At 34.9% G+C, this 72,089-nt stretch overlaps 1 protein-coding gene across 1 annotated transcript; it reads right to left on the bottom strand.

The window, feature by feature from the left end:
* Window positions 1-2,332: 2,332 nt before the first annotated feature.
* LOC138315737 (uncharacterized) lies at window positions 2,333-59,152 on the bottom strand. Its single transcript, XM_069256984.1, has 5 exons — window positions 58,784-59,152; window positions 13,553-13,703; window positions 12,946-13,152; window positions 8,082-8,271; window positions 2,333-7,790 (listed from the first exon to the last, which is right to left on the bottom strand). Exons 1-5 carry the CDS (start codon window positions 58,958-58,960, stop codon window positions 6,551-6,553), a joined length of 1,965 nt encoding a protein of 654 aa, XP_069113085.1. The 5' UTR covers window positions 58,961-59,152; the 3' UTR covers window positions 2,333-6,550.
* Between the last annotated feature and the right edge of the window lie 12,937 nt (window positions 59,153-72,089).

Genomic DNA, 72,089 nt, shown 5'->3' on the forward strand with positions numbered 1-72,089 from the left:
TGGTCAATGTGGTCTCCAACTATCTACCACTAGTCCTCCATCTCTTGGTCAATGTGGTCTCCAACTATCTACCACTAGTCCTCCATCTCTTGGTCAATGTAGTCTCCAACTATCTACCACTAGTCCTCCATCTCTTGGTCAATGTGGCCTCCAACTATCTACCACTAGTCCTCCATCTCTTGGTCAATGTGGTCTCCAACTATCTACCACTAGTCCTCCATCTCTTGGTCAATGTGGTCCCCAACTATCTACCACTAGTCCTCCATCTCTTGGTCAATGTGGTCTCCAACTATCTACCACTAGTCCTCCATCTCTTGGTCAATGTGGTCTCCAACTATCTACCACTAGTCCTCCATCTCTTGGTCAATGTGGTCTCCAACTATCTACCACTAGTCCTCCATCTCTTGGTCAATGTGGTCTCCAACTATCTACCACTAGTCCTCCATCTCTTGGTCAATGTGGCCTCCAACTATCTACCACTAGTCCTCCATCTCTTGGTCAATGTGGTCTCCAACTATCTACCACTAGTCCTCCATCTCTTGGTCAATGTGGTCTCCAACTATCTACCACTAGTCCTCCATCTCTTGGTCAATGTGGTCTCCAACTATCTACCACTAACCCTCCATCTCTTGGTCAATGTGGTCTCCAACTATCTACCACTAACCCTCCATCTCTTGGTCAATGTGGCCTCCAACTATCTACCACTAGTCCTCCATCTCTTGGTCAATGTAGTCTCCAACTATCTACCACTAGTCCTCCATCTCTTGGTCAATGTGGTCTCCAACTATCTACCACTAGTCCTCCATCTCTTGGTCAATGTAGTCTACAACTATCTACCACTAGTCCTCCATCTCTTGGTCAATGTGGTCTCCAACTATCTACCACTAGTCCTCCATCTCTTGGTCAATATGTGGTCTCCAACTATCTACCACTAGTCCCTCCATCTCTTGGTCAATGTGGTCTCCAACTATCTACCACTAGTCCTCCATCTCTTGGTCAAATGTGGCCTCCAACTATCTACCACTAGTCCTCCATCTCTTGGTCAATGTGGTCTCCAACTATCTACCACTAGTCCTCCATCTCTTGGTCAATGTGGCCTCCAACTATCTACCACTAGTCCTCCATCTCTTGGTCAATGTGGTCTCCAACTATCTACCACTAGTCCTCCATCTCTTGGTCAATGTGGTCTCCAACTATCTACCACTAGTCCTCCATCTCTTGGTCAATGTGGTCTCCAACTATCTACCACTAGCCTCCATCTCTTGGTCAATGTGGCTCCAACTATCTACCACTAGTCCTCCATCTCTTGGTCAATGTGGTCTCCAACTATCTACCACTAGTCCTCCATCTCTTGGTCAATTGGTCCTCCAACTATCTACCACTAGTCCTCCATCTCTTGGTCAATGTGGCCTCCAACTATCTACCACTAGTCCTCCATCTCTTGGTCAATGTGGCCTCCAACTATCTACCACTAGTCCTCCATCTCTTGGTCAATGTGGCCTCCAACTATCTACCACTAGTCCTCCATCTCTTGGTCAATGTGGTCTCCAACTATCTACCACTAGTCCTCCATCTCTTGGTCAATGTGGCCTCCAACTATTTACCACTAGTCCTCCATCTCTTGGTCAATGTGGCCTCCATTGCTGCCTTAACTTGTGGGAGTTTGTGTTCCTTGTAAAACTGTTATGTACTTAACCTTTGACATTGCTTTGATGGTATTTCTGTATTGGTTGTTAGAAAGCCATCAGCTGCTACAATTCTCTACTTCAAAATACAGTTATTATATATACATGTAAACAATATGTCTGTTCAAAGGACAATCTCAGTATAGGGAAATATTCATTTCTGAAATTTGTCACTACATTTCTACAGAACATCAAGGTATATCATAGAAAACTCAATGATTTTCTAGTTTTGCCAAAGGCCAGTTTATTTCTCATTCAGTGATACATGGGACATTCTGAATCCTTCAACCCCAAAATACTGCCAGTAAATGTTTAAGTCCTCTACAAGTACGACTTACACCCGCCACATACTGCCAATAAATACCAGCTTATATCAGTACCTTTAACACCAATTGTGTACTCACCATTTCCTTTCACACTTACCATCATTTGCTATTACATACATTTATTTCTGTATAAGTACATCGAGAAATACAGGTATGTATTGCTATTTGATTTATGTCAGTTGCATTAAAAATTGACTGTTATTTTATATGATTAGGAGATACACCTACCTATCAATGAGATGCATATTTTATATTAGATTTTAACCACATCTTGTATATATTATATAAAATATTTGAAAAGAAAAGCATTCCAACAAGATCTTTCATTAATAGTGCATGGCAACTTCTTTTTAATTCACTCCAATCTATCATTCAGTTATGTAGGTATAATATAATGTTTTTGCGCAGCTTAATCAAACTCCAGGAACTAAATGTTATAATCGTCTGCACACATACAAGTTATACATCTGTATATAATGATAAAGTCTTTTAAACAATTAATACAGATTTGTAATAAATAAAAAATCTTCAACTATCACAACCATCACAGCTTTAAATCACACATTTGTTATGTAAAAATAGGATCAGAATTAATTTTACTAACTCCGGAAAATATCAAAAATTAAAATAAATATGTTTGATTACCTGAACAATTAAAACACTGAACAGTTGACACAAATTGTATATGGTACATATAATATATATAAAATATAGGTAAAATTCCATAATAACAGACAGTGTGTACATATCACACAGCTGATTGTACCACCCACTAGCTGGTACCGCACACCCCCACCATGTCCACACTTTCTCAATCAACAATTCATTTTACATCGCTTTTATTCACTATTTTAAATTTGTTGAAGTTTTAAAAACCTTGGAACTTTCATTCAGATCCACAAATAATTGGACAACTTACCTCATTTGCATAAAATCTCTACTCAAGGGTTAGAAAATATATTCTGAGTATAGAAATGATTTCTTATACTCAAAATTAAAAGTATATTTCTAAAGGAGATTTTCATATCCCAATAAACCATACTATTGTATACATTAGCTAAACTAAAAGTTTGATAACAGATATCTGTACTGGGGTATGATAGTACAACATGTATATTTATTGAATGTACAATTAACTGCTGAATTTCATAAATGTCAATAATCCAAACAACCCACTGCATATAATATATAGTATAGGTATAAAATATTCATAAAACATTATGGCAAGAACCTTTATATACTTTGCAGGCATTACTCATCATTACATTCTATATCTAAAATGGAAAACTCATTTATTACATCCAGACTGCAGTGCTATTCAGTATCAATACGAAAATTTTCTCTTAAGGAGGTATGCTAAAGCCCAAAACAATTCAATGCCTTATAAATAAAGTTGTCTCCCCTTTATTATCTACCAATACATCAATATCAATAAAAAAATATATTTTGTATTTACATATCTAACATATTATTTGATATTTTAAAATCACAAAGAAAATGTGCATTCATCAAAGTGAGATTCAATTGAATACAAGTAGGATTTGTCATTCTATTCACTCTGAATATCAAACTTTTTTTAAAGAAATACTTTTCTTTTGGCTTAAATACAAATTTAAAGCATTTTTGCCTTATTTTTTTTTTATTTCATGTCATTTTTTTTTCAATGCATAGCTTTATAGATGTGAGTTTAATCTGCTTTTGAAGATATTCATTGATACTTCTGACAGAATATTAATAACAGAGATTTTATCATTGATGATGACGCATTTTATGTGTAGTAATAAGAATTATGTCTGTTTAGCACAGATTAAAATCTTGGTAGATTCAATCTCGTTCAAATCCGTTTTCTTCTCAGGTTTTTTGCTTGAAAAATCTTCATTCACTGAGCGGAATCTAAATTTTAAACTTTGTCTATCGAAATGTTGTTGGAATTTAGAATTAGAATTTAACAATACATCTGGGACTTAGATTGTTAACCAAGAGCACAATTTAACAAAAGTAAGTATAAAAAGACTTGTATAATTCGGCTTTCAGTACTGAGGACCCCATGCAATATCACACCTAATTGGGTGACCCCAGAACGGGGTTCACACAGTGCACCTCAGGGAATCCTTGATGATCATAGATTCACCATCAACTAAAGAGCTTGTGACCGCCTGCATCACACCACATATCAATCTTTCATTAAGTTTAATACATTGGCAGGGTTATCAAGTACAGTTGTAGTGACTTTCATAATAATGACTACAGATTCTTGATAACTTGAAATCGATCGCCATGCACATAAAGCTAAGGTATTTAGGTAGCGTTGATTAATTGTAAGGTAGATCGTCTTTATAATGTAACATTTCCTTCCAATATCTAATTTTATCCTGATCATGATGCAAGTTAATCATTTGACATGATGGCCCAGAGCCTGCAGCCCTACAAATAACGGTACGTCAAGGTTCCATGTTCTCTAATAGATACCTAATCAGATTTCACATCCATCAAATTATTTTTCATACAGCAATGAAGATTGCCTCCAAAATGCCATTCACAATGAAAAATACTTTTGGCTAAGGTAAAATCTTCAGTCACAAATAGCATTCTAAAAAAATCTATTAACCACAAAATGAAATAATACACTTTCAAGAACTCAAAATTAGTCTTCAGGGTCTAAGGTATACATGTACACCTTCTAATTGTCATTTTACTTTTACACCTCTTAAGTTGGATTTTTTGTCTTTAGAGATAATTACAGTGATTTTAGGTCAGCTTTTTTCAGCAGTATAATTTGGATTCAGCTCATTTTCTGATACAGTGTAGTCTTTTTGTGAGCAGAGAATTACACCGTCAGCATTTTGCAGTGTCATCCCATGTGGATGGGGAGTGGGGGAGAGGGGTTGGAGGGGGGATACATATCACAGACCAAGTACATCACAGATAAAAGTAAAAATGGCATTTCAGTATATAAACAAAAATAAAAATGTGTGGCTAAATATCTATCTATCTGGTCAGTATTCTCCATAACTATCACCCTTGTCTTAGTACCCAATATTCTGAAATTTGCATATTACAGAGTTATCTGCACTTGTGGGTAGGTATTGATTGTGACATCATGTGTTTGCGATCATAATGTCATACGTTTTGGAGAAAACAACGTGAATTGCCCTCGCAAAATAATGACGTAACAATCGATACCTACCCGCAAGGGAGCTAACTCTGTAACATGCAAAGACGGAATACTCTTAAGATCTGTAATTGGTGAATACAATAGGGTAAAACATCATGTGTAGTTGGGTAAATTATATAATACAAGGACGGAACACACTCCATAATGATGATCATATTTCTCCTAAACGAGATGATCAAGTGCTATTTCAACATGCTTATACATGTACATGGTGCATAGGTAATAGGAACAAATCAACACCACAGAATGTTTAATTCTACACTATGTCCGTGAGAAGCTTCACGTCACAAAGATTCAGACATCATACCGTGTACAGGACTAGCTGGTCCTTTAATTCATTAAATTTTTGTGGTAACTCAATGTAGAAGATGGCAGATCGTTCTACTTATTTAAGAACTACCTGATGATATATCATTTAAGGGTTAACTTGAATAGATTTTTTATGTTATGGAGACACAAAAATCTGAGTGTTCTCTGAATAAACCGTGAAGCGGTTTATGATGAGAGTACACTCAGATTTTTGTGTTATATCTCCATAAAATAAAAAATCTATTCAAATTAATCCCTATAATTCAATTTATTAAAGATAATCTCTTTCAATATTCAAAATTCATTTTGAGGCTCTTTTGTCTATGAAAACATTACGCTGTTATCTCAGCCAATCATAAGCAACGTTACAAACAGCGGCGCCATTTTTTCCTTTATGGACTGATAAAGTAAATTTTTAAGCCAATGAAAATGTTCATAATAAGCAAAATCGAATTATAAGCTGCTAGTCTAAGCGGGAAAATTTATGGTTGTTGCTTATCTGATTGAGAAGAGGCAAAGTTGAAGAAAATATGAAATGTTATAAAATGACCTTCATCACAGTTACATGTAAAACCAAACACATTCTGATTTAATTAGCTTAACAATCAATGTGACATTAACATGCATAAATTACAAATCATAATACTGTAGTTAATTAGTGGGACGGTAAAATTCAAACAAAAACATAACCAACAATAGCTTCCTACAGCCTTCAACCACTTCACTGGCCATTCACAACCGTAGCATTCCAAATATATCCTTTATCTAAAATAAAATTGTGAAGTAATGTTGATAATATTGTGAATAATTCTAAGGAATCTGACTTGTATGTGATTCCTCTCTTACAATTAATCTCACTTCAAAGCTAAGCAGATCTATCTAATGACGGGTAATTAATTATGAGTGAGGAACTTTAACATTGTTGATGAAGCCATGATGGAAGGTTTAGAGACTGAAGGCAGGGCAGGAGCAAACAAGTAACTATAGTAACAATAACTGTCAATTAACCTAATGACCCCTTATCACATGACTGTCACATGATTGGGGTCAAAAGGTCAATTGGTGACAACATGGTCACCTTGAGATGAATTCTCGTCCTCTGGGGAGTTTTCCTCATCCTGACTCTGAGCTGATGGCAGTGTTTGTATGATTTTCATTGATTCTTCATTGTCACTATCATCGCTCCTGTCATCACACTGAAGTCCATTACACAACTTAGGACACAGGCTATCTCCATTTGTGATATTAATCTCTCCATCTGATTTCTCCATAATGGCATTTGCATTCTTTGTAGTCTCTAAAAGTTCATATGATGACGATGATGTACTATTTACTTCTACAAGCTCTTCATCAGATGCAGGTTTAACAAGGTCATCTTTTGGCAGTTTCTCAAGATCATCTGGTAAAGAGTTGGCAAGTTCTTGATCTGACACAGATTGAACGTTCTCCTCCATCCCTCTGCCCCCATCATCGTCAGAGGTATCGTTATCAATCAAAAGAACAGAATTAGACTGCTCCAGATCTTTGAAAATCCTTTGCTTTTCCTCCAGTGACTTCTTTCTTGTCTTGAACACCATCTCTTGTTTGGCAGGCTGTGAATTTCTGGGTGAGGCCAGACCCCGCTCAGAAAGATTTTTAATACGTTCATGTCCGTTTCTATGACTAAGCTTAGATTTATTGACATCATTGACAATAAGAGGAAACCTAGTTGGAATATCTTGCACACTTCGGGAATGAAGACGCTGTGACTCATAGTCAGGTTTATTCCTTCCCAGGTCTGTCTGACTTCGCTGTAGTCTGCCAAGTTGTGTCATAGAGGTATCACTGATATTTAAGCTAGCAATTTTTCCTCCTATACTTAATTCGTCCTCGTCCTCTTCACTGTCATCTTCACTATCATTCACTGGAGTGTTGTTTGCAGAGGAATGTGTTGGGCGATTTGGAAACCGTTTACTGGCACCGTCGTATTTCACTTTGTCAAAGACATTACGAGGCGACATGAGGAAGTTTGGATCTCGTGGAGAAATGTCTATCCCTTCCTCCTCACTATCACACGCAGGCTCCGCATCCTCATCTTCCTCTTCTTCCATTTCCTCCTCAAGATCCTCTTCCTCTAGTTCATCCTCCTTGCTCTGAGGACTTGCTGACATCGGTACATCTGTGTCTTGTGGTAGTTGAATTTTTGACTTGGTTTCTAATTTTGTGTCACCTGACTTTGTCTTTTCACCTTCTAGTGAGAATATAGACTTCTTACTAGGACTAAAGCTACGCTTCCACTTGTGTTCAGGGCAGAAGCTAAAAATAGAACATTTACAATTACTATTTATGAAATAAAAACCAGAAAAAAGCGTTTTACAATTTTAAACAATATCAAAGGACGATGATGACTTGTCTCAATCAAACTTTAAAGCTGAGAAGCTTAACACATTATCAAAATAATGTTTTGTCTTCTGATATTTTATATCAAAATTGTTCTTTGATTTATGATTCATCGGCAATCTCTATGGTGACAGGTCTCACTTAGTTGTCTTACATATCTGGCCACCTTAATTCAAAGTTTTAGTAATCACCTACAATAACACTGACCTGCGACAAATGCCTTGTAACCAAGTGTCCAAGGACCGAAAGTGATATTTAGCGTCGACAAAACTCTTAGCTTCAAAGCGGTAGTCATCCCACAGTTGGACTTTGCCGTTGTTCCAGCGAGCCCCAATGGTCTTGTTTCCATCTCCTGCCCAAATTTCCACATGGGTCATCAAGTGTTTCTGCTGACGAGCTGAAAGTTTAGGAATCGACCGTGACCAGAAACTCATGGCATAGCTATGTTCTTGTAATCTACCAACTATGCTTAACAAAAAGGCTAAAACATCCTAAGATACGCTTATATAATTACATACAGGGGAACAAAGGCATGGCAAACGCATAAACTAGATTAAATTATATACATCTATTTCTCAACAGACATATGCTAACGACATCAAGATTAAGGATGAATTTGATAAGGGAATTGAACAAAAACTTTGAAAAACATTTGTAGTCCTTCAATCAGTTGATCATTGAGAGACAATCCTACTATTTGGTCGATCATTGAGAAACAACCATAAAATTTCGTCAATCATTGAGAAACAATCGTACCATTTCGTCAATCATTGAGAAACAATTGTACCATTTGAATGATCATTGAGAAACAATCGTACCATTTGAAACAATCATTGAGAAACAATCGTACCATTTGAATGATCATTGAGAAACAATTGTACCATTTGAATGATCATTGAGAAACAATCGTACCATTTGGTTGATCATTGAGAAACAATCGTACCATTTGGTCAATCATTGAGAAACAATCGTACCATTTGAATGATCATTGAGAAACAATCGTACCATTTGAATGATCATTGAGAAACAATCGTACCATTTGAATGATCATTGAGAAACAATCGTACCATTTGAATGATCATTGAGAAACAATCGTACCATTTGATGATCATTGAGAAACAATCGTACCGTTTGGTCTATCATTGAGAAACAATCGTACCGTTTGGTCTATCATTGAGAAACAATCGTACCGTTTGGTCTATCATTAAGAAACAATCGTACTGTTTGGTCTATCATTGAGAAACAATCGTACCGTTTTGGTCAATCATTGAGAAACAATCGTACCATTTGGTCTATCATTGAGAAACAATACCGTTTGGTCTATCATTGAGAAACAATCGTACCATTGGTCTATCATTGAGAAACAATCGTACCATTTGGTCTATCATTGAGAAACAATCGTACCTGTTTGGTCTATCATTGAGAAACAATCGTACTGTTTGGTCTATCATTGAGAAACAATCGTACTGTTTGGTCTATCATTGAGAAACAATCGTACCGTTTGGTCAATCATTGAGAAACAATCGTACCATTTGGTCTGATCATTGAGAAACAATCGTACTGTTTGGTCTATCATTGAGAAACAATCGTACTGTTTGGTCTATCAATGAGAAACAATTGTACTGTTTGGTCTATCAATGAGAAACAATTGTACTGTTTGGTCTATCAATGAGAAACAATCGTACTGTTTGGTCATCATTGAGAAACAATCGTACGTTTGGTCATTGGTCATCATTAAGAAACAATCGTACTGTTTGGTCTATCATTAAGAAACAATCGTTACTGTTTGGTCTATCATTGAGAAACAATCGTACCGTTTGGTCTATCATTAAGAAAACAATCGTACTGTTTGGTCTATCATTGAGAAACAATCGTACTGTTTGGTCTATCATTAAGAAACAAATCGTACATTGTTTGGTCATGGTTTCATTTGAGAAACAATCGTACTGTTTGGTCTATCATTGAGAAACAATCGTACCGTTTGGTTGATCATTGAGAAACAATTGTACCATTTGGTTGATCATTGAGAAACAATTGTACCGTTTGGTCTATCATTAAGAAACAATCGTACTGTTTGGTCTATCATTGAGAAACAATTGTACCATTTGGTCTATCATTGAGAAACAATTGTACTGTTTGGTTTTGGTCTATCATTGAGAAACAATCGTACCGTTTGGTCTATCATTAAGAGAAACAATCGTACTGTTTGGTCTATCATTGAGAAACAATCGTACCGTTTGGTATCATTGAGAAACATTCGTACTGTTTGGTCTATCATTGAGAAACAATCGTACCGTTTGGGTCTATCATTAAGAAACAATTGTACTGTTTGGTCTATCATTGAGAAACAATTGTACCATTTGGTCTATCATTGAGAAACAATTGTACTGTTTGGTCTATCATTGAGAAACAATTGTACTGTTTGGTCTATCATTGAGAAACAATCGTACTGTTTGGTCTATCATTGAGAAACAATCGTACTGTTTGGTCTATCATTGAGAAACAATCGTACCATCATTGATGTACCTTTGATCATTGAGAAACAATCGTACTGTTTGGTCTATCATTAAGAAACAATCGTACCATTTGGTCTATCATTGAGAAACAATCGTACTGTTTGGTCTATTCATTAAGAAACAATCGTACCATTTGGTCTATCATTAAGAAACAATCGTACTGTTTGGTCTATCATTGAGAAACAATTGTACTGTTTGGTCTATCATTGAGAAACAATTGTACTGTTTGGTCTATCATTGAGAAACAATTGTACTGTTTGGTCTATCATTGAGAAACAATCGTACCATTTGGTCTATCATTAAGAAACAATCGTACTGTTTGGTCTATCATTGAGAAACAATCGTACCTGTTTGGTCTATCATTAAGAAACAATCTACCATTGGTCTATCATTGAGAAACAATCGTACTGTTTGGTCTATCATTAAGAAACAATCGTACCATTTGGTCTATCATTGAGAAACAATCGTACTGTTTGGTCTATCATTGAGAAACAATCGTACCATTTGGTCTATCATTAAGAAACAATCGTTTTGTTTGGTCTATCATTGAGAAACAATCGTACCATTTTGGTCAATCATTGAGAAACAATCGTATCATTAGAAACAATCGTGTTTGGTCTATCATTGAGAAACAATCGTACCATTTGGTCAATCATTGAGAAACAATCGTACCATTTGTCGATCAATCATTGAGAAACAATCGTACGTTTGGTCAATCATTGAGAAACAATCGTACTGTTTGGTCAATCATTGAGAAACAATCGTACCATTTGGTCAATCATTGAGAAACAATCGTACTGTTTCGTCAATCATTGAGAAACAATCGTACTGTTTGGTCAATCAATGAGAAACAATCGTACCTGTTGGTCAATCATTGAGAAACAATCGTACGTTTGGTCAATCATTGAGAAACAATCGTACCTGTTTGGTCAATCATGAGAAACAATCGTACCATTTGGTCAATCATTGAGAAACAATCGTACTGTTTGGTCAATCATTGAGAAACAATCGTACCATTTGGTCAATCATTGAGAAACAATCGTTACCATGTCGTCAATCATTGAGAAACAATCGTACTGTTTGATCAATCATTGAGAAACAATCGTACCATTTGGTCTATCATTGAGAAACAATCGTACCATTTGGTTGATCATTGAGAAACAATCGTACCTGTTTGGTCATCATTGAGAAACAATCGTACTGTTTGAATGATCATTGAGAAACAATTGTACTGTTTGGTCTATCATTGAGAAACAATTGTACCATTTGGTCTATCATTGAGAAACAATTGTACCATTTGGTTGATCATTGAGAAACAATCGTACTGTTTGGTCAATCATTGAGAAACAATCGTACCATTTGGTATCATTGAGAAACAATCGTACCGTTTGGTGATCATTGAGAAACAATCGTACCGTTTGGTCTATCATTGAGAAAAATCGTAATTTGTCTATCATTGAGAAACAATCGTACCATTTGTTGATCATTGAGAAACAATCGTACCATTTGGTCATCATTGAGAAACAATCGTACCATTTGGTCAATCATTGAGAAACAATCGTACCGTTTGGTCATCATTGAGAAACAATCGTACCGTTTGGTCTATCATTGAGAAACAATCGTACCGTTTGGTCTATCATTGAGAAACAATCGTACCGTTTGGTTGATCATTGAGAAACAATCGTACTGTTTGGTCTATCATTGAGAAACAATCGTACTGTTTGGTCTATCATTGAGAAACAATCGTACTGTTTGGTCTATCATTGAGAAACAATTGTACTGTTTGGTCTATCATTGAGAAACAATCGTACTGTTTGGTCTATCATTGAGAAACAATCGTACTGTTTGGTCTATCATTGAGAAACAATTGTACTGTTTGGTCTATCATTGAGAAACAATCGTACTGTTTGGTCTATCATTGAGAAACAATCGTACTGTTTGGTCTATCATTGAGAAACAATCGTACTGTTTGGTCTATCATTGAGAAACAATCGTACTGTTTGGTCTATCATTGAGAAACAATCGTACTGTTTGGTCTATCATTGAGAAACAATCGTACTGTTTGGTCTATCATTGAGAAACAATTGTACTGTTTGGTCTATCATTGAGAAACAATCGTACCGTTTGGTCTATCATTGAGAAACAATCGTACTGTTTGGTCTATCATTGAGAAACAATCGTACCGTTTGGTTGATCATTGAGAAACAATTGTACTGTTTGGTCTATCATTGAGAAACAATTGTACCATTTGGTCTATCATTGAGAAACAATTGTACTGTTTGGTCTATCATTGAGAAACAATCGTACCGTTTGGTCTATCATTGAGAAACAATCGTACCGTTTGGTCTATCATTGAGAAACAATCGTACCATTTGGTCTATCATTGAGAAACAATCGTACTGTTTGGTCTATCATTGAGAAACAATCGTACCGTTTGGTTGATCATTAAGAAACAATCGTACCGTTTGGTCTATCAATGAGAAACAATCGTACCATTTGGTTGATCATTGAGAAACAATCGTACCGTTTGGTCTATCATTGAGAAACAATCGTACCGTTTGGTCGTGGATACGTCCCTGATATAAACACCAGGTCACCAGGCTTCATGTCCTCTTCCTTCTCCACCACGATCGGAAGTATATCATACATGTACGCCTGATTCCACGGCCCGAGGCGGAAACCAAAATCTTTACGTAGATCCCGCATCACTTGTCGCACTAAACCACAGCAGTCCAAGAAAAGACGACTCTTGTACTCTGGTTCTGTGTGAGGAAGAATGAGAGGAAATATGATCTGGTGGTAAGGGAATGCATTCAAAATTCCACCAATATACCACTTATTATTTTGGATTTTTTTATTTCTTCTAAATAGTGATTTCTTTCCTTATACGTACTCATTATTTAATGAAGGCTTATAGGTGGAATATTTTGCATAGTAATTAATGTAATGTTTTGACATTTGCATATTACTGAATTGTCTGCTCATGTGGATAAGTATCAAATGTCAAACCCTCATTACATGCTTATTACATCGACCATGAGATCAAATATATATCCAGAGAAAACATTAACATATTAACTTAAGCACACACAATAACAATGTAACAAACAGTGACACCTTCATTCCAGAATATATAACACTATTATGAATTATCATACTTACGATCAGGTGACCAATATTTTTTAGCATAAGGAGTTCCATAGTATTTCTTGGCTCGTTTGACAAACTTTTTACGCAGTTTGTTCATATGTTCCACGTCTCCCTGTTTCCTGAGGCATCTTTCACGCAGACGTTTCTCATCTCGTAGCTCTTTCTGTAAAAACAAAATGAAAATATTGATTACACAGTTTTTCCATTCAGATTATATCCACAATAAGGTAACCCCCCCTCCTCTCTTTCATTAATAAGTCACTGCCTGTTGTGGTGTTCAACCAAGGTATGCGTCTTAAATATGCAGTATTAAAAACAATTAGGTGTACACATCTAATATAGTATTTCAGCTAAAAGCCACACCCTTGCAAAATTTATTAATAATAAAATGTCTTAAACACCATTGTTTGAAATGTCTTTCCAGATTTTTGTAGTAATTAATGCTTTCAGTGTAATCTAATCCATTTCTAACTACTTGACAAATTAAAACATTGAACACATTCTGACAACACTCGAATCCTCGTAACTTATAATGATGCATTAATAATCTAGATTTTATTTGACATATTCTTCACTCACAATAAGAAAATAATAATTTAAATGCCTAATATAAAATTTGATTTCTATATAAAATAGAGCACTGATTTTACAGATATAAAAACACCAACTTCATGACTTATTGCCTTCAAATATTAACTGAGTGATCAAACATTTCTTGGTATAAAATGACAGCACATGTTAAATGCTGACTAAGGTGTATGGACGACTACGGTAATGAGTTGCCGCTTCAGTAGAAGTGAACACCTTATTTGATGTAGTATAATATACGTGTGTTGTAGATCAAATTCCAGAGAATGTGTTTTATTACCCTTCAGACTATAGCTAAACTAAAATAGGATGGTCTCAGGTACATTAACATTCTGAAAACAATATGAGTTACATGTTTGGAGTCGGAAAACATATGCTAGCTTCAACCTAGTACAACGATGTCATTTTCTATAGAAAAATATTGTATCGATCAAAAAACTGTTTACATATTTAAAGCACTGCACGTCATCTGATGTCCTAACAACAAATGTTGGTGCTACAAAGAGAATAAAATGGCTGATAGTACACCGTAAAGGTAAAAAAATGTGGTGTAGGGGTTAAGATTACGCATCAAGGTCTACGCTGAGGCCCAGTTTCTAACCGTCCTTTGTGACAATTCTCCTGGCGCATTAGGACGGATACCAGCGGTATAAATCATTCAGATCGGATTCTCATTGAAGCAATGAATAGATGGAGATCATCAAAGAGAAAAAATCTTTTGGCTGTTTATTTCATAAATCACACATCTTAATGAACGTTCCGAAAATAAAAATTTTCATGAATATTTTACTTGTAGTTTGACTGCTATAGTACTCCACAGTTTTAGCAATATACATTACTGAAACTTAATTTCTACTTAAGCTTACATTTTTCATTATTATTCCTATATAAATACTGAACTTCAAATAAATCAAAATCTTCCAGATAACTTCTACTCCTATAATCACTATAGAGCTTTGCAATCCTCCCGTTCATCTCCTCTGTAACAATTTCAAAGTAAGGGATAAACCATGATGTCACAATAGATACTAAGTACATTACATTACGTATGTTAAAAAGACATTCTTTTTTTAAAATATGACACCATTAAGTGACTGAAGGCGAAAGGCATTTTATTACATTGCTTTACACATACATTATCTTGATGGGATTTGTGTGTACTACAAGTGTATGTAGATGGTTTTAGATGTTTAGAAGTTTTTAATGGTCATAGTTAACCAATACCCACTGAAAATAGAGACAAAAAGATATCAGTAGATACCAGTATCTCCTTCAGTAAGAGGCATTATAATTATCACAATTATTGCATGTAGTTTAACTTTATCAGATGGCATGTTAAATTTAAACATTTTATCAAAGATCATGAAATCCCGTCTTATTAACTTTTCCTGTGATATTATTCAGATAATTGTCTAGCCATACATTTGATCTTTTCTAAAACCACTCCTGATCTGAAGTAAACATGTAAACACTGTAAAGGGAGGAAATCACATGTATGGATCATGTTTCTTTATAAAGCTTTGTGTACAAGTGAAGTTGCACATGTATATTATATATAAAGAAGGTATGTACACCTTCTAATCTCTGTAGTTCTGATGGGTGTGACGTCCATGGCGACATGTACAAGACTTTAAACATTAAGTAGAGATATTTGTAGGGGACATAAGCTGGTGATAAGATCAATGCATGCACATCAAGTCTTATTTACTTGTTAAACTACTCACTTCTAACCTATATTTATTGTCTCCTTTATACAGGCTAGGTATTAACTTGATAAACATATCAAAAGCTATAGAATATCAGTACGGCTCTACTCAGAAATATCATATCATTGGGCCAAACAATATTCAAATATAGTTGAGAAAATAAGGCTCTTTTATATGAGGGTATGAACATGGACTGTTCCTTAATCAAGTATTAAAACCTGAGGTTCTCCTGAGGATGTTTAATTACCTCTAATTAAGTGAATCCGAGTTTGGAATATTAGTGTATTTTCTCCCAAATCACATTAATCGTAGGAACTTATTTGCTGAAAATATTATGTTTTGCTCCCAGATTTGGCCTTGGAGTACACTTATTTAATGACAATGGACATCAAAATGCATGAAATATCACAAGACATTACAATATGTGAAAAAAAAGTGTGACATCACCATACAACTGTGCACACGTGACCCTGCACATGCCTGCCTCTCACAGCAAGATATGAGAGCATATGAATAAATAAGAAATGAAAAAAATAATCTGGTCACAGCTAGTCTAAATTAAATATATCTGTAAATTGACGATTTGGGAATTTTAATAACTATATATATATATATATAAGTAATTAAGACAGCTAATCTGTTTAAACGAAGCAAGATTCCCAAACAAAGTTGAATTCAAAACATGAAAATTGAAGAAAAAATATCTTGTTTTTAAATCCATTTTATCAATAGAAACCTTACTAGAAGATACACATATTTGGATCCTATAGCTATACTTACTATATATTCCATTATATAATCGTGTTTCAAACAGATGTGCCAAAAATGTAGGAGCTATTATACTAAGGACTTTAAACCTTGAAAATAAGCTTATTTACGTCTATTTCATGATCAGACAGGAGAACAAAAGAATGCAGCTACATGTGCCATATACTGTCGAATGAAGGATACCATAGTCAAAAACTCCATCAATTTAGAAAAGCTCTCTACAGTAAAATGAGCTGGATGAGGGTATAGTCAAGGCTGTGAGTCACATGTCTCTAAGCATTCATCAGAACAATCAAATCCGCAATACAGGTATCACAATTGTTTATGCTAACTGACTTCACAAAATCACTACATGATTCTCAGTGTGTTCTATGGCAGCGACCCTGAATAAAACAAGGAACAAAAGATAGCTGCTCACAATGTGCATGTGCTGTGTTCTTCCTGTCGTATTAAGACCTATTCAGCCATACACTAATTTACACTATGTTAGAGACTCAATCTTCCTTCATGACAAATTTCACAAAAATTAGATACTTGCATGAGCAGCTTTTTTCATTATTTTAAATCAAAATGAATCCATGAATCATGAACTGAACCACACAAAAGGAACTTATCACCTTATATACCCTAAATTACAATCAGACCCTTTTCTTTGATTTGAAGTCAGTGTTCCTATTTTACTCTAAAATCAGTCCCTTTAACTTGTATATTTTTAAGTTAATTCCATATTTTATGCTCAATTGTAAAAGAAAAAAGCACTACATTTTACTATCAAATGTACCATATTTTACATAAAAACAGCAATTAATACATATCCCTAGCATGTAATAGTTTTCAATACCATATCAAAAACTGCACTTTGTCCTATATTAAACATTTAGCATTAAAGAATGATCTATTTATAAGCTAGGAATTATGTGTCTTTCTCTTTTAATCTAAAATTCCTGTGAAAATAAAGACTGGTGTCTATATTAGATAGCAGGCATTCCTTGTGGATAACTACGGGTAGTGAGGCTACTCCAGTTGCACTTCTATTTAGACCAGATTCAAGTCTGTATGAATAAGGACTTGTAATACTATATTTCCCCATACAACATATTTATAGCCATGTATCATAAAACATTTACAGGAGGCAAAGAAGGCTGTGTCATCTGACACAGACACCAGAGAGCACCAGATCAGGTGGTTTTTAATCAGTACTGGATCAGATCTGTAGTAAAACCCTATAGGCCACCCTGTGCCACATTGTATCTCCTATAGGCCACCTTGTGCTAGCCTGCCTGACCAAAAGGAAATCATTATAATGACTTCTAGTGACTGGGTATATAAAGCTGGTTTGTTACAATGTCCTGTATATCACATACACTAGATTTAGGTACTGTGCTTAATTATAGTAAACATCCTATCTAAAGTCTAGGCCGTTTGAGGATGGGCTAGGTTTGGATGGTAGATTCTACTTCATGGAGAAAAATAAGTTAGACAATAAGTTAACCTCTTTCTAGTTCTTACATCCATCCCCAAGAATGATTAAGTTATGAAAGATGGAATTTAAAGACCACAGAACAGATGCATATACATGCATGTACATTTATTATTAAGAAAAAAAATATTCCAATTACAATTACCTTCATAAGGAATCTACTTGTTTAATTTTTTAATTTTTACCAAGCATTTATCTCATTGCAAAACTCTAAAATACAATCCAGTTTCTCGATCTATGGTATAAGACATGGACCTTTTTGTATTTACATCCAATTAAAAACAAGTAAATCTTAGGATTATTAATTAGCTAGTGTGTATCGTGTACCAGTTTGAAGTAAATCTAAGCTGAAACAAACTCAAGGATGAAACACAAAATCAAACAGTGACACATTCAGTTATTTTTTATGTATCCTAACTATCATAAAATCGTATTAAAAAAGCAATTGGAAACAATTAAGGCATCCCAACAGTATAACAATGTTATTCCTGACAACAATGCTACACTACAGCATACATAAAACGTCTTGCTTGAGTGGACAACATTGAGTATTAATTTGAATTCCAATCACATTAAAAGTATCGCCACATGTCACTTCCTCTTTGGTTTTTATGCTAATTAGAGCCTAGTAACTAACAGTGTATCACTGTATTTGTTTGTCGTATTTAAACAAAAACACTTGGTGTTTGGTTGTGATGGAGGCTCTCTTACTACCCAACATGTTTGTGTATCATTACCATGACTACCAGCCCTGCGGGACTAAAGCGCGTGGATATCACTCTCTATAACAAATAAACTAAGGTCTGTGTTACGACAGAAATATCATGTCCATGTTTTTTTGTGTAATATTTTGATTGATTTGGTCTAAATCAGTTTAATTTCTCCCTGTGACAGTTATTGTAATATCATATCAAGCTTAAAGATCTGAGCTATCAAAGAAAGGGTTGTTCAGAATGTATCAATGAAATGACTACATTCATTGTTAAAGGAAATCCAGAAAGGCAGCAGTGTATCCATGTATAAAGAATAAAATCAGGTCTGATATATTTGGGGTTTTTTTGTTGTTGTCTCTCTCATGACTAAAATCATCAAAGCAGGAAAAACTTTTGGGGAACAGCTCATTAGAATCTCAGACATAGCTAATCAGGTTGATTTATATTGATATTAAAACTAACTGGATATAAAGAGGAAATGTTGGGAATGTCCACTACACAAACACAGAAATCTCTCAAACCAACAAAGGATTATACCTACACAAATAGACTATTGTATTACAGGACTCGAAAGTATTTGGGTCAAAGGTCATGCACAAACATTGCTCTACAGCAGAGAATGTATCTATCAAATATATTCAGATAACTGACAGCAAGTTTAATTCTTTATACATTATACCCAAGTGTCAAAGTCAAGTATGACATGGACATTTGTTATTGTCTACAAGTCATATGACACGGACATTTGTTAATGTTTACAAGTCATATGACACGGACATTTGTTAATGTTTACAAGTCATATGACATGGACCTTTGTTAATGTTTACAAGTCATATGACATGGACCCTTGTTAATGTTTACAAGTCATATGACATGGACCTTTGTTAATGTTTACAAGTCATATGACATGGACCTTTGTTAATGTCTACAAGTCATATGACATGGACCTTTGTTAATGTTTACAAGTCATATGACATGGACCTTTGTTAATGTCTACAAGTCATATGACATGGACCTTTGTTAATGTTTACAAGTCATATGACATGGACCTTTGTTAATGTTTACAAGTCATATGACACGGACCTTTGTTATTGTCTAACAAGTCATATGACATGGACCTTTGTTATTGTCTACAAGTCATATGACATGGACCTTTGTTATTGTCTACAAGTCATATGACATGGACATTTGTTATTGTCTACAAGTCATATGACATGGACATTTGTTATTGTCTACAAGTCATATGACATGGACTTTGTTATTGTCTACAAGTCATATGACATGGACCTTTGTTATTGTTTACAAGTCATATGACATGGACCTTTGTTATTGTCTACAAGTCATATGACACGGACCTTTGTTAATGTTTACAAGTCATATGACACGGACCTTTGTTAATGTCTACAAGTCATATGACATGGACCTTTGTTAATGTTTACAAGTCATATGACATGGACCTTTGTTAATGTCTACAAGTCATATGACATGGACCTTTGTTAATGTTTACAAGTCATATGACACGGACCTTTGTTATTGTCTACAAGTCATATGACATGGACCTTTGTTAATGTTTACAAGTCATATGACACGGACCTTTGTTAATGTTTACAAGTCATATGACACGGACCTTTGTTAATGTCTACAAGTCATGTCTACAAGTCATATGACATGGACCTTTGTTAATGTCTACAAGTCATATGACATGGACCTTTGTTAATGTTTACAAGTCATATGACATGGACCTTTGTTAATGTCTACAAGTCATATGACATGGACCTTTGTTATTGTCTACAAGTCATATGACATGGACCTTTGTTAATGTCTACAAGTCATATGACATGGACCTTTGTTATTGTCTACAAGTCATATGACATGGACCTTTGTTAATGTTTACAAGTCATATGACATGGACCTTTGTTAATGTTTACAAGTCATATGACATGGACCTTTGTTAATGTCTACAAGTCATATGACATGGACCTTTGTTAATGTTTACAAGTCATATGACATGGACCTTTGTTAATGTTTACAAGTCATATGACATGGACCTTTGTTAATGTTTACAAGTCATATGACACGGACCTTTGTTAATGTCTACAAGTCATATGACATGGACCTTTGTTAATGTCTACAAGTCATATGACATGGACATTTGTTAATGTTTACAAGTCATATGACATGGACCTTTGTTAATGTCTACAAGTCATATGACATGGACCTTTGTTAATGTTTACAAGTCATATGACACGGACCTTTGTTATTGTCTACAAGTCATATGACATGGACCTTTGTTAATGTTTACAAGTCATATGACATGGACCTTTGTTATTGTTTACAAGTCATATGACAGTCATGGACCTTTGTTATTGTCTACAAGTCATATGACATGGACCTTTGTTAATGTTTACAAGTCATATGACATGGACATTTGTTAATGTCTACAAGTCATATGACATGGACCTTTGTTAATGTTTACAAGTCATATGACATGGACCTTTGTTAATGTCTACAAGTCATATGACATGGACCTTTGTTAATGTCTACAAGTCATATGACATGGACCTTTGTTATTGTCTACAAGTCATATGACACGGACCTTTGTTAATGTTTACAAGTCATATGACACGGACCTTTGTTATTGTCTAACAAGTCATATGACATGGACCTTTGTTATTGTCTACAAGTCATATGACATGGACCTTTGTTATTGTCTACAAGTCATATGACACGGACCTTTGTTAATGTTTACAAGTCATATGACATGGACCTTTGTTAATGTCTACAAGTCATATGACATGGACCTTTGTTAATGTCTACAAGTCATATGACATGGACCTTTGTTAATGTCTACAAGTCATATGACATGGACCTTTGTTAATGTCTACAAGTCATATGACATGGACCTTTGTTAATGTCTACAAGTCATATGACATGGACCTTTGTTATTGTCTACAAGTCATATGACATGGACCTTTGTTAATGTCTACAAGTCATATGACATGGACCTTTGTTAATGTTTACAAGTCATATGACATGGACCTTTGTTAATGTTTACAAGTCATATGACACGGACCTTTGTTATTGTCTACAAGTCATATGACATGGACCTTTGTTAATGTTTACAAGTCATATGACATGGACCTTTGTTAATGTCTACAAGTCATATGACATGGACCTTTGTTATTGTCTACAAGTCATATGACATGGACCTTTGTTAATGTCTACAAGTCATATGACACGGACCTTTGTTAATGTCTACAAGTCATATGACACGGACCTTTGTTAATGTTTACAAGTCATATGACATGGACCTTTGTTAAATGTTACAAGTCATATGACATGGACCTTTGTTAATGTTTACAAGTCATATGACATGGACCTTTGTTAATGTTTACAAGTCATATGACAGGACCTTTGTTAATGTTTACAAGTCATATGACATGGACCTTTGTTATTGTCTACAAGTCATATGACATGGACCTTTGTTAATGTCTACAAGTCATATGACATGGACCTTTGTTAATGTTTACAAGTCATATGTCATATGACACGGACCTTTGTTAATGTCTACAAGTCATATGACATGGACCTTTGTTAATGTTTACAAGTCATATGACATGGACCTTTGTTAATGTTTACAAGTCATATGACATGGACCTTTGTTAATGTCTACAAGTCATATGACATGGACCTTTGTTAATGTTTACAAGTCATATGACATGGACCTTTGTTAATGTTTACAAGTCATATGACATGGACCTTTGTTATTGTCTACAAGTCATATGACATGGACCTTTGTTATTGTTTACAAGTCATATGACATGGACCTTTGTTAATGTCTACAAGTCATATGACACGGACCTTTGTTAATGTTTACAAGTCATATGACATGGACCTTTGTTATTGTTTACAAGTCATATGACATGGACCTTTGTTAATGTTTACAAGTCATATGACATGGACCTTTGTTAATGTCTACAAGTCATATGACATGGACCTTTGTTAATGTCTACAAGTCATATGACATGGACCTTTGTTAAGTCTTACAAGTCATATGACATGGACCTTTGTTATTGTCTACAAGTCATATGACATGGACCTTTGTTAATGTCTACAAGTCATATGACATGGACCTTTGTTATTGTCTACAAGTCATATGACATGGACCTTTGTTATGTTACAAGTCATATGACATGGACCTTTGTTAATGTTTACAAGTCATATGACATGGACCTTTGTTAATGTCTACAAGTCATATGACATGGACCTTTGTTAATGTCTACAAGTCATATGACATGGACCTTTGTTATGTTTACAAGTCATATGACATGGACCTTTGTTAATGTTTACAAGTCATATGACATGGACCTTTGTTAATGTTTACAAGTCATATGACATGGACCTTTGTTAATGTTTACAAGTCATATGACATGGACCTTTGTTAATGTTTACAAGTCATATGACATGGACCTTTGTTAATGTTTACAAGTCATATGACACGGACCTTTGTTATTGTTTACAAGTCATATGACATGGACCTTTGTTAATGTTTACAAGTCATATGACACGGACCTTTGTTATTGTTTACAAGTCATATGACATGGACCTTTGTTAATGTTACAAGTCATATGACACGGACCTTTGTTAATGTCTACAAGTCATATGACACGGACCTTTGTTAATGTCTACAAGTCATATGACATGGACCTTTGTTAGTCATATGACAGACCTACAATGTACAAGTCATATGACATGGACCTTTGTTAATGTTTACAAGTCATATGACACGGACCTTTGTTAATGTCTACAAGTCATATGACATGGACCTTTGTTAATGTTTACAAGTCATATGACACGGACCTTTGTTAATGTTTACAAGTCATATGACATGGACCTTTGTTAATGTCTACAAGTCATATGACATGGACCTTTGTTAATGTCTACAAGTCATATGACATGGACCTTTGTTAATGTCTACAAGTCATATGACATGGACCTTTGTTAATGTCTACAAGTCATATGACATGGACCTTTGTTAATGTCTACAAGTCATATGACATGGACCTTTGTTAATGTCTACAAGTCATATGACATGGACCTTTGTTAATGTTTACAAGTCATATGACACGGACCTTTGTTAATGTTTACAAGTCATATGACATGGACCTTTGTTAATGTTTACAAGTCATATGACATGGACCTTTGTTAATGTTTACAAGTCATATGACATGGACCTTTGTTAATGTTTACAAGTCATATGACATGGACCTTTGTTAATGTCTACAAGTCATATGACACGGACCTTTGTTAATGTCTACAAGTCATATGACATGGACCTTTGTTAATGTTTACAAGTCATATGACATGGACCTTTGTTAATGTTTACAAGTCATATGACATGGACCTTTGTTAATGTTTACAAGTCATATGACATGGACCTTTGTTAATGTTTACAAGTCATATGACATGGACCTTTGTTAATGTTTACAAGTCATATGACATGGACCTTTGTTAATGTTTACAAGTCATATGACATGGACCTTTGTTAATGTCTACAAGTCATATGACATGGACCTTTGTTAATGTTTACAAGTCATATGACATGGACCTTTGTTAATGTTTACAAGTCATATGACATGGACCTTTGTTAATGTTTACAAGTCATATGACATGGACCTTTGTTATTGTCTACAAGTCATATGACATGGACCTTTGTTAATGTCTACAAGTCATATGACATGGACCCTTGTTAATGTTTACAAGTCATATGACATGGACCTTTGTTAATGTTTACAAGTCATATGACATGGACCTTTGTTAATGTTTACAAGTCAATATATGACATGGACCTTTGTTAATGTTTACAAGTCATATGACATGGACCTTTGTTAATGTTTACAAGTCATATGACACGGACCTTTGTTAATGTTTACAAGTCATATGACATGGACCTTTGTTAATGTCTACAAGTCATATGACATGGACCTTTGTTAATGTTTACAAGTCATATGACATGGACCTTTGTTAATGTTTACAAGTCATATGACATGGACCTTTGTTAATGTTTACAAGTCATATGACATGGACCTTTGTTAATGTCTACAAGTCATATGACATGGACCTTTGTTAATGTCTACAAGTCATATGACATGGACCTTTGTTAATGTTTACAAGTCATATGACATGGACCTTTGTTAATGTTTACAAGTCATATGACACGGACCTTTGTTAATGTTTACAAGTCATATGACATGGACCTTTGTTAATGTTTACAAGTCATATGACACGGACCTTTGTTAATGTCTACAAGTCATATGACATGGACCTTTGTTAATGTTCTACAAGTCATATGACATGGACCTTTGTTAATGTCTACAAGTCATATGACATGGACCTTTGTTAATGTCTACAAGTCATATGACACATGGACCTTTGTTAATGTCTACAAGTCATATGACATGGACCTTTGTTAATGTTTACAAGTCATATGACACGGACCTTTGTTAATGTTTACAAGTCATATGACACGGACCTTTGTTAATGTTTACAAGTCATATGACATGGACCTTTGTTAATGTCTACAAGTCATATGACATGGACCTTTGTTATTGTCTACAAGTCATATGACATGGACCTTTGTTATTGTCTACAAGTCATATGACATGGACCTTTGTTATTGTCTACAAGTCATATGACATGGACCTTTGTTAATGTTTACAAGTCATATGACATGGACCTTTGTTATTGTCTACAAGTCATATGACATGGACCTTTGTTAATGTTACAAGTCATATGACATGGACCTTTGTTAATGTCTACAAGTCATATGACATGGACCTTTGTTAATGTCTACAAGTCATATGACATGGACCTTTGTTAATGTTTACAAGTCATATGACATGGACCATTTGTTAATGTTTACAAGTCATATGACATGGACCTTTGTTAATGTTTACAAGTCATATGACATGGACCTTTGTTAATGTTTACAAGTCATATGACATGACGACCTTTGTTAATGTTTACAAGTCATATGACATGGACCTTTGTTAATGTTTACAAGTCATATGACATGGACCTTTGTTAATGTCTACAAGTCATATGACACGGACCTTTGTTAATGTCTACAAGTCATATGACATGGACCTTTGTTAATGTTTACAAGTCATATGACATGGACCTTTGTTAATGTTACAAGTCATATGACATGGACCTTTGTTAATGTTACAAGTCATATGACATGGACTTTGTTAATGTCTACAAGTCATATGACACGGACCTTTGTTAATGTTTACAAGTCATATGACATGGACCTTTGTTAATGTCTACAAGTCATATGACATGGACCTTTGTTAATGTTTACAAGTCATATGACATGGACCTTTGTTAATGTCTACAAGTCATATGACATGGACCTTTGTTAATGTTTACAAGTCATATGACATGGACCTTTGTTAATGTTTACAAGTCATATGACATGGACCTTTGTTAATGTTTACAAGTCATATGACATGGACCTTTGTTAATGTTTACAAGTCATATGACATGGACCTTTGTTAATGTTTACAAGTCATATGACATGGACCTTTGTTAATGTCTACAAGTCATATGACATGGACCTTTGTTAATGTCTACAAGTCATATGACATGGACCTTTGTTAATGTTTACAAGTCATATGACATGGACCTTTGTTAATGTTTACAAGTCATATGACATGGACCTTTGTTAATGTTTACAAGTCATATGACATGGACCTTTGTTAATGTCTACAAGTCATATGACATGGACCTTTGTTAATGTTTACAAGTCATATGACATGGACCTTTGTTAATGTTTACAAGTCATATGACACGGACCTTTGTTAATGTTTACAAGTCATATGACATGGACCTTTGTTAATGTTTACAAGTCATATGACATGGACCTTTGTTAATGTTTACAAGTCATATGACATGGACCTTTGTTAATGTTTACAAGTCATATGACACGGACCTTTGTTAATGTTTACAAGTCATATGACATGGACCTTTGTTATTGTCTACAAGTCATATGACATGGACCTTTGTTAATGTTTACAAGTCATATGACACGGACCTTTGTTAATGTTTACAAGTCATATGACACGGACCTTTGTTAATGTTTACAAGTCATATGACATGGACCTTTGTTAATGTTTACAAGTCATATGACATGGACCTTTGTTAATGTTTACAAGTCATATGACATGGACCTTTGTTAATGTTTACAAGTCATATGACATGGACCTTTGTTAATGTTTACAAGTCATATGACACGGACCTTTGTTATTGTCTACAAGTCATATGACATGGACCTTTGTTAATGTTTACAAGTCATATGACATGGACCTTTGTTAATGTCTACAAGTCATATGACATGGACCTTTGTTAATGTTTACAAGTCATATGACATGGACCTTTGTTAATGTCTACAAGTCATATGACACGGACCTTTGTTATTGTCTACAAGTCATATGACACGGACCTTTGTTAATGTTTACAAGTCATTATGACATGGACCTTTGTTAATGTTTACAAGTCATATGACATGGACCTTTGTTAATGTTTACAAGTCATATGACATGGACCTTTGTTAATGTTCTACAAGTCATATGACATGGACCTTTGTTAATGTTTACAAGTCATATGACATGGACCTTTGTTAATGTTTACAAGTCATATGACATGGACCTTTGTTAATGTTTACAAGTCATATGACATGGACCTTTGTTAATGTTTACAAGTCATATGACATGGACCTTTGTTAATGTTTACAAGTCATATGACATGGACCTTTGTTAATGTTTACAAGTCATATGACATGGACCTTTGTTAATGTTTACAAGTCATATGACATGGACCTTTGTTAATGTTTACAAGTCATATGACATGGACCTTTGTTAATGTTTACAAGTCATATGACATGGACCTTTGTTAATGTTTACAAGTCATATGACATGGACCTTTGTTAATGTTTACAAGTCATATGACATGGACCTTTGTTAATGTTTACAAGTCATATGACACGGACCTTTGTTAATGTCTACAAGTCATATGACATGGACCTTTGTTAATGTTTACAAGTCATATGACATGGACCTTTGTTAATGTTTACAAGTCATATGACACGGACCTTTGTTAATGTTTACAAGTCATATGACACGGACCTTTGTTATTGTTTACAAGTCATATGACATGGACCTTTGTTAATTGTTTACAAGTCATATGACATGGACCTTTGTTAATGTTTACAAGTCATATGACATGGACCTTTGTTATTGTCTACAAGTCATATGACACGGACCTTTGTTAATGTCTACAAGTCATATGACATGGACCTTTGTTAATGTTTACAAGTCATATGACATGGACCTTTGTTAATGTTTACAAGTCATATGACATGGACCTTTGTTAATGTCTACAAGTCATATGACATGGACCTTTGTTAATGTTTACAAGTCATATGACATGGACCTTTGTTATTGTTTACAAGTCATATGACATGGACCTTTGTTAATGTTTACAAGTCATATGACATGGACCTTTGTTAATGTTTACAAGTCATATGACATGGACCTTTGTTAATGTTTACAAGTCATATGACATGGACCTTTGTTAATGTTTACAAGTCATATGACATGGACCTTTGTTAATGTTTACAAGTCATATGACATGGACCTTTGTTAATGTTTACAAGTCATATGACACGGACCTTTGTTAATGTTTACAAGTCATATGACATGGACCCTTGTTAATGTCTACAAGTCATATGACATGGACCTTTGTTAATGTTTACAAGTCATATGACACGGACCTTTGTTAATGTTTACAAGTCATATGACATGGACCTTTGTTATTGTTTACAAGTCATATGACATGGACCTTTGTTAATGTTTACAAGTCATATGACATGGACCTTTGTTAATGTTTACAAGTCATATGACACGGACCTTTGTTAATGTTTACAAGTCATATGACATGGACCTTTGTTAATGTTTACAAGTCATATGACACGGACCTTTGTTAATGTTTACAAGTCATATGACATGGACCTTTGTTAATGTTTACAAGTCATATGACATGGACCTTTGTTAATGTTTACAAGTCATATGACATGGACCTTTGTTAATGTTTACAAGTCATATGACATGGACCTTTGTTAATGTTTACAAGTCATATGACATGGACCTTTGTTAATGTTTACAAGTCATATGACATGGACCTTTGTTAATGTTTACAAGTCATATGACATGGACCCTTGTTAATGTCTACAAGTCATATGACATGGACCTTTGTTAATGTTTACAAGTCATATGACATGGACCTTTGTTAATGTTTACAAGTCATATGACATGGACCTTTGTTAATGTCTACAAGTCATATGACATGGACCTTTGTTAATGTTACAAGTCATATGACATGGACCTTTGTTAATGTTTACAAGTCATATGACATGGACCTTTGTTAATGTCTACAAGTCATATGACATGGACCTTTGTTAATGTTTACAAGTCATATGACATGGACCTTTGTTAATGTTTACAAGTCATATGACATGGACCTTTGTTAATGTTTACAAGTCATATGACATGGACCTTTGTTAATGTTTACAAGTCATATGACATGGACCTTTTGTTAATGTTTACAAGTCATATGACATGGACCTTTGTTAAGTGTTTACAAGTCATATGACATGGACCTTTGTTAATGTTTACAAGTCATATGACATGGACCTTTGTTAATGTTACAAGTCATATGACATGGACCTTTGTTAATGTTACAAGTCATTGAATGACCTTGTAATGTCTACAAGTCATATGACATGGACCTTTGTTAATGTTACAAGTCATATGACATGGACCTTTGTTAATGTTACAAGTCATATGACATGGACCTTTGTAATGTCTACAAGTCATATGACATGACCTTTGTTAATGTCTACAAGTCATATGACATGACCTTGTAATGTCTACAAGTCATATGACATGGACCTTTGTTAATGTCTACAAGTCATATGACATGGACCTTTGTTAATGTTTACAAGTCATATGACATGGACCTTGTTATGTCTACAAGTCATATGACATGACCTTGTTAATGTCACAAGTCATTGACAGACCTTTGTTAATGTTTACAAGTCATATGACATGGACCTTTGTTAATTGTTACAAGTCATATGACATGGACCTTTGTTATTGTCTACAAGTCATATGACATGGACCTTTGTTAATGTTTACAAGTCATATGACATGGACCTTTGTTAATGTTTACAAGTCATGTGACATGGACCTTTGTTAATGTTACAAGTCATATGACATGGACCTTTGTTAATGTTTACAAGTCATATGACATGGACCTTTGTTAATGTCTACAAGTCATGTGACATGAACCTTTGCTAATGTCTACAAGTCATGTACATGAACCTTGCAATGTCACAAGTCATTGACATGACCTTGTTTACAAGTCATGTGATATGAACCTTGCTAATGTCTACAGTCATGTGATATGAACCATTGCTAATGTCTACAAGTCATGTAATATGACTTGCTAATGTCCACAAGTCATGTGATATGAACCCTTGCTAATGTCTACAAGTCATGTGACATGAACCCTTACTAATGTCTACAAGTCATGTGATATGACCCTTTGCTAATGTCTACAAGTCATGTGACATGAACCCTTGCTAATGTCCACAAGTCATGTGATATGAACCATTGCTAATGTCTACAAGTCATGTGACATGAACCCTTGCGAATGTCCACAAGTCATGTGATATGAACCATTGCTAATGTCTACAAGTCATGTGATATGAACCCTTGCGAATGTCCACAAGTCATGTGATATGAACCATTGCTAATGTCTACAAGTCATGTGATATGGACCATTGCGAATGTCCACAAGTCATGTGATATGACCCTTGCCAATGTCAACAAGTCATGTGAAATGAACCCTTGCTATTGTCTACAAGTCATGTGATATTTGACCTTTGCTTATGTTCCCAATCATGTGATATGGATCATTGCTAATATCTACAAGTCATGTGATATGAACCCTTGCGAATGTCCACAAGTCATGTGATATGACCCTTGCTAATGTCCACAAGTCATGTGATATGAACCCTTGCTAATGTCTACAAGTCATGTGATATGAACCCTTGCTAATGTCTACAAGTCATGTGATATGAACCTTTGCTAATGTCCACAACTCATGTGACATGTCCCTTGCGAATGTATACAAATCATGTGATATTTGACCTTTGATTATGTCTACAAGTCATGTGACATAAACCATTGTTAATGTCTACAAGTCATGTGATATTTGACCTTTGCTAATGTCTACAAGTCATGTGACATAAACCCTTGCGAATGTCCACAAGTCTAGTGATATTTGACCTTTGCTAATGTCTACAAGTCATGTGACATAAACCCTTGCTAATGTCTACAAGTCATGTGATATTTGACCTTTGCTTATGTCTACAAGTTATGTGACATAAACACTTGCTAATGTCTACAAGTCATGTGACATAAACCCTTGCTAATGTCTACAAGTCTAGTGACATTGACCTTTGCTAATGTCCGCAAGTCATGTGATATGTGGAGGGCATACCGTCTGATAGTGGAGGTCATACATGACTTTATATACTGTATATTGAATTAAAAAGAAAACCAAATTGACTGCTTTTCAACAATCTTATCAAGTTTAGACTTGCTTTGAATGTAAATAATATGAAGCCAGGATAGACCATTGAGATTTATACAAATTTTTCAAATATTTCCAAACGTGATATATGTGTAAATGTGTCGTCAGTGTATCAAGTCTATTATACCTTGGCCTACAGATGTCCCAATGTGTCACTATCATTATTGATGTATTTTTAACACCCTGGAATCTATAAATGTTTGTATTCCAGCCATAATGGACATTCAAGGTTACAACCCATAATGCTTTTTTTACATCCCATCATGCTTTTTAACATCCCATAATGCTTTTTAAAATGTCTTTCTAACTCAAATTTGGCCTTTAAAGATGCTGAAAAACATCAATTGCCATAATGATGAAAAGCAATCAATGTTCATTGAGCTCTGATGCTGCTCTTTATCACCTATTACTGCGTATAGGCACATTTATGTCTTTATATCTTCTGAACAATGTGTCTCAGTGGTTAGAGTGTCTGACGTCCCACTTAGGCTGTAGGCAGCAGGTGATTTCTATCACTAGCTAACCCGTCATCCCTGTGTCACATTGAAGTCCCTTTATATACAGGCCTTTTTAAGCTTTGATACAATATATTGGTTATCAAGGTTGGTGGTTTTACTCCAGGAACATAAGTTTTCCTCTTCCATGACCCAAATCTGATTTTTTTCTCTTCCTCTCATCTTTTATCCTGACTTGTACAGTCACAGAGCACATGTTTTTCATTGGCTTTAATGATAACTATTTTATATTTTGTATGTAAACAACTAATTAAAGTTGCCCGTATCAAGTTTCTGCCTATTCAGAATGCTAATGAAATGAAATTGTATAAACCAATTTGAATCAATACAATATCACTGAAATTCAAACCAGCAGATAAAAGTTAGCAGCCAAACAAAATAAAACATTTATCACCTCAAAACTGTAGTTCTCAGATTCCTTTCCAAATCAATATTTGTTTATTAATCAACATTGTGCAAATGAACACTATTGCTGAACCAAGCTCGACCCTCTTGATACTGTAAAATTTATTCAACAGTATTTCTTTTCTGAAACACTGATGATGTAAATGTCACCACAGCATTCATTACAATAGGTACCTTGTAATGTGGAGTTAGAGATAGAGAGTTTTCAACAGTAAAGATATTACATGTATAATGTGATTAATTCTTTTCAAACCAGCATGTCACCTTCAGTGTAAAACCACCAATAGGCCAATTAACAGAATACAATGTAGAATCCTTATACTGTTAAACTCTTCTCTAACCTTTTAGAACTCAAGAACAATTGATGAATATAAAATGGTTAAAACTTATAGTTCCTAAATACACAGCATGAGAATTAGGTATCTACAAGTTTTTTTTAGGTATCCGAAAGCATCCATTTATTGGTGGCTCCTATAATTGCTTGGTTGAACTGATATAAATTATCTCCCCTTATTTTTGCAATGGATCATAATTAACTGTATTCATTTTGTCATAGTCTAATTTTAGTGCATAATTGATTTTTCAACAGGTATCAAGCAATGTGATAATTTTAACATTTGTAATAAATGCTATTCTAACTTTTACGAAGAAAATATAATAAACACAATCATATTTTTGCACGAAAAACGAAATATGAGCATTGCTAAAATAAGTCCATTAACATTATCTAGAACAAATGTGTTGTTTTGAAAAAAATCTGTCTTCCATAGAGAGATATTTGTTTGATTGTAAAACCATTTTCAGAAGATGTTAGGTGAACTAGACTGGCCTAATAGGAGAATGTCTCAAACATGTCTAAACTGTGATATTCAGTGTTTCCATGATGCAGAACTATCACTTCTCTTAAGGAAATATCAAAAAAACATTTTTATGACAATCATTATTGACTTGAAATTTTTTTTTTGTCGGTTTTTTGTCCTTGGTTTTTTTTCCTGGTGGACCACTTTGCTTTCATAAACAATATTCTGTTGACACTAAAATAGTTACTCTGTATTAAAACAAAAAGAAAAAAGATTTAAGATTGTAAATATGACATGGCTGGAGTACAGAGTCTTACTGTGATCATGTCACGTCATACAGTACCACCAAAATATGATGTCATGATCGGCGTCATGTTCAACAGAAGGTGGTACTTATCAAACTCCAACCAAATCATATTCACTATGTCAAACCTCAGTAACATATAAAAGGTCAATTTGATGATCATTGTGATTACAAGAGGAAGTGATCTATCTCAATGTCTCACTGGTTAATCAAACAAACCACAAAGTCATCCTTTTGATTTCATCACTTTCAAAGTGATTATCATTTTATTTTCAAAACAAAAAATATAACAAACATACATTACAATATGATAAACAGTTTATAACAATGAATTTCCTTACTTTCATTTAAAAATATATAAAAAAAATAATAAAATATAACAATATAAAATTATAAGATGAATATTTGATAACAGTTTTTTTTCTAATTTGATTCAGTTTTTACGTTGAACGTTGTTTTGAGTTCACTTACCTGGCTATTACATACCTGAGGGAAGGTTGCCGACTCAAATCAATATTTACGGTCGACATTACACTAAATCAGTCTTTATGGGATTAGGCATCAAAACCCATTAGAGACAAGAAAGAGTTGGAAGTAAAATAGTTTCATGGTTATATCTTGGAGCTCGGTTACCAAGGTTACCAATGCTATTTAAGGCTGAACAAAGACCACAAACTAGTCTGATAATCTGCTTCACTTGAAAATGGCCTAGATTTGATTTCACCAGGTAACCCACTCACCAGGTAAGACAAAACACTGAGTGAGCTATTACTTCTCCGCTATCATCCATAAAGTCTTCACCCTCTTTTGGCTCAGAAGCATTATATTGGTAACCCACCAAACTTTAGTGAATGCTAATAACAATCATAACTGAGGAAACTACACCAATCTTTTCTCTAGAATTGCCCTTTTTTCTTACTGATTTGTTGCTTGTAACAGTGTCATAAAATTGCTCAAGAAACATACCTGAAATGAGTGCTAAAGTTTAAATTAAATGAGTAAGCAACATTACCTGTAATAGAAGAACTATGATGTAATTATATAGCCCTGTATATAATGCCATTGGAATCTTTATTATCAATATGCTGATCCCTCCCCTGATACAGTATAATCCCTATTTTATCTTTACAGATTTTACTTCCCTGTACAGCTGTCTTTTATACAAACCTGATAGCCCCTATATAGTACCTTGAACTCTTCTACTTCTAACACTAGAACTGCCCATTATGAAAGTACAGGGATGAATAGGTTAAATATCTTTTGATTGATAATTAATGACGGCACCCTGTCTCATTAAAAGAACATGACTTTTGATGAACTAAAATATCGAGAGAAAGAGTGTTTATGTTCCAGTCATGCATGTTGATCCATCTCTCTGTGGGCGACAACTTCTGCCATCTTAAGCTCCCTCAAACATCATGTTCTGTAAATAAAAACAAAGAAGCTTGTAACGTCACCATCATTTGTAAAACTTAACATCTCAATCAAAATAAGTTAAAATCAACTGTGAATTATTAAAAAATTATCAAGATTCTTTTAATGTATCATTAAAAAACACAAGAAATATTGAAAGATATTAATGCATTTAAATAGATAATAATTATTCAAATGAACATATATATGCCCAATTTCTATACAATGCTAACATATACATCGATAGAAATGTTAATTTCATGGTTTTCAATGATGTCTTGGTTAATCTAAGACTATTTTCCAAATTTACACAGTAATATTGAAACCATAAGTAAAAATGCTAAATGAATTAAAAACATCTTGAATTAAAATGCAAAAAAACCTTTAAATTTATGAGGTGTATATATTTCGAACAGCATAACACACAAATCATACAAAGTTCTGTACATACAAGCATATCAATCAACATACTTAGGCCATATGTAACATCTTTATGTGTCATAATACATTGTTCATGCTCTAATTTAGATCCTGAAGATTTGTCCATTCTGAGATGATGGTTCTTGTTATCAAGTTGAAACATTCTGGATTTTGAAACAGCAAAGTGATCTTGTAGGAATAACCCAGACCATCTAGGCTGTCCATCATCCTTCCCATACACCATAGGTCATCTTATGGAGATGTGTACAGTCACAATCAAATCTAACACATATCAATCTTTAAGTATATTTTTTTTTTAAATCACTCATGACAATGGAAATATCACTACCACTAGTTGTCACATATCAAATAGACTTCATTAAAAAAATTCTCAAAGTATATCATGCAATTACAATGTCTGCAAACTCTTCATTTGACATAAGATGTACATACAGTAAAAATAAAGTTTCATATACAGATACAGCTTACAACTTAGGATAATTTCTTTCTGAACTGAAGAGGTGACACAATTTTTCTATCCATTTTTTCACTGTTGTGAAGAAATGCATTCAACAGTAATTACCCGGTTAAAAAAAATCAGAGAAAAATTCTGTATTACTGGTAATAATCTATTCATTTCAAATATAACCCCAGTAAATTTATACTGAACTACAACATATCTCGTAGTCAAAGAATAAGAAAAGTTCAAATGTGTTAGCAAATTCTATGTTATTCCTCAAAAGTTTCAACAACAAATTCAAAACTTGGCCCTCTTGTCCAGATTTAAACCTAAGACTTTTATATCAAACTAATTTAAATTTCTATATAAATAAGCCAACATACTCATTTTGTACCCATATTGCATATCAAATGTGTTTTGACATTGTTTCTTGTATAACAGTCACCATTTAAAAATTGACTCCAGAGTCCAAAATCTAAATCAAATTTCAATGTTCATTTAAATGTTCATTTAAATAAAATTGATGAAATCATGCCAAATCATGGCAAACCAATAAAACTAATGAATTAATAATATTCAAAAGTTCAAATCAGATTTGTAGTATGTTTAGATGGCTCTATGCATTGAAGTGATATTTCTGACACAGTTTTGATATTAGTCAAACTACATTAGGCGGGCTGGGTGACGAATAGTAAAGCCGTCCTATGATCTCGAGTGGAGAGTTTTCTTTGGCTTGCTGACAGCTATGTACACACATATAAAGATAAAAAGCACTCCATTTTGTGATTGTGCTATGACCATGTACTGGTTAAATTGAAACTTGTATTTACTTTGATCGAAATCCATCGTTTGCTCTTCGATAAAACAAGCCAGGTTAAGTATGTGTGGCTGCCATCAGCCAGATAGGAGGGGTCGGCACGACTCTTCCTGGTTTGTACTGCGTACATACCAACCTACCCGTAAATACCTAGAAATCGGGCCACATAATGCCAGGAAATTCAGGCATAGTCTATATAAGTTTGGTTAGCATTATCACTACCATTTCATGAATTAGAAAACTCATTTAAGTTTCTTTCTATTTCTGATTCAAAATTTCACATGCATTTAAAATTGTTAAATAATTGCTAAAAAAAGTTCTAGCCAAACTGTTGTGTATAATGTTTTAAATCTAATGCAAAGTCTTAAAGAAAGTTTGCATGACTATTGAACCCTGTCTTCTTGAATCTCCTGAAAAGTTTATCTAACAAATACCCTCATTCCAACATAATTCATCATAATTCTGCCAAATTCCTAAAGACCTAAACACATATGGTGACATCAAATCTTTGTGACTCCAATATAAACATCAATAGGATTTGTCAGTACTCATGTCCACAGAGTCACCCCACAGCTCTCAACATTTTATCTCTGGTAACATTTGAAACCTGATTTATAGTTTAATACTTAACCCTGTACAGAGGTCACAACTTTAGAATAGTATATTGGTGTTTGTCTGAACAGGAACAATCCTGGAGTACTCCTCTAACACTCCCATATCTTACTCTAACTCTAATCCCCACCCTAACTCACATCTTGGCTCCCAATATCTTACCCTAACTCTGTCCCCACCCAACTTAACTCTGATCCCCACCCTAACTCACATCTTGGCTCCCATATCTTACCCTAACTCTAATCCCCACCCTGACCCCCATCATGGCTCCCATATCTCAACCTAACTCTAACCCTAACCCATATCCAACCTAAGGCACACTTTTCAACCTGTCTAGAAATAAGATTGTAAGATATTTTGTCAGGTATCTTTTACACAATTACAGACTGTAATGAATATGAAGCTTAGTAATGCTAATTTTTGTGAGTTAGACATACACATAATAGAGGTCGTACTTGTTGGCCTAGGATGTACCATTCTGTTCCCGAACATGATCCAGTTCGGGCCCAAGACTGTTACCGATGACCCAACCCATTCACAGGACAATAACTACTGTGCTGTCCCCTTATCCCGAAGACCTAATAAAAAATCTCAACACAAAAAATGTATTTTTACTTTTTGAATAGAAAAATGTCATCCTTTATCTATCAAACCAATTTACATGTCCAAATAAAAAACCCACCTATATTTAAAATAGACATGTTATATCTCATCTATGTCACAGTCGTTTTACTTTTTTAAGTTACCAGCCAGTGAACAATATATGAATCAGATTCTATTATAATGTATCTTACATAAAGAACACACCTGCCGAACACTGTCCCCAAATTATTTTAACAATTTTCACAAAACAACAGCCCATGTGTTGTTTATAACCTCTGTTTAGTTCATTCTAGGTTAAGAGTTCAAGGTAAAACTAATTAACATTATCTCCTAGGAAGGCACTGAATGACTTTAACAATAACGCACCCCACGCCCTGTAATTACCAATTATCTACCTAACATGTCTGACGAAGAATTTTTTAATCCAGGACAGAAAAAAATCTAACAAGAAATTAACATTTTCATCTATATATACAAGCTAAAATTTTGAAATTTGAGAAAGTTATATTTTTACCACCAAAGGCATGCCCTTTGCTTCTCTTTAGCTACAAGTGTTCTATGTATTGTCTCCTTTGAGTTTTACTAAAACATCAGACATTAGAAACATATCTGCACAGAGGAGTTTTTTTTAAATATTTGTTAACATCTGACTTTAAAGGACATTGACATTGATCGGTGGGATAGTAAGGAGGAAATCATCAAAAGGTTGTAATATATATATCCTACAGGGATATACCACAGCTGGTGGACACAGCTCCCTGTAACATTATACAAGGATATCTCACCATTAGCCTGCTGTTTTCTGGCTCCTGTATTGATTCAGGTTTAGTGTTTCATAACTTTTCTAACCAAATACCTACAAAAGGACCAGGTACATGGTCGCCCTATACATAACTATTTCCATGGCAGGAACCATTCTATAATTTTCTTTGTCACTGGCTTAACAGTTTTTCTCTATAAAATATCAGTACTGCATTCCTAATAAGTTTAAGAAAGCAAATACACTCCTGCTTTTGCAGTAAAATGCCAAACTCTTTCATTTGATCGATGAATGGCCTCAGGACATACATTATCTTTTACTATAAATAAATCTCCACTTTGTTAAGAGAATTATTTCACAATAACCTTAGGAGACATTTCTTTTGTTCATCATACAAAAAATTATAGTGCATGTCTAGTTTTTGTTTTAAAAGATTTAATGACTTTTAAAAATCATTATGATCTAGAAAAGATATAGTCATCAAAAAAAAATACTAAATTAAAATTTTAGAATAAAAACATATTGGCAAAGATGTTGCCTTTCTTGAAAAATAAAAAAAAAACGCTTTGAATGAATAACAAAATGGTGTCCACAAAATCCTATATCATACTTCAAAGCCCTTCAAATGGCTAAAATAGTCAAACAAACCAAAATCAAATTTGATCAATGAAAATTATATATAATGGATTACAAACTGGTGGTTAAATTTCCAACATATTTGATAGATCTGGAGAAGTGGTTACATTCATTAATCAGCCATGCTGACTACATATAGTCACAGACAGGACTGTGATATACGGAGGATATTACAACCTCTTCTCCCCAAGTCATCAATGTCATTTATAATGTATCAGGTCAGAAATGAATTGCAAATTTTCCATATACGCAAGCCCATCTGAAAGGGATCCATAATTGTCACGTGGAATATTTGATGCAATCTAGACAAAGACGCTGTCATCAGGCCAACCCTGAAGGCTTATCACTAACTTTGATGTCCTCTAACTTGTATATGTTAAAAATGATTTCCCTAGGAAATGTTACCACAATACACATAAAAAACCTGTCTAAATATATATGAGTGTAGACATAAAGATATTAGTGGTTGATTATAATAGGTTGAGGAATGTCAATTGTGACTAGGGGCAATTAACCTCGGGTTATTACCTAGTACCTCTTGTGTAGAGACTTTTTAAAGTTTATATTTTATTGACCTCTAACACAGACCATTTCTGAAAAATGTCTTTGTTAATATCTACAGTTATAACTATGATTCATTAGAAGATTAGGTTACAAATTACATGTAACTAAAGATTTGAATTTTCCTTTTTTAATACTGAACATTTATATAAGAGTCTTTATAAATGTCAACTTTATCAATATAACTAAGTCACTGCCAAACACTGTTTTTTATGACTAGTGATTCATGACTAACACGGCTTGAAAAAGAATTACACATATTTCTAAATTTAATATACCTCTCCCATCATACCTGTATATACCCCTCCCATCATACCTGTATATACCCCTCCCATCATACCTGTATATACCCCTCCCATCACACCTGTATATACCCCTCCCATCATACCTGTATATACCCCTCCCATCATACCTGTATATACCCCTCCCATCACACCTGTATATACCCCTCCAATCATACCTGTATATATCCTCCCATCACACCTGTATATACCACTCCCATCATAACCGTATATACCCCTCCCATCATACCTGTATATACCCCTCCCCTCATACCTGTATACCCCTCCCCTCATACTTGTATATACCCCTCCCATCACACCTGTATATACTCCTCCCCTCATACATGTATATACCCCTCCCATCATAACCGTATATACCCCTCCCCTCATATTTGTATATACCCCTCCCATCATACCTGTATATACCCCTCCCATCACACCTGTATATATACCCTCCCATCACACCTGTATATACCCCTCCCATCACACCTGTATATACCCCTCCCATCATACCTGTATATACCCCTCCCATCATACCTGTATATACCCCTCCCATCATACCTGTATATACCCTCCCATCATACCTGTATATACCCCTCCCATCATACCTGTATATACCCCTCCCATCATACCTGTATATACCCCTCCCATCATACCTGTATATACCCCTCCCATCATACCTGTATATACCCCTCCCATCACACCTGTATATACCCCTCCCATCATACCTGTATATACCCCTCCCATCACACCTGTATATACCCCTCCCATCATACCTGTATATACCCCTCCCATCATACCTGTATATACCCCTCCCATCACACCTGTATATACCCTCCCATCATACCTGTATATACCCCTCCCATCATACCTGTATATACCCCTCCCATCATACCTGTATATACCCCTCCCATCATACCTGTATATACCCCTCCCATCATACCTGTATATACCCCTCCCATCATACCTGTATATACCCCTCCCATCATACCTGTATATACCCCTCCCATCACACCTGTATATACCCCTCCCATCATACCTGTATATACCCCTCCCATCATACCTGTATATACCCTCCCATCATACCTGTATATACCCCTCCCATCATACCTGTATATACCCCTCCCATCACACCTGTATATACCCCTCCCATCATACCTGTATATACCCCTCCCATCATACCTGTATATACCCCTCCCCTCATACCTGTATATACCCTCCCATCATAACCTGTATATACCCCTCCCATCACACCTGTATATACCCCTCCCATCATACCTGTATATACCCCTCCCATCATACCTGTATATACCCCTCCCATCATACCTGTATATACCCCTCCCATCATACCTGTATATACCCCTCCCATCATACCTGTATATACCCTCCCATCATACCTTATATATACCCTCCCATCATACCTGTATATACCCCTCCCATCACACCTGTATATACCCCTCCATCATACCTGTATATACCCCTCCCATCATACCTGTATATACATATATGTATTATACCCCTCCCATCATACCTGTATATACCCCTCCCATCATACCTGTTATATACCCTCCCATCATACCTGTATATACCCCTCCCATCATACCTTATATACCCCTACCTATATATATACCCTCCCATCATATACCTGTATATACCCCCCCTCCATCATACCTGTATATACCCCTCCCATCATACCTGTATATACCCCTCCCATCATACCTTATATACCCTCCCATCATACCTGTATATACCCCTCCCATCATACCTGTATATACCCCTCCCATCATACCTGTATATACCCCTCCCATCATACCTGTATATACCCCTCCCATCATACCTGTATATACCCCTCCCATCATACCTGTATATACCCCTCCCATCATACCTGTATATACCCCTCCCATCATACCTGTATATACCTTACCCCTCCCATCATACCTGTATATACCCCTCCCATCATACCTGTATATACCCCTCCCATCATACCTGTATATACCCCTCCCATCATACCTGTATATACCCCTCCCATCATACCTGTATATACCCCTCCCATCACCCTGTATATACCCCTCCCATCATACCTGTATATACCCCTCCCATCATACCTGTATATACCCCTCCCATCATACCTGTATATACCCCTCCCATCACACCTGTATATACCCCTCCCATCATACCTGTATATACCCCTCCCATCATACCTGTATATACCCTCCCATCATACCTGTATATATCCATCATACTGTATATACCCCTCCCATCATACCTGTATATACCCCTCCCATCATACCTGTATATACCCTCCCATCCACTGTATACCCCCCATCATACCTGTATATACCCCTCCCATCATACCTGTATATACCCCTCCCATCCCTGTATATACCCTCCCATCATACCTGTATATACCCCTCCCATCATACCTGTATATACCCCTCCCATCATACCTGTATATACCCCTCCCATCATACCTGTATATACCCCTCCCATCATACCTGTATATACCCCTCCCATCATACCTGTATATACCCCTCCCATCATACCTGTATATACCCCTCCCATCATACCTGTATATACCCCTCCCATCATACCTGTATATACCCCTCCCATCATACCTGTATATACCCCTCCCATCATACCTGTATATACCCCTCCCATCATACCTGTATATACCCCTCCCATCATACCTGTATATACCCCTCCCATCATACCTGTATATACCCCTCCCATCATACCTGTATATACCCCTCCCATCATACCTGTATATACCCCTCCCATCATACCTGTATATACCTCCATCATACCTGTATATACCCCTCCTCATCCATACCTGTATATATCACCCTCTCCATCATACCTGTATATACCCCTCCCATCATACCTGTATATACCCCTCCCATCATACCTGTATATACCCCTCCCATCATACCTGTATATACCCCTCCCATCATACCTGTATATACCCTCCATCACACTGTATATACCCTCCATCATACCTGATATATACCCTCCCATCATACCTGTATATACCCCTCCCATCATACCTGTATATACCCTCCCATCATACCTGTATATACCCCTCCCATCATACCTGTATATACCCCTCCCATCACACCTGTATATACCCCTCCCATCATACCTGTATATACCCCTCCCATCATACCTGTATATACCCCTCCCATCATACCTGTATATACCCTCCCATCATACCTGTATATACCCCTCCCATCATACCTGTATATACCCCTCCCATCATACCTGTATATACCCCTCCCATCATACCTGTATATACCCCTCCCATCATACCTGTATATACCCCTCCCATCATACCTGTATATACCCCTCCCATCATACCTGTATATACCCTATACCCCTCCCATCATACCTGTATATACCCCTCCCATCATACCTGTATATACCCCTCCCATCATACCTGTATATACCCCTCCCATCATACCTGTATATACCCCTCCCATCAACTTAATACCTCCTCACCTGTATATACCCCTCCCATCATACCTGTATATACCCCTCCCATCAACCTGTATATACCCCTCCCATCATACCTGTATATACCCCTCCCATCATACCTGTATATATACCCCTCCCCATCATACTGTATATACCCCTCCCATCATACCTGTATATACCCCTCCCATCATACCTGTATATACCCCTCCCATCATACCTGTATATACCCCTCCCATCATACCTGTATATACCCCTCCCATCATACTGTATATACCCTCCCATCATACCTGTATATACCCCTCCCATCATACCTGTATATACCCCTCCCATCATACCTGTATATACCCCTCCCATCATACCTGTATATACCCCTCCCATCATACCTGTATATACCCCTCCCATCATACCTGTATATACCCTCCCATCATACTGTATATACCCCTCCCATCATACCTGTATATACCCCTCCCATCATACCTGTATATACCCCTCCCATCACAACCTGTATATACCCCTCCCATCATACCTGTATATACCCCTCCCATCATACCTGTATATACCCCTCCCATCATACCTGTATATACCCCTCCCATCATACCTGTATATACCCCTCCCATCATACCTGTATATACCCCTCCCATCATACCTGTATATACCCCTCCCATCATACCTGTATATACCCCTCCCATCATACCTGTATATACCCCTCCCATCATACCTGTATATACCCCTCCCATCATACCTGTATATACCCCTCCCATCATACCTGTATATACCCCTCCCATCACACCTGTATATACCCCTCCCATCATACCTGTATATACCCCTCCCATCATACCTGTATATACCCCTCCCATCATACCTGTATATACCCCTCCCATCATACTGTATATACCCCTCCCATCATACCTGTATATACCCCTCCCATCATACCTGTATATACCCCTCCCATCATACCTGTATATACCCCTCCCATCATACCTGTATATACCCCTCCCATCATACCTGTATATACCCCTCCCATCATACCTGTATATACCCCTCCCATCATACCTGTATATACCCCTCCCATCATACCTGTATATACCCCTCCCATCATACCTGTATATACCCCTCCCATCATACCTGTATATACCCCTCCCATCATACCTGTATATACCTGTCCCATCATACCTGTATATACCCCTCCCATCATACCTGTATATACCCCTCCCATCATACCTGTATATACCCCTCCCATCATACCTGTATATACCCCTCCCATCATACCTGATATATACCCCTCCCATCATACCTGTATATACCCCTCCCATCATACCTGTATATACCCCTCCCATCATACCTGTATATACCCCTCCCATCATACTGTATACCTCCATCATACCTGTATATACCCCTCCCATCATACCTGTATATACCCTCCCATCATACCTGTATATACCCCTCCATCATACCTGTATATACCCCTCCCATCATACCTGTATATACCCCTCCCATCATACCTGTATATACCCCTCCCATCATACCTGTATATACCCCTCCCATCATACCTGTATATACCCCCTCCCATCATACCTGTATATACCCCTCCCATCATACCTGTATATACCCCTCCCATCATACCTGTATATACCCCTCCCATCATACCTGTATATACCCCTCCCATCATACCTGTATATACCCCTCCCATCATACCTGTATATACCCCTCCCATCATACCTGTATATACCCCTCCCATCATACCTGTATATACCCCTCCCATCAACCTGTAATACTCCATCATACCTGTATATACCCCTCCCATCATACCTGTATATACCCCTCCCATCATACCTGTATATACCCCTCCCATCATACCTGTATATACCTGTCCCATCATACCTGTATATACCCCTCCCATCATACCTGTATATACCCTATACCCCTCCCATCATACCTGTATATACCCCTCCCATCATACCTGTATATACCCCTCCCATCATACCTGTATATACCCCTCCCATCACACCTGTATATACCCCTCCCATCACACCTGTATATACCCCTCCCATCATACCTGTATATACCCCTCCCATCATACCTGTATATATATACCCCTCCCATCATACCTGTATATACCCTATACCCCTCCCATCATACCTGTATATACCCTCCCATCATACCTGTATATACCCCTCCCATCATACCTGTATATACCCCTCCCATCATACCTGTATATACCCCTCCCATCATACCTGTATATACCCTCCCATCATACCTGTATATACCCCTCCCATCATACCTGTATATACCCCTCCCATCATACCTGTATATACCCCTCCCATCATACCTGTATATACCCCTCCCATCATACCTGTATATACCCTCCCATCATACCTGTATATACCCCTCCCATCATACCTGTATATACCTCTCCCATCATACCTGTATATACCCCTCCCATCATACCTATATATACCCCTCATACCTGTATATACCCTCCCTCATACCTGTATATACCCTACCATCATACCTGTATATACCCCTCCCATCATACCTGTATATACCTCTCCCATCATACCTGTATATACCTGTCCCATCATACCTGTATATACCCCTCCCATCACACCTGTATATACCTGTCCCATCATACCTGTATATACCCCTCCCATCACACCTGTATATACCCCTCCCATCACACCTGTATATACCCCTCCCATGACACCTGTATATACCCCTCCCATCATACCTGTATATACCCCTCAATCATTTGATCATCAGGCTTTAAAAGACAGCGTATGCAAAGTTATTTTTTATCCCTCTATTCCTTTTAACAATAGAAAAGCAAGCACTGAAAGAACAAAAGAAACATTCATGATTATTTAAAATACATTTCAATTCTAAAATAACCATGTGACATCTAGGTTCGTAGGCCATGTAATTAACATAATTAACACAATTAAATCCCATTGAAGTGGTGGATCTTCAGATTCCGTCCGAAGGGTCGAAGGTCAAAGCTGTGAGAGTATAGCAATCCTGTGGGATGAAACAAATGCTGAAACTGACGATGAAATAGATGTAAGTGCAAAATCAGCTGACATCTTTACCTGACAGTATTAGAAAATGCAGAAACAAGTCTAATGCTGTTAGGTAAGATGCCATTGAAATTTGCATTGTGCAAATCTGTAAAAGTGTGGAATTAGTGTTTGATGACTCCAGATGTCCTTGACCGATGTCCAGCAGCATGTTACCCTTCAGGCTGATCATTTCTAATCATTTAACATCAAGGGTGGAGAAACAATGTGTATGCTAGTGCTACATCAAAAGCTACATTAATCACAGGTAACTAACGGCAATGTATAATTATATATCATATATATGTACAGGTACATGTATATAGGCATGCAATAATGACATTGTTCTTTTCAAACTGAACATAAACACTCATCACAACTGAGGTATATAAAAAAAATCTCTACATGAGATAACCTTATAAGTATATACATTTCATCAAAATTCTTTGTAATTAAAGTTTACAACAGTAACAAAAAATATCTAGCATGTACATGAGTCCTCTATTAAATTCTTGACAATTTTATGATGTAAAAAAACACTAGCCACAATCTGATTCATAAAGATACATATCATTTACAAGGGGAAAAAACATACAATATATCTAGCCTTAAGCAGAAGATGATACTGGAAATGTTGAAGCATGTGTCCGTCTGATTCAGGTATACCTACAATGTGAAGGACTGGTGCCATATTTTTATATAATCTTAATTCAAAAACATGTAAACAGAACAGATAATAAACTACCCAACCTCTCCACAAATGAATTAAAGTGCAGTCAAGCATTAAGTATTACAAGGCTAGACCTCACACCCAACACCATTCAAACCAGATGGAAGTCCAATAGGAATGCCTGAAACAGCTTCAGAAGTTTCAAAACTCTGGGGAAAATGTAGAACCATGGTCAGCCATTACTTATACCTTTCCACAACCAGATGGAAATAAAGTCCCAACAGGTAACAAGATGAAAACACGATCTACAGCCAACTTAAACAACCAGAAAAATACCAACAAATATCTTTCTGATTGATTTGTAGGCCATTTCAGTCATGCATTACATATGCATATTTAGACGGGACACAAACTTGGATCAGTAGATCTCCACGTGTACAGAGTATAGACCTCTCGCCTGGGGCAAGGGAGTTCAGTGTCTTTTCAGCTCCTGCACGCCTCACCAAGCTTTTAGCTGAGCCTGAACATTCCTCATGATATCGAGTAAGTGTAGCTAAATTACTAACGATTACCGGATATATGGACACACGCACACCAACATATTGAGGAATCCATACTGTACAGTGCTTATTGTGATGGTCCCATTTTCTCACCATGGGTGACATATTCCGTATCAAATTCTCTAATAATGATCATCTATAAATAGCCTATATAGGTCTACCTGGATGTCACAAGATTACTGTACCAAATACATATCTGAAACCATGATGAAAATCCTAACCCGGAGAAAATGTATGAATAATGCTGAATAGATCATGGTCCATTGAAGGAATATACTTCCCTACCACTGAGACAGGGGATAATCCTGTTAGGAGCTTTCAAACGGCTTACCTATAAAAAACACTGGCTACCCTGTATAACAACTGACCCCGTCCTTTGGCCAAATTAAGTGCTGAAGAAGTGGATGATTGACCATGCATACAGAGAATTTGAGTGAATTTATTAACAGCCGGTGGGACTCCTGATCACTTAGGTGTATGGGGCAATATTATAGGCGGTACACACATGGCGGGTGGAAAATGACCAAACCTGAACCTCTACTCAAACACACAAAAATGTTTTTTTCTGAAATTGAAATTATCTTCAGTCAATGTATTGCAGTATCTGGATCTTAATTTGACATCAAAAAAATGTATATGAACAAGATATTGACATAATATATGAGATATATTTATATCTCACACGATCAATACCACAGACATTGTAACCATATGTAAGACTTTCATCAAATCTACCGTTGAATTTGTCGTACAACACTATATTATTCAGTATCAACCGAAAAATTCTGACCTCAACTCACCAGTGAACTAGCTGACTTTATCCAACGTGTAACTACAAAGGCAGGTGTACCCATGGACTGTCCAACAAGAAATGATTACACACCAAGCTCCACAGAGAAAATTAAAACACAGGTTGTACACTTGAATTCTTGTCACATTCTTTTCATCCTAGCTTATCTGATTTCCCTGTGGGAGACTGCAAGCCAAATGATCAAATCGTACTATCTTTGTAGTCGGAGTGCCTTCCAGGCTTGGTACATGTACTCCTAATAGTTGTTTTATATTCTCCACATCTTTTAGTAAAAACACATTCAAAATATGGAAATTCCACTCCGATGAGGTGACTTATGGGACGGTATCGAGACCGCGACGAAAATGAACTTATAAATAAACCTCTTGCCGCAAAAAAAACGCGGCAATCACTCATACATTGTATATTGGCATTGTATAAAGAGGCCACACCCAGTTTGAAATGTAAATCTGGGGATGTGTAACCAACACCGTATCGGCCACAGATAACAACTGTAGCGTGGTCGTGTGTGTGCCACCACCGTGTCACTAGTTTAAATGTCTTGCATACGTCAATATAAAAAGCGCCTGATGAACACACGACAGAGAGGGCAGGCTCTGTCAATGGCTATAGAGGAGTCAAAGGATGACAGTTTGATACCAATTTCACCATGTTTAAATCACAAACATCTTGTCCCAGTTTAAGACACACCTCAAAATAATCACCTTCCCCTATACAAGTGATCAAGGTAAAAGCTATCAACACTTTCCGTGATAACCCACGCTACACCATTGTGAAGGACAAGCTGGTTTTTACCAACATATTTCACTCCCCCAAGTATGTCACAAAAGAAATTCCCTAAAACTTTTGTTTTCTCTGACTATGACAGTCATAATGAATGCACAGTGACTTGCTGAAATTCATCCTCATTTGACCCACAATATTAAAAGGTTTAATGTTAGTACAGATATATGATTTCACCAGATGATGGAGCCTATACCTTATAATAGTTAATATGACAGGTGAGGAAAGCTTTTCTCTCCGTGTAATCACATAAATACATGTTATTAATACCTAAAAAAACATTTCCCCATGCATTTCTATCATACCTGCATATATGTAAATATTTACAGCCAAAACAGTAATCACAATTCTTCAGAAAAATATCAGGATGTACAGGTAAAGCTTTGAACGCTACCTAAAGCATAGGAAAGAAGAGATAGTTCATCTTTTATAAATAAAAAAAATCCACAATGATGAGGCATGCTTTTATCTGGAATATTCCACACTTAAGACAACGTTTTTGTATATATTAATAAATATTAATATGTATAATATATATCAAACATACAAAGGGACAGAATTTTATGAGGTGACAGCTATTTTCTGGTTCATGAAACAAAGACTTGGACTTTGATTGTCATTAACCACAAATGTTCCTGTACATGTATGATTAATGTAGTGGTCAATGAACTGCACACCAGCTCATCCAATCTTTTATAGCTGTTATTGTAGATCAAATACAAAATGTAGAGATAAAAGAGTAGTAAACAGATAAAAAAAAACTATTGTACCCAAAAATAAACACTATATCTAATTTCAAATGAAGTTCTCTAATTTGTTCGTCCTTTTCTTTTATCAACATCTTTCAACTTAGTAAATGTTGGCTGACAGATACAAAGGTTCAAACTAGGGGGAGATAATTTAAAATTCAATATTAGCTGATGAACTTGGTAGCTTTCACTGGTATCTATATATCATAAAACGCTAAATAAAGTTTTAGGGTGAATCTTTTTCGAAGCAATGTCCACACAAGTTATATCATATGATGAATTAACATCTGCAAGTATTCAGACACCAAATATTCCTTAAAAGAATTTTCTATTTACCAGGAAATAATAAACCAGATCTTTTCATCAAAATCAATGTAAATATCTTTCTTGAAAAGTACCCTTTAATATCTGCTAGACAAACATATACCATTTCAAATGCAACTCCCCAAATTTCTTCCAACTTTATAAAAGAAACTCATAAAAGTATCAGAAAAAATTTGTAAACTGAAATTCAAAAGTTTGATCTGCAAATTATAAAGATAATTTAAATATATAATACAAAAAAATAAATTCCAAGCCCTATTAACAAGTATGGGTCATAAATCTACCTGTATATTGTAAATTCTTCATGAGCGAAACCTATAATTGTGTATAAATTGATACCATACATGTATGTTGAACAAAGTAGCCATTTGGAGCCTTACCTCTTACAAGGAGTTACAGTGTAGGTATCCCTGGTACAATTGCCAATCTGAACCCACCAACAAACACAGTCTAATGTCAACAAGAAATTTATTTGACAATGCCATGTACACTAGAGGCTAGTTCTCCGTCAATATTGACCTGCCTGTTTGTAGGTAGACAAAGGCAGTAGTAGTCATTCACAAACTTAGGATGGAACAATAGAACAAAGTTTTCCTTCCAAACCTTAGATTATAACCAATCAGGTATGATAAACTCTTTCTGTTCAAACATTTTTGACAAATAAGGACTCAATATCTTCCGATACTTGAGCCATACAATGGATAATGTAACTAGGATTATTTTTCCTCAATTTAAGATGTATACAAATAAGATCAAGAATCAATGTATCTTTATGGTTGAGTTTCAAACTTCTAAAATAACCTTAAAACTGTCCCTCTGTGTATTTCTCCTGTATTTTACAAAAATACAAATTATTCTAAGGAAGTAAAAGTCTTCCCATGCTATCTTAGTTGAAAGCTGTATATATAATAACTTTAAAGAGTGTATCTAAAATCGATAAAACATTCCTTTCCTATTTAACATGAATAGCTAATGGTCAAGGACCGTGGGGGAATTTCAACTCTCTTTGTCAACAAAGCCCTTAGTCTCCGGAACAAGGCTGGGGTCGAAGACCTGTGGCCCAGTTCAACATCCAATATCTGAGCAAGACAATCTCTACACAGAATAACGCTCATCGGTAAATTAAAAACACATTACACAAATAAACGAGAACAACGACTTGCTTGTCAGCGAACCTCAAACACTAGCAATCTTTGTGCAGTAAAAATCAATGTATTGAAAATCTCTTAAAAAAGAATTATCCGATATCCTGAACACACACAATTAAATTGATATGTCCACACGGTCTACATACGATATAATATACTGACGTCTGAAACAGTAGCTTTGTTACAGATTGGTATATATATCACCAGAGAAAGAGGCGCTTTTTATAGATTGATCACACCTTTCGTTGTCACAACAAAATCTTTTATTGATTGCAAGCAGGTGAATGGTTGTAGTGTTTCGTTGAATGCATCAAGATCTTGACATGGCAACTCAGACACACCCACTCTAGGGTAGTAGTTAATTAGGTGTCTCAAACAAAAAATTAGTCTGACAATCATGAAAAGGAAGTTCAAAACATAGAGATCAATGGGTGAAACAAATGGCAAATTTAAATCCACAGAGCATAAAATGGTGTAAAGACATGTGCATTTTAAAAGCCCTGATCTAAAATAAGATTAATTACATGCAATTTGTCGATGATTTGCTTAGTGATTTATGAACAAATACCAGCTGGTATATGTTAATATTATGTAAAAGAAATCTTGCATTATTAATTAGATTTAAATGTACCAATTATATCATTTACCTTTTATGGAATTTTAGCAGATTATTAACAAATAATTTACAAATATATCTAACAAAAATAATTCAATTTTGAGATATTATGAATGTGAATACTTGACAAAAAAAGATAAAAAAAAAAAACTTGGCTCCATTTTAGAGTACATTTCCACCTTTTAAGTCCTGATACGTGTACAGGTGGGAATTGGGTTCTCTCAACCGTGAACAGGATTTGAGGTATATCTACAGAAATCCATTAAGATAGCTCCATCTCTGTAGGCTATGTGTTGAAACGCACCAGAGGCGGCAGAAAATTTTAATAATTTTGGATGACTTTCAATAAAAATCTTTCTGATGCACTCAGCCAGAATGCTAGACTAATTTAGAGAGGACGCCATTTTCCCGCCTAATTCAGAATATTAAAGTGAAACACCCAATAACTGTCAGAGCCAGCTTTAATAAACCCTCAGGAATTTCAACATGACCGCAATATCTTTACAACTTTAAAACATATTCTAAAATAAGCACAAATCAAAAAAACCGATAAAGAAAATGTCATAATTAATATATGCCTGGGTAATAAAAAAATTCTTAAAAATAAAATTTGTAAATTTGTAAAAACTATATTTCTCAGAAAGTTTAAGCATTATTGACAACAAGAGAATTGTTTCCTTAAATTATGAGACTTAGATTACATGAATATATATACACACTAAAACCAATGCAATTTATAATCCATTCACAAGCTGAAAGACTTCACAAACTTACACACATCATCAATTATCATTCATCAAAATATATCTCTATCCTTGAGAAGATACACAACATCTGCTAGGCTTATTCAGTGAAAGTTAAAAACTAGACAAAATACAATGTACTACTTCAATGAAAGTTCACTAAAACACATAATGTAGAATTTTACCTACAAACTGATGGAATGGTGAACAGCTGCTTTAACGCAAAACAGATAGAGAATTTATGAAAAAAAATAACTGTACCTTAAATGTGAAATCTGTGCAGCATGGTGACACGATTTGGATGTTAATGACCTATGTCGACCAACTTCTATCTGAAAGTATCATGGAGGGCACTATAAAACCAGCTCTATCGTCATGTTCGTACAGCATCTGTAAATATCCTACACCCCCTTACCTAGTTAAACTGGGAAAATCCAGCATACAGGTAAAACAAACATGGCTGTACAAACAGGAGACACCATAATTATGTGGCCAATGACATCCTAGTTAGCTCCAAGTCCCTACCACAAACAAACCAATATTGATCCGAGAGATAAACCCCTCTCCAATCAGTCGGGATCATTGGATGGTATGGCCATTGGTCAAGAGGCTAGTATCAGTCATTCTGTTTGCAGTGTCCAAGCCAACCCTGTCAATAAAATCTTGTATACACATATGTAACAGGTGCTTCAGGTCTTTGTGTGCTATAGTGTCCCATGCTGCTGGTCAATTACCGCTCAATTCTCCAAAAATATTATCATTCGAAAATCGCAATATCTACCTGCAGTAATATTAAAAGGGACTAAAATCGTTTAGATTTCATACCAATACAATGTGACCTTGCCCCATATTCTCTGTAAAACCATTGAAAGAAAGTGTGTTGTCCACAAAAGACAGGCTTAAGAGTAAAAGTAACAGTCAATGTTTTCAATACCGAATTGCCTTGTAGTCAAAAGTCCATTTATGGATTAAAATACTGATCGAAAGCTAAAGAAATTGACATCTATAATACTATCCATACAACTATTGCCTGAAATACTAACTTTATTGCTGATCTGTCAAATTATCCAGTATCTTAAAACATTTCTTACAATATATTATCATCTTCACCAATAAACATCCCCTCTTTCTATATATATGTATATGTTAAAAGAGATTATAAAAGAATATCTGTTTCATGACATATATCCTAAGTCTACATATACGTAAATGATGTTTAATTGTTTGGATCTGGGCACTGTAGGATGTTATCCCACATCATCAAACTTATAACTTTACTAAAGCAACACTTTTGTTTTGGTTCCCTTTACCATTCACACATACAAGTGAAGAAAGTGTTAAAATACAATAAATGATTGTACATTCTAAATAGATATTACAACTTTCACTAAACAAGTAGGTGGTTGACTGGTTCCCAGTACAAGGCTTCTCTATACACAGGTACACTAACACTTGTATTCACACAAAGTAACACCGACGTACTCAAACCTAACACTGCCGATCGTAAATTCAAAATCAAACAAAGTCTGCATGACAACTAAGCAAAGAAAAATGTCAAAACACCTACACATTAAACATTGATCATAGGAAAAAAATCAATCATGTTTGTCGACAAGGAAAACATGTCAAGCACATTCAAACCGTACTGAACACCTGAGCGGTGTAAATCTTGTTTATAAGTATATACTGGTTATAACTGCAGTTCCCTCTAACAAAGAGGGTATTGATACTTGTATTTTTATTTAGCTAAATACTGGAAAGTATTCATGCATATATTCTGACTATTTATTATTTAAATTACTACTTGGTGTTATCATGTATAGTCACGCAAAAACTGATATTTCTTTTAAATGATAGCTTTATATAAAACAATCACAAAAAGAATTGTTGAATGTGTCCAAACTAGGGGAGACAATCACACCTTATTTCACATTAAAAATACAAAATCTAGTTATTTATTAGTAGGACTTAATTACTATCAACAATTTACCCTATAAAATTCAAATTCTATCATCACTTATATCTAAATTAAAGTCTAAATAATGCTTTTCTAAGCATTTCCACATATTTCATTAGTTTGACCTTTGACCTTATAACTTTAAATCAGGAATGTGCTCTATCATCATTCAAATGTTTTCCATCAATGTCTGCCAAGATGAATGTCTCGCTCACAAGAAGTGTTCAGCTTGGCGACAAAGGAAAAAAACTATTGTTATTACTTATTATTATTAAGTAGGTCAAAGATATCAAACTGCATGAGCATGTCAGATATATCAATACAGGTGCACTAAAAAAGTGTGACAAAAAAACTTTGATAAATTATTACATCTCAGTATCATATTTGAATTCAGAAAAAACACTTTGTTAAATGATTATTCACCTCTGTCAGTATCATATTTGAATTCAGAATAAAAACCTTTCACTGTGTAAAGTTTTCATTCCAAACTTCTGTAATCTTATAATATAAAATTATTTCAAAATCTAAAGAGTATAAAATCTTCACCGGGATGGATACTGATATGGACACATTAAGTTTTATTTAATGAAAATAAATCAATTAAACCAGAACTTCATTTCATCTCAACTTTTCCTAAATATGTTATATTACAAACAAATCAATAATCATGGGACAAATTGTACATTTTTTTTACATAAATAAAGCTTAATACCTTTAAAATCACAATTATGCATGTAACAAAATGCAAATATATACATATATACTGGTAGTATTAAACTCATCATCAGAAAGCTTAGTGGCTTTTCTTAGATACAAAGCAAGGATTTATAACCTCATACCATTTTCAAATAACCCATGTTTCATGTGAGCTAGCTTCTAAAACTTGTGATTATTACCTGTGGCGTATCAACAAAGTTCTAAATTAGATTGTTAATCAATACACAGTAGGCTTGTAATCCCTGCCTGGCACCCAATAACATCACACAATGGTCAGACTAGATAATCAACACCACACCAACACAAAGTACCTGATTTCCTCGTCCTGGATACAACTGTCAAACTGAGGCAGCTATACAAGGTACCACCGGTACGGTCCAGTATTCTCGTACTCCTTTATAAGTTCATGGACACAAAGCTCAATGAAGTGAGCTGCCATCCTGTCACTTAGTAACGAAATGAAACAGATACCTGCCATGCCTTCACTACCATTGATATTTCTTGTAACCATAGCAATGGAATAAACAGGCAAAAACCCCTGGCGACCATCTCATTAATACGGATATTTAGGCACTGTAAGAGCATGCAATATGACTTTTCGTTAAATGGAATGATTTCTTAACGATCGATGGACCATCATTACGTCCGATATATACTGAGCTAATGTACTAACTTAGACAGTATAATAATGGCCATGCTCTTACAGTTTTAACGGCAGCAACATTAGACCAAATAAGATCATGAACATTTACTTTTCATGTCTTCCCAACTTTCCTGGTTGAGATATGCTATTATTGATTTTCTTTCATCTCATCTCTTTGATTTCTATATCCATTCAGTACGAGATTGATCTTTAAATATCAAAATCATACCTAGAACAAATTCTATGATAAAAAAATCAATATATACCAGTGGCAAATTTTGTCTCCAGGACACCAAATCGGTTTACACAAATTTCAGTATTTATGAGACATGCCCAGACTCATCCAATTAGATTGAAAGCTGTCAATACTATATGCATGTATTGAGTCGCAGGAAACGAAAAAGATGCATCAATAAAATGACTATTTGTGACAGGAATTACAAAACAAAAAATGAAAAATTCTAATTATCATTTTCTGTCTTACTTTGTTTATTCATTCCTTTCTTCTTTCAACTTATTTAATTACATGAAAAAGACTGACATATGATCTTTGCAAGGTAGACAGATTAAAGAACTATAATTGTACCCCCGATAGACAAGGAAAATGTTAAAGGGAAAACTCAGTCTAAGAGTGTATGAAAATTAGCACATATTTTGGAAACAAACCAGTTCTTATAGAAATTAGATTAGTTGGTTTTACTGTGATATGCCAGAAAAGCCCACGGTAGTGAAATGTATTCATAATGTTCAAACTCGCTTACTGTCCACAATTCTACATATCTTTTATGCCGAACCCTGGCCCTTGCTAGCCTAGTTTAGTAAAGAAATGTTTGTCTAGAACTGCTCAAATTGCTCTTACAGTAATGTGTTTACCTTATTAGATGCATGTTCTTGTCTAAAAATAGTTTCATCAACTCCTCAGTGGTTATGTATTGCACTTGTTTATACATGTATGTGTGACTTTGGCTCGGGTATGGGTACAGCGTACATATTGTACCTGCTTAATCGTATTGATCAACGATTTGGAATTCAATTCTTCAATTTTGTTATTAAGGTCTAAATTAAAATATTGCTTGATTTTATTAACCCAATATATCATTAAAAATTTAAAATATTTGATTTTGAATCATATCCTTTTATTTTAAGAGTGTGCATTTAGGTATTTAAATTTACACATTCTATTTTGTGGTTACCTCATTTCAGTAGACCTATACAATGAACGATGATGATGTTGGTATTGCAAGGGCACAGAAGTGATTTGGATGAGGGATCAAAATAATTTTTAACTCAAGATTGGAAATAAAAAAATATGTTGAGTAGGGCCAATTTTTGTAAGCAGGTTGGGTAATAGCATATATATTTAATAATTTAAATTATAGGCCTAATATGAACTTATGCTTGAAAAAAAAATGAATATTTTTGCTTGCTTCATGATTGCTCTGTAACTGTGACAAAATATTTGTTAAGTAATTTAAAAACAAAGACTGTAGTTGACAGCCCCTTTAGGAAATGTGAAGTGGCCATTTAATGTCAGCTGTCATTGACCACACAATTGACATTTGATCTGGTGTGAGATTGCTATTCTACATACATTGTATGGCCAGATGACCACCAATTTTATCTGCTATTGGTATAGATGGCTATCAGTTATTACCAGTTGGCATCCAGTAAAACGGGCATAACGGTCAGTTTATATATCTATTTCAATCAATTAGTGTGACCAATAGCTGACCGTCACACGGTCAATCACTAACAATTATTGACTACTGATCACTGAACAGATCTGCTTACAGTTTATATCAAGGACTTCACTTTGTTTTGGATGAGTCTGCAATCAGTTTTAACATTGAAAACTGACACCACTCAAAGGTATGGTTAGCTTAATCACTTGGCATTGCTAAATTTGTTATGGACAACCCAAATCTCATTTTTTATTTACCATAGAATCTATGACAAGAGACTTTTTGTTAAAATTAAATTGAAGACAACACCAATTAAACATTGTAATTAATTACGATTAATTCATAATTATTTTTAAACGATGTTTTGGATCCCTTCACTCTCATTCACAGAGGATAGCCACATATACAAATATATAAAGGTTATCAGGTAAACTATACTGGGCCATACTTGAAATTAAGTCAGCAACAAATAACTGCTCATTGTCAGCTGGTCAGTACCAAGGATATATAATAAGTAGGATAATTTCTAGGCTAGTTAATAATTGCCCTTTGATTTGCACCAACTCTAAATGTGCAATGTCATGCCGGTATGTACGTGTTCAGTTGAGGCATTAAGATTATATGTGTTATGGGGGTGATAAAACCGCACATTCACATTCCAGTATCGATCGCCAGAATAATTCATGTCGGCAACGGTGTATTAGCCTCAGATTTAAACGTACGTTGTACGCAAGTATTCAATAAAATCTGTGCCTACCTGTCGCTGCTTCTTAAATTTCATAAATGATTCTTGCAAATTCTTCTTTCCTTCTTTTGATTTCATGTCGCCAAAGTCAACAGTGAATGCCTCACCAGTCCTAAGTTTCTTACAGGTGCCGGTGTCCTTGTGCACCTGTCTGACTTCATCGGAAGACAGGTCGGCCATGTTGACCATTGACCTCTACCCTTGTCGCGCTTGACATACGTTTGTAGTATTTCACACCATATTGATTCGATCTAGTGAAGTATGACGGTCATAACAATCTTACATTGTTTCGTGTAGCCTATTGATCACGAGGTTATAATCTTGGTGTATTACATGCGAACACAGGTTGTTTCGCAAGCGCCTTGACGATTTCAAAACAATACTCATGCCAATATATCGGCGTGAAATCGATCGTGATTGGCTACACCCGCCTAAAACATCCAATGAAATCAGCTGTCTTATACACAGGCTTATACTAAAAGTCGAAAGATATTGACGGAACTTACATCCGGAAAAAATTACATACTTTCATGAAAAGAGACAGCATTTGTACACATATAGATCTATATACGTGTAGCTGATATACATTAGGGTAGGTAGTAGAATGTGTTCAGGTAAATAAATAACAAAATTGGATTCAGAAGTATGCCTTCTAAAGGATACCTTACAGCGTATGTTAGTTTGAAACACCTAATTTCAAATAACAGTAGTACTTAGATCTAGTAGTGTACTTAAAAACTCTAGAATCTTTCTAGATTTTTATGAAGTAAGGGAGGTAAGAACCATAAGTTTACATCTACATCTATATGCTGTTAAAGATAAATGTATTATTTCGACGCGGAAACATATATCTAAGACTTTCAAATTCACTTCCAAATTAGACTATATCCACTATAGCTATTTATCATACACAATATGTTCTTTAAATATCCAAAAAGTTCACACGACTATATTATAAAACATATACAGGTCTAATATACAGCGTATGAAATTTCACATGCAGAATGCCTTTTAGAAAATGCCACGGGGATGACGACTAAAGTTATGTCAGATCAAGCATGACTAAACACTTCCCGCCAAGACAATTACACACCTAATATTTGGCCTGCTGCAGATGACACTATTTATGATACGGTCCAGTGAAGATACAACACAACGACTGGACGAATCTGTGGGATATTTGAGTTTTAAGTAAATATCCTTTTAGAAACACCTTTTTAATGATACACGAACCATGATCGATCAATTCATTTGAGTTAAATAGTATTTTTCCTTTTTGATGACGTTATTCAACTCAAGCATGACGATAGAACGATGATGTCGTGCATGACTGTACCCACAACCTGTCGCAAAAATAGAATGTATTGATCCTGCTCAACGATACGTTTCGTATATGCGGATATCTGTCTCCAAGCAACTTTGTCGACAACCAATCAATGTTCTAATTGCTATCGTTGGTAGCCACCCGACTATAGTGGGTATAAAGACAAACTGATAGTCAACAGAAGCTTTGCTGACTCATTATCGCTATTTCACTAATGGACCCCGTCTCTCATGACTGCATTTTTATTTTCTAGGCATATGATTCTCAGTAAACACGATTTTTAAATAGAGTTTTTTCTGGACTTCCCGAACTCCTATATGGCGTTTTATCTGAAACCGCCATATATCTTTTCTCCGTTTGGATTTTCCATTCGTGCCTCTGACTTTATATATACGACTTAGTTTTAACGATATGAAATTGTATCGTCGTGTATGAACCGAGCTTTAGCAAAACTAAAAAGTATGTTGACGTAACAGTAAACTGCAATAGAGAAAACTGTGAACATTTGACGTTATCATACAATTCACTAGATTATACCACACGTACCTGAAACTAGATTTGATACATTTCTTTTTTTATTGAATTACTGAATATTTCAAAGCACTGTCAAAGTACTAGCAGCACTTAAAACACAGGCTCACGATAAGGACCCAGAAAAACCTCCATCCAAGGCGCATCGTCCCGCCAAGATAGATTACCGATATCGGAACATACAAAACACATGTTTTACGAACTGGACCTCAAAATCTCAAAATCTATTGAACCATGCCTACAAATATCAACAAATCTAGTTCAACGTAATGTCAAATAGAGCAGTTAAGACTCTGGGACAAGATGGCTATTTCATCAGGCTGCACACTTCGTCATCTCAAAACATACGTAGTTTTCATTTTTGGCATTATAGCAACACAATAATCATAGATTCTAATAAAGGTACATCACATTCGACTTTTAAAATTGCAACAAAACTAGTACATTTGAAAGTTGGACTGGTGTTCAAATTTCCAGAGTAATCTCCTGCTTACTGAGATTTACATTTGAAAACAATTATGCATTATATAACAAAACATATGACAAAACAGTTTTTCACAAATAAGTATACGAAATAAGCTCAGCATAATTTTAACCTTAACTATACAACGTCATGATCATAAGCCTTATCTTACAATATTTATATGGTGCAGGCATTTTTATGTGTTTGCAAATATTTGGATCCTAGGTTGTCATGTCGCCATTTTGGAGCACGGTTTACCAACAGACACAATCGCTTTTACTTCATGACATAACTCGCAAAATTTCAAAACCGAGGCGTTCGTTTTAATGACGTAACCATAGTGATTGCAATCCGTACAGAGAAGAGTCACTTGTCATGAAGCGAGTGAAAACACCAATTGGTACCCTGTGCGTCAGAATGGCGTCTTAAATAAAATCCAATCAAAATATTTGCAGAAATATTGTGATATGCATATCAGAAATAGGATATTGACATATTGTAAATTTGATATTTCCTTTAAATTTAATTGCATGCATGAATGTTTTCGTAGTTATGCACGTATAATTTCGTAGTTTAAATGTATGAAATGAAGCTGAATATTTCAAATTACTTATCTAAAAATTATGTTTATATAATCTTTAAATAGTTTTCATGTGCTGTACATTAAATGGTTTAATTAAATAATTTTCTGATAATAGTTATCGACCGTTTTCTGACGTAGTTGTCTGACCTTGAGCGATTGCTCATTTACATACCACGCAGACACCATACGTCAGCCAAATAGAACGATAACTACTATAAATATAGAAATTCAATGTAAATCATATGTATTAAGTACGTACAGAATACTAAATTACTTACTAGAGCAGCGTTTACCATATTTCTGATATAACGCTGTATATGTACATATGGGACACCACATCAATCATATACGAAACTTAATTCATCCTACCTTAAAATGAATCATCGATTTCTTCTCCATTTTCGTCTCAGTGTTCGTCAATTAATCGTTCACGGTGTTACGACATGATGCACGTGTGCCTAATTAAAACATATATTGTTTGTTTAGTTTTGATAAACCAGACAAGAAGGCAAATATTAATTATTATGAACGAAATAAAGCCTACCCCAAATGGCTGTATAGCAACCCCTTTACGAACTGCAATTATAAATTGAAATTGCTATTTTATTGCTTGAATATCCAGAAGTCTATACCTAGCGTCCATAATTTTCGCAGACATCTATTTCTTTTGGAACATACATGTAAGAGACGTCATATTTTTTTTTTATTTTGAGGTATTTGTTAAGAATTACTTTGATTGTTAAGCTCCTGCAGAATTTATTGGGACTATGGACTGTAGACTGGCCACCAGTTTCTAGAACATTGGAGCATCACTAAAATTTGGTTTGATTATTGTATTTTTGTCTCTTCTACATGTCTGACTCAAACTAGTGGGAGACAATCTATTATAGGACTCTACTTGGAAGCCTTATCCACAGCTTAGTGTCTGATAACCAGTCTTGGCCAGATCTCTCATAGATTCCAGTACAATGATGCATCTTTATAATTCCACAACATGTTGCTTAATATACACATTCTGTTGATAATATTATTTTAGAGTTTTAAGCTACAGAACCATGAACAATGATCATTCGATAATGACAATGATTGTTTCTATGAAAAAGAAATATCTTGTACACAATCTAGTCGCGCTTATGTAATACAACGCGATGCCCCATATGTGCTTGCCCCACATATAACTAGCCCAATCATTGTATAAAGGATATATGTACAATCAAATTCATAACGATGTTCTTACTTTTAATGCATCAAATAAAGCCAATATTGACAGAAAAACAACATATAGCATTTATCATTATTAAGGAAATCTTTTGTGCAGTTATTGTTCTTTATCTGGCGGTACATTTAAATCAATATTGTCCCACATCCTCTTTTCCTACAAATCTTGTTAGCCTGATAAAATTATAGAATCATAAGTGTTTAACCATTTCAATTGTACACCAAATATTGTTGTCCTCAGTTTTATTGGTCCATTATACGTTTAATTATTCATGGTAGTGCCACTTTGAAATAATTGACTAAGTAATGTACTTATTAATTGCCAGGTTATTTTAAGTTCACTATCATTTGTCAAATAAATTCGGCCCCGTGATATTTGGACTGATCTTCCTTAGCCTTTTAAACATTTGAAAGTTAATTTCGTTTTTGGCTAATAAATAATTGTTGTTTATCAAATGCCAATCTAGCTACATGATTAATACTATGAAACACCGTTTTTATTCACATCATTATTGCATATTGTGTTTGATATTCTTCATGTGTGAATTTAGATATGTAACGTGACGCTACCCCAATTGGCACACTTTTTGAAGAAAATTGTTAAAATTTTCTTACGTGGTCTTGATCTAGATTTCTCTTTTAACATTCCGCAAATAGATGCCTTCAGGTTTAATTTCATGATTGTAAGCAGTGCATATATTTATAAATAGAGAGCTTTGAAGGGTCAAGCCCTGTGTTTCAGCAGGTTTGAGTGCCCAAAATGGTAAACCTCATAAATTTGATTTGATTAATAAATGTATCGATATGATAAAAAATGTTTGAATTAATTTAAGGGAAGTATAATATTTTTAATATTTTTTAATATTTTTAGTCGATTTAAGTCAAATATCTGACAAAAATATCCAATTCCGCAATTGTTTTCCGTGTTTTAAAATATATGGTCTTTTTAGGGTTGTCGTACGACGTCGTTTCCCAGATTTTTTCACAATTTCATCATTTTCATGTTTAAATAGAGATAATAAACCTCAGGAAAGAATATGACGTATAAAATTGTCACAGTTACTGTTAAGCACCTTAATATTTGTTCGGGACGGTTATTGTCAGTTTAAATTGTAAATTGAAAATTCTGCTTCATATGTATCAAAAGTGTACCAATTTGGGTAGCGAACCAATTTGGGTAGACCCACGTAAGGATAATCATTAACAATCTGTATCCTCCATCGATCATAATTTTATTTTGTGTATAAAACCCTATTTCAAACTGATTATCATATGTTAGTTCATATGGTACTGTCGCGGTTATTAGTGATGGTCATTTATCTAACAATATTCCGTACATGTATTGTACCTGGTATTTGTTTCCTATGAATACCACTCCATAATAGATTTCTAGTGATAATTAATTAACAAACACAAACTTCAGATAATTTCCATTTTAACGGAATTATATTTTATTTTACACAAATTATGTTGTCAATTATTAATTAATTATTAAGTGTTCGAATTCCTGAACACCAGACGATTTTTTTAAAATAATAAAATTAATGTTTAGTCGTCCTGTTTTTATTATATTTTATCTTAATTTGTTTTTAATCTCGCCCTCAGCCCATAACAGTTAAATAACGTTTGTCACCACTTTATGGTTTACTGGAACATTATCTCAAGAACATAAGATACTTGTAAACAGATCAGATTATTACAAATAACTTGTTAAAGAATTACATTGTTTAGCATAGATATTGAAAAAAGAGGACTTTGATCTTAATCTGAGTCGGAAGGTTGATAAGACTAAACCTCATTAAATTTCACGTCAAATTTCAATAACATGTAAACACCACCAGATAATTTTTATTAGAAATAAGAAGGTCCTGGGTGATTACCCACCGATAAAAACTGTTGGAAATTCTCACCTTTTGTAGCAAATACATTTTCTCCCTGTTCCATGATCAGGTTCCTTCATTCTCCTGTCACCTAAAATGAAAAGGAAAAGAAATTCAGATTGGGGACGATTTCATTATTTTCTTATCGATTCTTATTTAAGCTTATGGTAATAAAGCACTTGATATTTTACTTCTTCGCACGACGAAAATCAAAAGAAAAAATATAAAAGACACCAAGATGAATAAAATATGGTCATCAATACTAGTTGGAATATTATTGTTGATACGAAAATTTACGTAAGGGGGAAGATAACATAATTTGTTTTATTCACTTTATTATTACATTTATTTATTTATTTATTTATTTATTTATTTATTTATTTATTATTTCGTTTTATAAATACGTGTAATGATTTTATAATATATTACATTTACAGCAACTATTAGAAATACATATATAATATATATTAGAAAAATATATTAGAAAATATTAGAAACCTCAATAGCGTAGACTCGTATGTAAAATCACGATCCTTTTGTGGAAATACCAAGGCGTACAGTACCAAATTTATTAGGGGCTAAGAGGGGGGATTTAGCACAGTCACAATTTCAAGAACGTTCAGACAAAATGAAGAGATATGTGCCATACAACTGGCATTCTTCTAGAACTCTTGGGTGCATGGCACTACCGTTCAAAAGCAATGAACTAGAAAAAAGGTCAAACACGATGCCTCTGTGTGAATAGCAAGGCACGAAAGATAGAAGGAAACACATCAGAATATTTGTAACCGGTTTTGGCAAGAAATTTAAATAGAAATTTTGCTATTAGCAAATGGTGCAATCAAAAAATCTAAAACAGATACAAATATCAGGTACTTCGTCATCATATCCTCCGCAGGTCTAGCTTTCTCAACAGTTTTTTTTTGTTGCGTAAATATATTTTGACCTGTAGTTACAACCCATACACATTTGGGTATAACATAAGTTGTATTTCAGTAATAATGATTGCTTTCTATTCTTTTTATATTGTGTACAATGGAAGGTTGTCGTTGGCATAACATTGTATTTCTAAGATCGACTAGAGCAAATTGCTTTTTAATTCAAACTACTTTTTACTAATGTGGGTTTTTTTTCTACCAAATAGTTAATTACTTTTTTATTGTTCCTCGCCTTAGTTCGTTTTCCCTGGTATCTCATTGCTTAATGTTCTTCTCACGGGATTTTATTATAGACATGTATGATCTAAATATACAAAGTACTTGTTTTGAAAATATATTTTTAAAACAGGCGAATTAAAGAAGGTATGAGGAAGCTAAATATTAAAAGAAAGTAACTGATTGGCCAAACGATGTGATTCAACTACTCAAAGAGGAAATATTAAAATAATCTATCTATCGATTGTTCTGTAAAAATGTTAATACTGAACACAATTACAATGTTTTTATTTAAGCATCTATTTTATCAGAAGACTCTTGTACGGTTCTAGGAATAAGGCACTGCTTGATCAGTCCAGATTTATTTCAAAACTACCAAGAATTTTTAAAGACTCTATACCAAAAGACTACTATACAACAAAACATCCGAACAAGATTTGTGCAGAGCAGAGGCATTTTTAAAACTGATCAAATTGCTAAATAGTAGAACATATAGGAAATGGTAGATACATCTTTTTTTATCAAAAGTGCTCAATGTACTCGGATCAACATGAAGAAAATTATATTTCGCCATCATTCTACAACAGATTGATTTTATAAGATGTTTTAGTGAGTTATACTTATCATATATGGAACCATAGTATGAAACATAGCCATATTTCCATGTTTAATGTGTAAATTTTATATCTTATTCGTCATAAATATCCATACGAAAAATGCATTTTAGATCCATTCCGAACCCATGCAGACAAAAAAACCTCTTACATATGTTTATCAGATTGTACTTTAAAATGCTTTCCCAAACAGAATACATTAACATGTCAATGTATCTTTTAATGCTGTTCTACGTACATTTTCCGAGTTGATTTATTCATAAAAGTGATATATCTTAAAATATAGCTTTAGAAAAAGGCTTTGATTATGTATACAACTCAGGTAGCCATTTTTTCTTGTGCAGCCTACCGTGTCAGGGAAGCTATATATACCTACATCTATATTGACCCGTCAGGTAATGACGTCACATGTATCCCACGATACCTAGCGTTTTACCATGGTTACATATTTTCAATAGATATCTGCATCTTAAGAGAAGAAATAATTGAGGATTAAAGCTTGTATGATCCGTAAGAAATATCCTTTCTGATGATTTAACAAGAATTTGTCGATGATGGAGATTGATTTTCAGTTTGAAGACGAATGTTCCTGAAGATAATCCGAGTTTTGGCTCCTTTGTCGTATCTTTTTTATGATCAGTCTTTTTTGTCTTGCCAAAAGAGAAATAGTTTATACAGAGTTCAGCGTGATGCTGAAACACCCAAACAATACGTACCAAGTTGATGTATCATTGTCTATAGAGGCGCTGTCTTAGCATCCGCATATTAAAGGTCATGATGCGTGCGGACGCTCACTGAAGAAATTGACCAGTTCATCAATTGTTAGAAAAAAACTAATATCCACCTGTCCGAAGTAAAGCGTGTTCGGCATACAGATTTAGGTTGGTTTCCATGATGTAAAGGTAGTCACCGGTCCTTATTAGTGTAGTCGATTTCTGTTGCCACAAATACTGTAATTTGAGACGATATGATCATAAAGTGCATACGCACACATGGCTGACACAGAGAAAATAAAATACTACTTTAATTTGTCTGGCATCAATCGTCGGAGGTTGTGAGCAGGCGTCACATGTGGCCTGTCATGCGTTTTATGTTGCAACCACATGCTACAGTGAGAGCGCCATCTTTGCTACCCGGGTAAAACAGGGCAATATCAGAGAGAATACTAGCTCGCTCGAAGTTCATTTTAAACCAGTTATATATATACTATCAAACTGGTTCCTATACCACACATGTCAGGAATGTCGATATGATGATAATGATTGCAATGTCGTAGGTAATTTGAATTTATCGTAAACATATTAGTTATATACATATATGCAACCAAGTAATATCTATCAATTGATACTGACTTAGAGTGGTCTATGTTGTGTTGCTAAAATTTATAACCAAATTAGCTTACAGTATTAACAGTTTGATAAACTGATTTTGTAGATTGATATCAGATTATCGTTTTACACATGTAAATCATATTCTGAGAGTAGTGTGATTATGGGTTTTATTTTGAGGGTTTGTCATGGCCATAAAACACAGTAAGATGGGCCTTACAACAGAACCATGGCATCTTATAGGACAGGATTAAACAGTCAGGTAAAAGTCATGGCACTATCCAAATTCCACATTGTGGACACGTGTGTATGGCTACTGACCATTGAGACAGACAATAATATACCACTGTAGTCCTATAGCCACCAGAGGGAGTAGTATACGAATGTAAATTAACTCGTATTGTGCCTTTTATCGGATGATAACCGCTGGCAGGAGATACTCTGCCTTTTCAGACAGAAAATGAAGCTTAGTTGGAAACTTTTGATAGAAGATCCAGAACTGCTGCAGTATTCAACAAGAAGTGTAGACCGACGGGATACGTGCTGTACAATCACTAAGGGAGATTCGATCGGGAAAAAACTAAATTGTACAGTTTTTCATAAATAAAGTTTATCAGCTGATATTGACTTCCTTTTGTGTGTTCCCTCTGTGTTTGAATATTTCAATACAACATTGTCTACTATAATTTATTATACTGTACTTGAGTATCTTAAATGAACAATTTTATAAATTACAATGAAGAAGAAGGAAGATATCAAAAACAAATGAAATCACAACATACATCTGCAAATAATCTGAATAGAATTTCAGGAAAAGAACTTCCTTCTTGTAAGTAGAATCTTATGAACATTGGAATACCACGGTTACCAAAAAAAAATTTAAAGAGCGTCATACGAATATACTGTGTGCAAATCATTTTTTAGAATAGAAAATAAAGAAAGAAGAAAAATCACTTATAAGAAAACAGCTTGCACTGATGCTTATTAAAATTGACATATTTAAATAAGAAACAACGTATTTTTGTAGATGAATACGAGCAAAAAAATCTAAAATCCAAAGTCCAATATTGCTAAAAATGTTATTATAATAAAACAGTGCCCCAGTAAATTAAAAACTATCCGTTGTCAGAAATTGTGAAATAAACATTTTTGTACATTTTAACATGTTTTGTCAAATAGAAATTGCAACATGTGGGATATGAAGTAGATTACTATCTAGTGTCACGGAATTGTTTTCATGTAAATTATCCCATATTCAGAACAGCTGGCGAGAAAAGACTTTTTAATGTCTGTATATATCAACAGCTCGTATATTCACATGTATATATCAATTATATTGCTTATATTTACAATTTTTATATCCATAGCAAATATTGGGTCAACTTTATATGAAGAAGTATTTTAAAATTCAAAATATCTTTTCATTAAACAGGACCGAAACACACATTTGTCATATTTATTAATATAGTCCGTAAAGAAGTATTGTATTTAATAAGTAAAATAAGCTGGTATGTCAGTTGCTAGGTGTCTCCCAACGCTCTTTATGGCTATACCAGTCAATTGAAGTTTATTCCTCGTGCCAATAAATTATTTCATTACAGGTAATGGGGTACACTAGAAGGTTTAAGACACTGACAGTGTAATCTTATGGTTGTAAATGTAAACAATAAACAACCCTTCCTGTTGAATAGTAGATATTAGAGATTAAATTTTGTTTTTGATGTTGGTGATCTTATAACATTATCAATTGATTTGCTGAATGAACTTATACAGCAATTGGCCGAGGGCCAATCATACAGTTAAGATGAAATATCAATTTTAACAATACAAAAAATAAATATATTTCAAAAAAATTCACAAAACATATTTCATTTAATATTTAATTTTTGTTCATTCCTTATAACAGTTGGTCTATTAGAAATTTCCATCCATAATATCACCTAACAGTAAAAGTACGATATGTTTGAGGTTCAGAGTTTCACCTTATCACCTACATCGTATCATTCTTAACCTGTCCAAGAGAAACACAACAGCGGCATGGAATCGTCATATCGATTAAAACAATTGTAAAGTATGTCCTACCAGATTTTTATAAAATTAATCCATTTTTTGAAGTCTTAACCATTTATAACGCCATCTTAAAATTAAATGAAAAGGAAATCGTATATCTTTTATTATTTTGAGTACAGTAAATGGATATCGGTAAAATTTACAGAATCCCCCCCCAATCACTATTAAAATAGATAAGGCTTTCAACACTAAAAGGATAAAACAACCCAACACGCCACCATAAAATGATTGTGATGTATTTGGTACAAGATTAGGTACTTCAGAAGATATTTTCGCGTATACATGGCTAGAAGTAGCATCTCTCCAAGGTTACCTATCACGTGACCCGACCACGCCCACCAGCGTCCTTTTTGAATACGGATGGGTGACCCCCAAAGGACTGAATGGGAATTTAGTCCTTATAACAGTATAACACGAGGTCATGGCCAGATGTCACTATCTATTCAGGACTATTTAAAAATGTCAGTAAAATTTATGTTATATTCTTTATATATTGACTATACTTTGTTCAGGTCAAGTAGGGTCTTTGCTTTATAGGGTTTGATGTTTACTACAGAACATCTACAATGTTCTGAGAAAACTTTTTTCGTAACTATCTATTAAAATCAGAAATATTTAAGTTAGACAACACACATTTATCAAAGTAAAAAACTAACGTTAAAGAATATTTTAAGAATACATCTACCGTAGTAATTTCTCTTTAGAAAGGTTTGAAAGATTACAGTATAAAGGGTATTATCAAATTAATTTATATTATTAGGTAACGGGTTGATTTGGACATGTTTCGCCGAGTAACATTTTTGTGATACTAATGCTAAATTCAGTCACATAATCGGTAATATGATATTATAAAATCCTAACGTAATTCACTATGCATTTTTGCACTACATTGTGTCTTAGATTTCACATTACCATTGACATGATTGATAACCGAAAATAAGAAGACTGGTTACTTGAAATATTGAGGTTGTAATACTTTTCTTTTGACATCGATATCTAGTTACATATAAACATCTTTATGACCAAATCTAGTATTTTTTATATCATCCGTTGTTTTATAACCGGTTATGTTATCAAATTAAGTAATGCCTGGGGGTAAACCTCACAGGTCAGAAAGTTCGTTTCTAAAAAACATTGACAATACCGAATCAGCATAAATGTTTTCTAAAGTAACACAGATAATGAATACGTCAGCTGATTCTTTGGTCCGGTATCAGCAAATCAATCTGGTTAAATGACGATATAGTTAAATATCTAGCCTGTTAGCAGATCAATTACTTCCTAACATTATCACTATGGTAACAAAAATACCTTTCTGTTTGAAGATACATGTATATACCACATAATATAAAAACAATTTGTTGGGTTTAGAAAGACGTTAAATTACATGGCTAAATTAACAGTTATCATGATGTTAATGAAGCATGTAAAAGCGAAAAAGCATCTTTGTAAATATTTTAATGTTTCTGATAGAGAAATGACTTTCAATTATTGTTTTAATCAATGACTATGACTCACACATTAAGATGTAGTTATTATGGTGGCGAAGAAGTTAAAACCCCTTAGTAATAAAGTTATTATATAGGGTAAAACGATATGATACATCCCGAGAACTTAAAGACTGGGAATTATAAGGGCGCGGTGTCGAGTTACTGACAGTTGGTCCGGTTTACATCGCTGGCAATATAAAAAGGTACTTTATTACGGAGAAGCGGATGAAAAGCATCCCGACAACTTACCTTGGTGGCTTCAGTTGGGTTAAACCGACGGCTCAGGTGTCACGATATGATTCCTGTGACCGTGCTCTTCTCTCATCTGGTGTCACCCCCAGTCTCCCAATAACAGCGCCATTCCAAGCTTTGAGCATACCCCTTCAGGAGTCAGCAACGGTGTCATGTTCTGCCAATAACGTCTGTTCTTACTTTAAGAAGAAGTCATGTTTAATATTGAATGCTGGAGTCTGGGTATGGCGGCCGATGTACACCGTTCGATATCTCTCGTGTCCTATCCTATCTATAATAGATATGTTTTATGGTCCAGCAGTACTGTAACTGCATGGCGGTTCTTTCTCCGTCTTAAAACCATTTAGAGAAAATACCTATCCGGAAACGTCCGTTTCTATGGACAGGAACCCCATGACAACACGGTCTCTA

Source organism: Argopecten irradians, chromosome 1 (assembly GCF_041381155.1).
Source record: "Argopecten irradians isolate NY chromosome 1, Ai_NY, whole genome shotgun sequence".
NCBI classification, from domain to species: Eukaryota; Metazoa; Mollusca; class Bivalvia; order Pectinida; family Pectinidae; genus Argopecten; species Argopecten irradians.

Bases quoted from the DNA above. Each gene is read 5' to 3' on its own strand.
- LOC138315737 (XM_069256984.1), bottom strand. From the start codon at position 58,960: ATGGTCAACATGGCCGACCTGTCTTCCGATGAAGTCAGACAGGTGCAC. The intron at 13,704-58,783 runs GTAGGCACAGAT...TTGTTTTTACAG, and splicing joins AATTTAAGAAGCAGCGACAG to AAAGAGCTACGAGATGAGAA. The intron at 13,153-13,552 runs GTAAGTATGATA...TTCCTCACACAG, and splicing joins AAAATATTGGTCACCTGATC to AACCAGAGTACAAGAGTCGT.